General features: G+C 38.2%; 1 protein-coding gene across 1 annotated transcript; it reads left to right on the top strand.

Moving 5' to 3' along the window:
• Positions 1 to 12,004: 12,004 nt before the first annotated feature.
• Positions 12,005 to 38,452, top strand: LOC139036781 (uncharacterized; the record flags this gene model as incomplete). Its single annotated transcript, XM_070472679.1, has 3 exons — positions 12,005 to 12,478; positions 28,686 to 28,920; positions 38,277 to 38,452. Coding segments are annotated over 3 exons (885 nt in total), but the record flags the coding sequence as incomplete, so codon positions are not given.
• Between the last annotated feature and the right edge of the window lie 33,637 nt (positions 38,453 to 72,089).

The following is a 72,089-nucleotide window of genomic DNA, read 5'->3' as shown; positions in this document are numbered from 1 at the left end:
ATTCTTTTTACTTTATTCTGCTCTTCAGAAGTTATTCAGAGAAGGCAATGGCACCTCACTCCAGTACTCTTGCCTGGAAAATCCCATGGACAGAGGAACCTGGTAGGCTGCAGTCCAAGGGGTCACTAAGAGTTGGACATGACTGAGCAAATTCACTTTCAATTTTCACTTTCATGCATTGGAGAAGGAAATGGCAACCCACTCCAATGTTCTCGCCTGGAGAATCCCAAGGAGGGGGGAGCCTGGTGGGCTGCCGTCTATGGGGTCGCACAGAGTCGGACACGACTGAAGTGACTTAGCAGCAGCAGCAGGAGCAGAAGTTATTTCCACCATTTTATCTTCCGGCCCACTCATTCGTCCTTCTGCTTCAGATATTCTGCTATTGATTCCTTCTAGAGTATTTTTAATTTCAGTAATTGTGTTGTTTGTCTCTGTATGTTAATTCTTTAATTGTTCTAAGTCTTTGTCAATTGATTCTTGCATTTTCTCCATTTTATTTTCAAGGTTTTTAATCTCATCATTCTGGATTCTTTTCCAGGTAGCTTGCCTATTTCCTTTTCGATTATTTAGATTTCTGTGTTTCTACTTTTTTCCTTCATTTGTGAAGTATTTCTCAGCCTTTTCATTGTTATTTTTTTTAACTTATTATGCTTGAGGTCTCCTTTTCCCAGGCTTCAAGGGAACTTGAAACCTTTCCTTGAAGAAGGTTGAATTATTTCTTCCTTTTGGTTTCTGCCCTGCTGAGGTTGGTCCAGTGGTTTATGTAAGCCTTGTATAGGGTGAGATTTGTGCTGAGTTTTTTGTTTGCTTGCTGTTTTTCCTCTGATGGGCAAGGCTGAGTGAGGTGGTAATCCTGCCTGCTGATGACTGGGTTTTTATTTTTGTTTTATTTGTTGTTTAGATGAGGAGTCCTGCACAGGATGCTACTGGTGGTTGGGTGATGCTGGATCTTGTATTCAAGTGGTTTCATTTGTGTGATTTCTCACTGTTTGATACCCCCTAGGATTAGTTCTCTGGTTCTCTAGGGTCTTGGAGTCAGTGCTCTCACTCTAAAGGCTCAGGGCTTGATTTCTGGTCAGGAATGAAGATTCCACAAGTGGTTTATTATGGCATTAATTGAGATTAAAACAAATATCCCCAAACAAGAAACCAAAGATAAACCCCAGACAAATGGCAGTTACAAAATCAGGCAGATAATAATTAAAATAATGGAGTATATACATACACATCCATGAGCAAAGTAGAAACAGTCCAACAAAAATAAAGTACAGTAGCTTGACCCAGTGAACAAAGGAAATAAAAAATCTATTAACCAGTTAACAATGAAACTGACTAAAGCACAAACTGGAAAACAAAACTAAAGCAAGTTACTGAATAGGGAATAAAGCAATGAAAATAAAACTAACAAGTTGAAAGGATAGAAGGAAAATAAAGAAATAATAGATATGTAAAGTTAAATAGAGGTAGATGAAGAAAATTTATATACACTAAAGATTAACTGCAAGGGGAAAAGAACAGTGGGAAAGGTAAACAAAGGAATAAGTGTAGGAAAAATATAATTGGTTTAAAAAAAATTAAAGTTATAATAAGAGAAAAGAAAAAAGCAAAAGAAGAAAGAAAAAAGAAAAAAAGGAAAACTCCACAGACTTGCAAAAGCCCAATGTAGAGGCAGAGGTTTATAACAACAATAAAAGTGTGACTGAATATACACATATACACCCTTAAGCAAAATCAAAACCATCCAACAAAAATAAAGTATAATAGATTGACCCAGTAAACAAAGGAAACCAAAAATTATGTCTACCAGAACAAAGCTAACTAAAGAATAAACTGGAAAACAAAACTAAAGCAAGGTGCCAATTGGGGAATAAAGCAATGAAAATAAAACTAACAAATATGTTGAGAGGAAAGGAGAGAAAGAAAAGAAAGAAAAAAATAGTTATGTAAAGTTAATTAGAGGTAGATAAATAATATTTATATACATTAAAGATTAACTGCAAGAGGAAAAGAACAGTAGGAGAAGCAAACAAAGGACTAAATATAGAAAAAATAATAACTGGGTTAAAAAATTAAAAGTTAAAAAAAAGAAAAAAAAAACCCCACAGGACTGCAAAAGCCCAACATAGAGGCAGAGGTTTATAATAACAATAAAATATGAGGTTTATAATAATAAAAAATGTAACTGAGGAGAGAATAAAAAAGCACAAAAGCTTAATTAGATTTCATGGTGCCAATAAAATTGACAACTACAATGGGAGGTGGTAGGGGAGAGAAAATAAAAAAAGAACAAAACATCCAAAAGAATCTACAGAACAAGTCAAAATATAAGAATAATACATGTTTTCCTTGAGTCACTGCTGTCAGGGTCGTTCCCCTCGCTGGGAGTCACAGTCCACCTCACTTCCCTAGGATGCCCTCCAGCACTGTGCTGATCTCTGGACCTGCTGTGGGGGCAGCTCAGATTCTAATCTGGTCATACTCCTGTGTGTTCTGGCCTCCAATGTCCACAGCTATCAGAACTAGTGCCTTTTCTTTTGTGGGAGCTCTCAATGATCCATTATATATTCCATAAACACAGAGTCTGCCTGATTGATCAAGTGGATTTAACCTGCAGCTTGTACAGCTGGTGGGAAGGTTTTGGGTCTTCTTCCTTAGCCACACTGCACCTGGGTTTCAACTGTGGTTTTATTTCCACCTCTGCATGTGGGTCATCCAGTGGGGTTTGCTCCTGAGGCTGCCCTGGAGGACCTGGGTTTGCCCCTGTGAGGGCCAGGTGTGGAGGTGATGCAGCTGCTTGGGTTGCAGGGGTTCTGGCAGCACCAGGTGCTCAGGGGAGTTGGTGGCTAGGGAAGCAGGAAGTGCTCTAGAAGGGGATGGCAATGAGTATTGGCCAATATGCTCTGGTATTCTTGCCTGGAGACCCCCCTCTCCCTGACAGAGAAGCCTGGTAGGCCAGTCTACAGGGTCACGACCAAAGCGACCCTGCAAGCACAGATGCAAGACTTTTTTGCCTTTGGCAGCTCTGCCCAGTGAGAGCTGAGCGTGGAGGTGGTGCAGTTGCTTGGCTTGCGGGGACCCTGGGGGCACCTAGTGTGCTGGGATATGGACTGCCTCCACCGCAGGCGTCATGGCCCTATCAGAGTCTTTTTTTCAAGCCTCTTGTAGCTGGCGATCAGAAGACCTCTTTGGCCAGTCTTTCTCCATAGTTCCACCCGTTGAGGCACATGGGGGCTCCACTGCCTGGGGTCAGCCACATAGAGGGGCCCCACTGACTGGGGTCCTACACTGTAGATTGGTGTATTAGGAACTTAAAGGAGCACCCTGGGTGGGGTCCTGCTCTGTCGTTCAGCGCGTCAGGCGTTTGAAGGGCCAGCCTCTCTATTGTTCAGCTGCAGATGCTGGCATGTGGGAAGAGAGAGGCTATGGTGATGGCTCCACCCCTTACATGTGACTCAGCAGTATCGCCTTGCTTCCATGGCTGCCTGGCTTTCCTCCACCGGCATTTCCCACCAGGATGTCCTCCCTCACATCCCCTTGGTCCATCTCTCCACAGTCAACAGCAGCCCTCGCCCTGGGATCACTCCACAACCCCCAAACTTCAGCTCCCAGCTGCTGCCCCTTCCAGGGGGCCAGCGTTCCTGTCCTGGGTATATATGGCTGTGGCAAGGACTGTCTGATTCTCATTCCATTTAGGCCACCACAGATCAGTTGTTTCACTCTCAGCCTAAAATATTTCTCCTCTGACTCAGACAATTGCCCTGATGTGGGGATCAGACCCCTGCTTCAGTTCCCCCACCCACCAAGGGCAGGTCCAGTCCTACTAACACTCCTGTTTTTCCCCTAGTCCTTCATCCTACCAAATTTTGCGTGGTTCTGGGTGTTCTTTTCCACTGGTCGCTTACTCCTGTCCGCTCTCAGCTGGTGTTCTGCATGCACTTCTGTGTCTGAAGGTGTATTCCTGATGTATCCGTGGAGAGAGATGTACTTCACATCCACTTACTCCTCCACCATCCAGTTTTTTTTTTTAAATTTAATTTTTGCGTGAGTGGGTATTTTGCATCACGCTAAAATGGTTCTCAGTGTTAATCAAATAGGTGGCATCACCTCAAATATTCAGGAAAATTCCATCTTTCTTTCTTCCTTGTCTTTCAGATTTCAGTGCAACATGACAGAGGTTTGACCTTTTATTCTTTTGCCTAAGGAGTTGTGATTTTGTGTTCAACTATCTTCCTGGCAAGGACTATTTTTGCTTAGGGCTTGAAGATATTTTTAGATGCATCCAAGAGAAAATCTGGAATATTTCATGAGTGTTAGACAGGTGGATCATTCTTTTTATTTCTTGACTACATAAAAATGTGATAAAACCAAATATGATTTAGTTCTATCCTAAATTTGAACTATTGATAAGATGCTAACTAGGACATTGATATGGAGAAGGCAATGGCACCCCACTCCAGTACTCTTGCCTGGAAAGTCCCATGGATGGAGGAGCCTGGTGGGCTACAGTCCATGGGGTCGCTAAGAGTTGGGCATGACTGAATGACTTCACTTTCACTTTTCACTTTCATGCATTGGAGAAGGAAATGGCAGCCCACTCCAGTGTTCTTGCCTGGAGAATCCCAGGGACGGGGGAGCCTGGTGGGCTGCCGTCTGTGGGGTTGCACAGAGTCGGACACGACTGAAGTGACTTAGCAGTAGCAGCAGCAGGACATTGACAATGAATCTCACAATTCTACTCACAGACTCCCTTAAAGGGTCTATATCTGGATTATTATTTAAGATATATGTTAAGTTTAAATTCTCCCTCTGGCCATTTCTGACAGCTTTCCTGATATATCAGGCTATACATTTCTGTAGCTAACACTCATAGTCTCATGGAAAGGAACTTGGAGAAATGAATGGGAAATACAATTAGTGTGTGAATGAAATATCGGTGTAAATAAACACAGGATATGTCTATTGTTCTGAGATTTAAAGCAGAAGCTTTGGAGTGATATACTCCAAAGTATATCACTAAAAATGCTAAATTCAGAGTTAACCATGTAGGTTTTGGGCTTCTCTGGTGGCTCGGAAGGTAAAGAATTCTCCTGTAATGCCAGAGACCTGGTTTCAATCTCTGGGTCAGAAAGATCCCCCGGAGAAGAGAATAGCTACCCACTCCATATTTTTGCATGGAGAATTCCATGGACAGAGGTGCCTGGTGCACTATAGCCCACGGGGTCACAAAGGGTCAGACGTGTTACTGTTTGAGAAAATGGAAACTGCCAATCTAATTATGTGCTTATCAGTACAAGTTGTTTAAACCCACAAGTTTAAACCATAGATTTTAAAAGAAATTTCTACACTTAAAACCTCTATTTTGGGGAGCATAATTTCGACATCTAACACCTACATTTCTTGTGCCGATAAGGCCTTTCAAGGAACCCAGGTAAATCTTTAAATCTTTCAATTATTTTAAAATATTTTAACCATGTCACATGAAGCCTTTATGAAATGTCCTGTCCATCCCTCCAGGGTCATCTTTCCTCATTTCTCCAAGTGTATGCAATATTCCAGCCAGGTTGAACTCTTTGAAATGTCCTAAACACACCATTCTTTCTCTTTGTATAAAAATCTGCTTTATACATATTGCTCTTTCGGTCCACTATGCCCCGTATATTTTTCTTCCTAGATGATGTGTAATCAATTTTCAAAATAATAGTAATAGCACCTTATATTTTTTGTGCTTATATTTTCTGGCAGGGGGATTCCTTCCAGGGACTGCTGGTGGGCTCTTGTTAAACTTAGAAAGGAATTGTCTGAGGAGAGGCACATACAAGAAAGCAAAAGACTTCTTTGAGATGGGGAACCAGGGCAGACAGCAGCAGGGTAAGGAAGCCCAGCACTGCTCGACCATGTGGCTTGAAGTCTCAGGGTTTACCATGGTGGGTTTAGCCTTCTGGCTTTTCTCTGGCCAGTCATCTTGCCTACGCCCATATGTGGTTGGATTCTATTCCCATCCTGGAGGTGTGCCCTCTCTCGGTCAGGATGGTTTCTAGTATGAGGGTTTCTGAGAGGTTGGCAGGACATGTTATGGGTTGGTGTCTCCTCCCTCCTTTTGACCCCTCCAGAATTCTGGTTAGTTTTCTGCAGCACTGTGTTCCTTATTGAGACCTCTTGTGAGACAAATCACAAAGCGGTTATTACTGTGCCTGGCCAGGGTGGACAGTTTTGGTCAATGGTTTCCTAACATGCTTATTATGAACAAGGTACTTTTCTAAGTGCTTAAACACATTTTGATTCATTTGATCATCACACCATTCTATGAGGTAAGTACTGTTATTGCCCCCATTTTAAAGAAGAGGAAACTGAGGCACAGAGAGTTTAAATGACAGTTCAAGGACACTGAGCTCATAAGTGGTGAAATAATAATGTGAACCCAGGCTGTATGACTCCAGAGTCCACACTTTTAATCATTATACAATGCTGCTACCATTTCTAGAAAGACTTCCTGATGTATCTGGGAAGAAAAAAGCTTTTACCTTTGTTCCTCATTCATACCTTGGTTATAGCACTTACATTGCTGCCATGATTTGTTCAATTCTCTTCCTTTACATTAGTGAAACTATGAAGAGCAGGAGGTGCATCTTATTCAACTTTGTATCCTTAATAGATTACCTGGAGGAGTGCTTGTTGACCAAATGAAGTGGCCACTTAGAAGAAATATGAAAACATTATAAATGGCTTTCCTACTTTGAAATTTGCCCCTAGAATTATAAATACATTTACAGATTAACTGTAGATTTGTTTTTGTAAACATCACTTTTTAAAAAAAATAGTAAAGCTTCACTTGCCTGTTCTGTACAGATTTATTAGTAGAACTGAAGATAACTGGACATCCATCACAATTTGTGAGTGTTAGAATGAGAAAGTAAGAAGCAAACTTATAGAGCAGAATGACTGTCACTCTTCACCTTCCCCCTCCTTTCCTGAGCCCAGTGAAGAGATGTTCTCTTAGAATCTGGTCTTCCTGACCCCCAGAGTGACTTTTCCAGCAGAAAATGTGAAACTTCTTTCTTAAGTTCTACACTTGTAAGTTAGATTAGTATTCTCAGTTTCTGTGCTCAGGGCATGTTTGAGTTCTACAGTGAATGCCGTATGTGCATTTTTAGACAGTAGTTCTGAAGGATTGGATATTTCTTTACAGGTCAAACCTGCTTTGTTAAAATTTTCCCTTCTGTCAAACAAGTTCCACATTTACAAATGAATTTCTTTTTGATTACACAGAAGTGCTTCCATGCTATCTCATTAAAGATGAATTTTTCTTCCTTTAAACTTAAATGTAACTGGAAGAAGAGCTGCCAAAAATCTGAAATACTGTTACAGAAGCAGTTTTCTTTAAATTCAGGGTAAAATAGAAAAGGGATCCTCTTTTTAAAAAAACTTTTATTAAAGTTTCCATTTATAATTAATTTTTATTAAAGTCTTCGCTAATGGGAATGCTTTTGGCAGCTAAAATATTTTCTTAAGAATGTGTAAAGAGTAGCAGGAAACTGGGGGTGTTAAGCGAGGAAAACCTGTGAGCGCTTTCTGTCAGTACTAAAAGGAAAAGTATAGGAACAAATTGTAAATTTAGTCAGAGCATGGATTAAAAGGTATTATTTGAAAAGCTACACTTGTTGTCTTTAAAGGCCACAGTCAATGCAGTGGCTACAGTGGTTGAAGGTAACTTGATTAAAATCGGAAAAGTATAATTTCAAAGACAACATATTCAAGTGCTGTGAAAATATGATGAGAATGGGTTCACAGTGGGCTTCCCAGGTGTCGCACTGGTAAAGAATCTGCTTGCCAGTGCAGGAGACTTAAGAGACATGGGTTTCATCCTTGGGTCAGGAAGATCCCTTGGAGTAGGAAATGGAAACCCACTCCAGTATTTTTGCCTGGGAAATTACATGGACAGAGGAGCCTCGGGGGCCATGAGGTGGCAAAGAGCTGGACTCAACTGAGTGACTGAGTACACACACGCGTGGGCTCACAGTGGGCTCATGGTACAACTCCTCTTCTTATCATTTACAGCGATCCCAAAGACTTCACCTTAAAAGTCTGTTAGGTTTTGATGCAATGGGAGAACCACTTCTCAAAGCCTAAAATATCTGAAGGGTATTCAGGTTCCTTAAAAAAAAAAATCTGTTAGTATTAAATCAAAGAAAAGAATAAGGTAAATTGTAAATCCAAATTTTCATGCCATATGCATATATTCCAGATTCAGTGAAGTGTGAGTGCCCCCCGCCCCCCCCCCCCCCACTTCCCTTCCAAGCTCTTCTCAACTAATAGCTCTTCGGTATAAGGAGGTAAAAACACTTTCCTTTTGTATTCATTAAAATAGCACCTTTGTTTGAAGACACAACCATTCCAAGTGGAAATCTACTTTAATTAGAACTTGCAGTTAGGTAAGATCTCTTTTTCAATTGAATTACTTAATGCTGTGGATTTTTAAGAGCTTTCCCTCTCTGTCTCTTTAATTTCTATTTTCAGAGGTAGATAGAACTGGAGCCATTTTGGGACAAATCTGGTCTATGTTTTAACGGTGAGCCTGCTATGAAAATTCTTACTCCAAACTGTTTGGAGAAGTCAAGAGTGTATTTTCAGTGCTGTCTCATTGCCTAGGGATAAGAGATGATGTTTTAAAAAATGTTTTTGAAAGATGCTGTTTGAAGGAAGGATTGAGGTTTTCTTCAAGCACTGTACTCTGCAAAAAGGCATGGCTTCTTGCTGTTTTAGATGAGTATCCCTAGAATAGGCAGAAATAAAGAAAAATTAAAGATATTTCTATAGAGACACACAGACAATAGGCAAAAGAGAATGAATATTGCTGATTATATGAATAATTCAAATTCATTTGTATTTATTGAGTTCAGTTCTATCACTCAGTTGTGTCTGACTCTTTGAAACCTCATGGACTGCAGCACACCAGGCTTCCCTGTTCATCACCAACTCCCGGAGCTTGCTCAAACACATGTCCATCGAGTTGGTGATGTCATCCAGCCATCTCATCCTCCTTCATCCCCTTCTCTTCCTGCCTTCAATCTTTCCCAGCATCAGGATCTTTTCCAGTGAATCAGCTGATCGCATCAGGTGGCCAAAGTATTGGAGCTTCAGCTTCAACATCAGTCTTTCCAATGAATATTCAGGACTGATTTCTTTTAGGATTAGCTGGTTTGATCTCCTTGCAGTCCAAGGGACTCTCAAGAGTCTTCTCCAACACCACAGTTCAAAAACATCAATTCGTTGGTACTCAGCCTTCTTTCTGGTCCAATTCTCATATCCATACAGGTCTACTGGAAAAACCATAGCTTTGACTAGACAGACCTTTGTTGGCAAAGTAATGTCTCTGCTTTATAGTATGCTGTCTATGTTGGTCATAACTTTTCTCCCAAGGGCCAAGTATCTTTTAATTTCATGACTGTGGTCATCATCTGCAGTGATTTTGGAGCCCAAGAAAATAAAATCTGTCACTGTTTCCATTGTTTCCCCATCTATTTGCCATGAAATGATGGGATTGGATGCCATGATCATAGTTTTTTGAATGTTGAGTTTTAAGCCAGCTTTTTCACTCTCCTCTTTCACTTTCATCAAGAGGCTCTTGACTTATTGGATGGTTTCTATCAAAACATTGAATTGGGCATTTAACTCCAAATGGTCTTCATTGAGTCAGAGAGATAATGGGAATCAAAATGAAGGATAGCAATGTGGGAACAAAGGAAGAAAAAAGAAGCAGACTAGGAATAGATACATAGTGTTACAAAACAAAATTCAACCAAGTAAATTTTTAAAGTTAAGTTGACTTAATTGAGCAGTTCATAAATCAGACAGCATCTCATCAAGTAATTTGAAGTCTACAGAAAGGGATAGGTTTTTAAAGGGCCGACACTGATCCAGACTTGCCTTTGAATGTTTGAGTGTCTCCTGTGGAGGCATGGGTCAGCAGTGGCCAACTGTGGGGACGGGGCTCTGGCTGCAGCCGACCTGAAAGGCATGACATGTGGCCTAAGTCTTCTTGGAGGAGTTTGCTATTAGTGCCACTATAGAACTGCCGAGCGTGCAACCCACAGACTGGAGAACAATTCTACCAAAGAAGTTCTTGCACTGTTGCAAAAGTTCTAGGGCCCACAACAGATTTCCCAATCTGGGAATTTCTGGGAATCTGGCAAAAGGACTGAGAAGCCACAGGGAAACAGACTCTTGGAGGGCACAGTAAAACATTGCATGCTCCCTAGAACCCAGGAGAAAGGAGCAGTGACTCCACAAGAGACTGAGTCAGACTTGCTTGTGAATGTTCAGGAGTCTCTGGTGTAGGTGTGGGTTGACAGTGGCTTGCTATGGGGTCGGGGGCACTGACTACAACAGTCCTGGGAGTTGAAGTTTGCTGGTAAAAGTCCTTTTGAAAGAGGTCACCATTATCCCTACCATATTGGCCTCAGGCCAAACCACAGGGAGGGAACACAGTCCCTCCCATCAGCCAAAAAATAGGATTAAAGATTTACTGAGCATGGCCCTGCCCACCTAAGCAAGACTCAGTTTTACCCACAGCCAGTCCCTCCCACCAGGAAGGTTCCACAAGCCTCTTACCTTCATCCCTCAGAGGGCAGACAGAATGAAAACCATAATCACAGAGAGGGAAGACAGAGAAGCCATAACCAAGCAAGAGATTTTTTTCAATTTAGGTCATCTCCTTTTGGGGGCAAAATGTTCTTATTAGATGGGTTACCTCTTCCTTTGGATGGGGGATAGAAAAGTTCCCATGTGACAGATTACCTCATTAATGTTGATCAGAAAATTCTGAATCACCACTTAAGACTACATCCCTTGGGGAGATTGAAGTATCAATTAGGTTAGATATTAAGCCGCAGTTGGTGGCATAGCCTAGCATAAGTGACTCCATTTCGGGCTTATTTATTTTTTGATGGTGGGGGGAATGGCAACCAAAAAAAAAAAAGAAAAGAAAAGAAAAAGAAAAGTAATGAAAAGGAACAAGGATATTGGAGTTTTAATTCCTCTTTTTTCTATCATTACCTGTATCACTTTAGATCTGTGCCTGAGAAGTATAGATGGTCATATTAAAGCTACTCATGTAATGGGATTATAGTAAGGGTAACAGTTCAGTTCAGTTCACTCAGTCTGTCTGACTCTTTGCAACACCATGGACTGCAGCATGCCAGGCCTTTCTGTCCATCACCAATTCCTGGAGTTTACCCAAACTCATGTCCATTGAGTTGGTGATACCATCCAACCATAGTATCCTCTGTCGACCCCTTCTCCTACTGCCCTCAATCTTTCCCAGCATCAGGATCTTTTCCAATGAGTCAGCTCTTCGCATCAGGTGGCCAAAGTATTGGAGTTTCAGCTTCAACATCAGTCCATCCAGTGGATACTTTGGACTGATCTCCTTTAGGATGGACTGATAGAATCTCCTTGCAGTCCAAGGGACTCTCGAGAGTTTTCTTCAACACTACAGTTCAAAAGCACCAATTCTTTGGTGCTCAGCCACAGGACTGGAATAGATCAGTTTTCATTCCAATCCCAAAGAAAGGCAATGCCAAACAATGCTCAAACTACTGCACAATTGCACTCATCTCACATGCTAGTAAAGTAATGCTCAAAATTATCCAAGGCAGGCTTCAGCAATACATGAACTAATGTTCAAGATGGTTTTCAAAAAGGCAGAGGAACCAGAGATCAAATTGCTAACATCCACTGGATCGTCGAAAAAGCAAGAGAGTTTCAGAAAAACATCTATTTCTGCTTTATTGACTATGCCAAAGCCTTTGACTGTGTGGATCACAATAAACTGTGGAAAATTCTGAAGGAGATGGGAATACCAGACCACCTCACCTGCCTCTTGAGAAACCTGTATGCAGGTCAGGAAGCAACAGTTAAAACTGGACATGGAACAACAGACTGGTTCCAAATAAGAAAAGGAGTACATCCAGGCTGTATATTGTTACCCTGCTTATTTAACTCATATGCAGAGTATATCACAAGAAACGCTGGACTGGAGGAAGCACAAGCTGGAATCAAGATTGCTGGGAGAAATATCAATAACCTCAGATATGCAGATGACACCACCCTTATGGCTGAAAGAGAAGAAGAACAAAAAAGCCTCTTGATGAAAGTGAAAGAGGAGAGTGAAAAGGTTGGCTTAAAGCTCAACATTCAGAAAACTAAGATCATGGCATCTGGTCCCATGACTTCATGGCAAATAGATGGAGAAACAGTAGAAACAGTGGCTGACTTTATTTTTCTGGGCTCCAAAATCACAGCAGATGGTGATTGCAGCCATGAAATTAAAAGATGCTTACTCCTTGGAAGGAAAGTTATGACCAACCTAGACAGCATATTAAAAAGCAGAGACATTACTTTGTCAACAAAGGTCCATCTAGTCAAGGCTATGGTTTTTCCAATGGTCATGTATGGATGTGAGACCCGGACTATAAAGAAAGCTGAGTGCTGAAGGATTGATGCTTTTGAACTGTGGTGTTGGAGAAGACTCTTGAGAGTCCCTTGGACTTCAAGAAGATCCAACCAGTCCATCCTAAAGGAGATCAGTCCTGGGTGTTCACTGGAAGGACTGATGCTGAAGCTGAAACTCCAATACTTTGGCCACATGATGCAAAGAGCTGACTCATTTGAGAAGACCCTTATTATGCTGGGAAAGATTGAGGGCAGGAGGAGAAGGGGACGACAGAGGATGAGATGGTTAGATAGCATCACCAACTCAATGACATGAGTTTGGGTAGACTCTGGCAGTTGGTGATGGATAGGGAGGCCTGGCATGCTGTGGTTCATGGGGTCGCAAAGAGTCTGACATGACTGAGCAACTGAACTGAACTGAACAGCTTTCTTTATAGTCCAACTCTCACATCTATACATGACTACTGGAAAAACCACAGCCTTGACTAGATGCAGACCTTTGTTGGCAATGTAATGTCTCTGATTTTTAATGTGCTGTCTAGATTGGTTGTAACTTTCCTTCCAAGGAGTAAGCATCTTTTAATCTCATGGCTGCAGTCACCATCTGCAGTGATTTTGGAGCCCCCCAAAATAAAGTCAGCCACTGTTTCCTCTGCTTCCCCATCTATTTCCAAAGAAGTGATGGGACTGGATGCCATGATCTTAGTTTTCTGAATGTTGAGCTTTAAGCCAACTTTTCCCACTCTCCTCTTTCACTTTCATCAAGAGGCTCTTTAGTTCTTCTTCACTTTCTCCCATAAGGGTGGTGTCATCTGCGTATCTGAGGTTATTGATATTTCTCCTAGCAATCTTAATTCTAGCTGGAGCTTCATCCAGCCCAGTGTTTCTCATGTTATACTCTGCATATAGGTTAAATAAGTAGGGTGACAATATACAGCCTTGACATACTCCTTTCCTGATTTGGAATCAGTCTTTGTTCCATGTACAGTTCTAACTGTTGCTTCCTGACCTGCCTACAGATTTCTCAAGAGGCAGGTCAGATGGTCTGGTATTCTCATCTCTTTCAGAATTTTCTTAACATTAAAAAAAAAACAGAAACCAAAAACTAAGGTCATGGAATCTGTTCCCATCACTTCATGGCATATAGAAGGGGAAGAAGTGGAAGCAGTGACAGATTTTATTTTCTTGGGTGGTGATTGCAGCCAGAAAATTAAAAGATGCTTGCTCCTTGGAAAGAAAGCTATAACAAACTTAGACAGCATATTAAAAAGCAGAGACATCACTATGTAGACAAAGGTCTGCATAGTCAAAACCATGGTTTTTCCAGCAGTCATGTATAGATGTGAGAGCTGGACCATAAAGAAGGCTGAGTGCTGAAGAATTGATGTTTTCCAATTGTGGTGTTAGAGAAGGCTCTTGAGAGTCCCTTGGAGATTCTCAAGGAGTCTGCATGGAGATCAAATCAGTCAATCCTAAAGGAAATCAGCCCTGAATATTCATTGGAAGGACTAGTGCTGAAGCGGAAGCAGCAATAATTTGGCCACCTTGTGTGAGGAGCCAACTCATTGCAAAAGACCCTGATACTGGGAGAGATTGAAGGCAAGAGGAGAAGTGGGTGGCAGAGGATGAAATGGTTAAATAGCATCACTGACTCAATGGTCATGAATATGAGCAAACCCAGAAAGAGCGGATGACAGAGAGTCTAGCGTGCTACAGTCCATGGGATCACAAAGAGTCAGACATAAGCTAGCGACCAAACAACAACAAAAAGTGTAACAAAAATAGAGACACCTTGAAAAATGAATGATGGAGGGTAAATATACTCTTACTTATTATTTATTAGCTAGAATTTTTTCTTTCCTTTACCTTTCAATGATTCAAAGAATATAAAAGTCAGGTCCCATTTCATAAGCCCTTTGAACATTTGAAGATTTCCAATGCCTCAGTAATGGTCTATGGCATAATTCCATAGAAACCTTATTTTGACAGGATTTGAACTGTAAAAGCAAAGGTATACTGCACTCAAGAACAGGCAAATTTCACTAAGTTCAGTTTTGTGTTTGAGATGGACATGTCTCCTGCACTTCATCTATTTTGTGCCCATCTATTTCAGGACATGATAAACATGCTAAAGATTTCAGAAACTTTAGCCTTTCATGTCTTATGTCATTGTTTTGAACTGCTCTTGTTGTTTAATCACAGCCACACATTAAAGTTGCTTCCGTATTAGGAAGCAGTAAAAGTTAGGATCATCATTCTTTAGGGATTCTGAACTACTTTTTTTTTTTTAAAGTGTAGAGCAAGTAATCCATTGTGCTTTTTTATAGCCCAGAGCTAGACCATTTCTTGTTGACCTGATATGAAGTAGAATCTCTTTTCTGCATTTGAATCTGTTTAGATTTTAAGAATTTATACCATATGGAATTACTCAGAAAAAATATTTTTAAAAACATAAATGCTTGAAAAAAGAGAAATTGAAACAATGAAACATTCTTGAGAGAGTTCTATACACACCTTGTTATCATTAAACTCATCCTTTCTGATAGAGCAATTTAAAGTCAAATTATCTAGACAAGCATATAATTTCCAAGACCCAATGATGGAAATTTATGAAGAAGAGGAGGAAATATGTTACACTCTTAGATGGAGGAAGCTTAATGTTTCTTTATAATAAATAATCTCTTCTTAATCATTTTGTAGATTTCTCTTAAAAGAAGTACACATAAAAGGTAAAGGCTCAGGATCAATGGCATGAACCCTAGATCTAGGAGTTTTGGATGACTAGAAAGGAGGGCTGGAAAGAGAAAATTCTGACTGCTAAAATCAATTCAGATAGATTGTACTGCATGACTTTCCCTATGTGTTACCTTGTTAACTAACTCTATTAATACTTTTGGGGTTCCCTTGTAGCTCAGTGGTAAAGAACCTGTCTGCCAAGGCAGGAGATGTGGTTTCGATCCCTGGGTTAGAAAAATCCCCTGGAGAAGGAAATGGCAAGCTATCCCAGTATTCTTGCCTGAGAAATCCCATGGACAGAGGAGCCTGGTGGGCTATAGTCCATGGGGTTGCAAGAGAGTTGGACACAACTTAGCAACTAAACAACAACAGCATTAATGCTTTTGTGAACTCAAGTAGTACAGCCAGAGCACATTAATACCAAGGATGAATTTGGAATGAGAGTACTAACACGACAGAATGGAAGAATTAGTGCTCCTTCAGGTTTTTCCATCACTTTTTCTATGTAGCTTCATTTGTAAGCTCAAGTTGCTTCATTTGTAAAATGGGAATGAAAGCACTTCACTTTTCTTAATTTAGCAGGAAGCTGCTTCATATGATGTCTTCAAGATAATGACTTTCATCTCTGTGATCTATTCCATGTCTAGATCTGAGTAAAAGGTGATTTTTGTTATGATAAAATTCTATAAAAAATAATGAAAACTTCCCCCCTACCTAGTCTGAGTAGAACTTGAGTAATTGGTCCTAACTAGAATGAAGCTGGAGAAAATTTTCTGAGTTCATTTTAACCTAGCCAAAACACATCAAGCCCCTCCAGCTGATACAGGACTTGTCTTTAATTATGCACTTATAGAATGTGGCTCTTTAAGCTATTGATTCCCAGATGTTTTGTGGTTAAGACATATCCTAGTCTGATGTTGTTTTTAAAACTTCCAACTACAGATTTGTTAATATGCTAATAATTCTTTGATATATCTTGAGCTATTTGAAACTTCAAAAAACCACAAAGATGATTACTACTCTGATTAGATATGTGCTCCTCTTTACTCTTAACAGAACATAGTCAGCCTATTCATTCTTAAATGAATTATGCACAAAATGTAGAAGTCTTGTTCAAGCTGAGTAGTTAACCAAGAAAATCGTGTATCTTTTTAACCTTCACCATTTGATAAAATCTACTATTTTGATTCCTTTTTATTGTAGCATTTTCTTATGGCAACGTAATCTTTCAGCATCATCTCTTTAGTGGTATTAAATGAAATTTTTGAATTAAGGCAGCATTCTTATCTTCACTTCCTTAGTAATTAATACATTCTGCTGCATTTCAGTCTTCCCTTAGTCAAATAATTTTTTAAAAGAATGAAAAATTCAAAAGACTAATTTTTTTGATGAATTTAGGTAGGGGAAATTAATTTCTGAAAGGTTTGACCCTTTACATTTTGGACTTTCAGTGTAGAATGTAAGAAGCAGAAAACTGACAGCCCTTAGCCCAGCTGGATAGTGCTAGTGTGGAGATGGAGAGAGGTGGTACTCTGTAGTTAAGGTTTATTTCCTGTTTTACAAATCTGCTTAGTTTGTTAAATTTATTTTTTATAATGGTTTTGTTGTCAGTCTGTATTACATAGAATTGGTTCATTTTGTTTATTGTGTAAAAAAGTAATGAGTACATTCCTGTACTCATTCCTGTTAAAAATTATGATCCTCTCGCATGCTTTCCTTACCAACCTAGAATAACACTAATTTGGCCTATATCATTCCAACTGTACTTACCCATAAGGCATGAGACTGCTTGATTCTCCAAATTCTCACAATTACTGGATAGTGTTGTTAATCGTATTAATTTTTGTCAACTTGATAGAAATGATATCTTATTGTTTTAATTTTCCTTCACATAATTGCCAGAATTTGATAGTCTTACTCTTTCATTATTTCTTCTATGTATTACTTGTTCATAATATTCCCTTATCTTTTCTATTTAATTATCAAATTTCCTTTTGATTTGGAGAAGTTTTTAATATAATACATATCAGTTTGTCACTTGTTTTTAGTTTTACAGATAGTGTCTTGTTTATTATTTTAAAATTGGGATGTAGTTGCTTCCTAATACTGTGTTGGGATTCTCTGGTGGCTCAGATGGTAAGAATCTGCCTGCAGTTTGCAAGACCTGGGTTTGATTCCTGGGTGGGGAAGATCCCCTGGAGGAGCACATGCCAACCCACTGCAGTATTCTTTCCTGGAGAATCCACATGGACAGAGGACCTGGTGGGCTACAGTCCACAGGGTCTCAAGAGTCAGGCACGACTGAGCAAATAAGCACACTGTGCTAGCTTCTGTTGTACAACAAAGTGAACCAGCCACATGCATATATATGTCCCCTCCTTGGGTTTTCCTCCTGTCCCCATTCCACCCATCTAGATCACCACAGAGGAGTGAGCTGAGCTCCCCGTGCTATCTAGCAGGTTCTCGTTAGCTATTTTACACATGGTAGTGTGTACACATCAATTCCAACCTCCCAATTCATTCTCCCTTCTCTTCCTCCATCCCCTGTGTCCACATATCTCTATTCTCTGTGTCTGTGTCTATAATTCCTACCCTCCAAATACAGGTTCATCTGTACCATTTTTCTAGATTCCATGTATATGTATCAATATACAATATTTTATTTTTATGACATACTTCACTCTGTATGACAGTCTCTAGGTCCATTGATATCTGTACAATTGACCCAATTTTGTTCCTTTGAATGACTAATATTCCACTGTATATGTTCCACTTCTTTTTATCCATTCATCTGTCATTGAACAGTTTGGTTGATTCCATGTCCCGGCTACTGTAAATAGTGCTGCAGTGAGCACTGCGGTGCATGCGTCTTTTTGAAATTATGGTTTTCTCAGTGCATGCCCAGAAGTGGAATTATTTGGTCATATGGTAGTTCTATTTCTAGATTTTTTAAAAAAGGAACATTTATATTGTCCTCCATAGTGGCTCTATCAATTTAAATGTCCCACCAGTAGCACGTGAGGGATCTCTTTTCTGCACACCCTCGCCAGCATTTATCGTTTGTAGATTTTTTTGATGATGACCATTCCGAAAGGTATGAGGTGATACCTCACTGTAGTTTTGATTTGCATTTCTCTAATTATTAGTGATATTAAGCATCTTTTCATGGCCTCTTGGCCCTCTTTTAAATATCAAACAGTCATCCTTTTTTTCCCCTGCAGTTTGTTTTTGTGTATAGCATGAGAGGTCTAGGTGAAGATATTATTTTTAAATGTGAGTGTTAGTAAATATGCTATACTTTGTCCTCAGGTTGATTCTAAAAATTAAAATCCAATAAGTAGGTTTTACAATAGTATAAGTATGTGAATGTTGTTCCCTGTAAAACCAAGTAGTACATTGGGGCCCTTAGAAAAGAAACAGAATCTATTGACATTAATTTCATGCCTCTCAAAGGAACATGATGTCAAGGATTAATTTTTTCTCTCTTTTAAACACTCGAACACTTGCTCAAAAATGGTACCACATTTTAGTTTGCTTCATATTTAGACTGTTAATTTTTTGTACAATTTTTATCTTTTAGGTGTTTTTACTCATCTCTCATATGAAGGCTTTATTCTGGTTACCAGTGGGGTAGAAGGGAATGCCAGTAGTAAAAAGTAATGTAAAATTAACTTTGAGATACCTGATTTTAATTTTTATATGCCTATAAATAAGACTGAATTTGCAGGTGTGTATGACGTATTTCATTTACTAAGATGCTAAAGATTTTGGATTTGGAGTCACACATGGGACTAGCATGGTTAAAAGCAGGCCAGGATCCTCGGTTCTTCTTGGCCTCATTTCAAAGCATTCTCTTCACGTCTGGATCTTTCTACGTGAGCATATCATTAGTAAGTCCTGAAATCTGGGGTTCAGGTAGAAACTAAGTCTGGTATTCTCATCAAGAGTTCTAAAATGGGGTGGGATCCCAGAGAAGCTGTTTGTTTCTTAGCAGGGGAATGAGGAAAAGGAGTTGGGAGATGTACACTCTCCCTAGGTGGCTTAGAGAAATGATGAAGAGGTTTTGGAGAAAGCCATTAAATTTCTGGAAATGCTTGTTATCAATACAGCAATGTGACTGTTATTTGACACAGAATAATGTACAGTAAGGCCTTTTAAAACCAGGCAGTTGCCACAGTTAGGGTTATTTTAAGACACTGAAGACTTTCTGAGGTTTTCTCAATGCATCATTATTTTTAAAATGATAGATTACATGTTTAGAATAGGGGCAGGTGGGGAGAGAAATGGGGATGCCAGCTCTAGAGTATATATTTAGTAGAAAAGTATTTCTAAAAGTTTTGCCTTGAATGATGAAATGAACTAACATGCTGGTTGGGCTCATTTACTGCAATTTTCTCCTCTAGTTTTCTGTTACTGAATGGTGCAGTAACCCTCTTTATCTCTGAATTGGAGATTCTTGCCAATATTTCAACAAAAGAATTGATGCTTATCTTAATTACATATCTTCCTTGTTTAAAAAAAAAAAAGCAAAACCAAAAAAAAAAAAAAAAAAAAAGAAAAGAAAAGAAAAAGAAAACACCAAAAACCCCCTGAATTGAAATTCATTTTGTTTTGGTTGGGCTGGGAATCCCATGTCATGTGGCCATGACAGAAATTCATCCATCTAGCTCTAGCATCAATGTCTATTCAGAAAAAAGTATGAATTCCAACCTTAATATTGGTATGTTGTAACTCAGCACAATTGTTATCATCCTCTATTAAATAAATCTGCAAGCCATGCTGAGGCCTGGATGTACATAAATAGCAGTCATAAAAATGATATTTTATGATGCTGGAGTGATTGTCATGGTTTTTTAAGTTTATGTGCTTATCAAGTCCTAGACAAGTCACCAATAACTGTGTAGCACTGTATTTTGAAGTAACACCGAATGACTAATCTAGGGGAAGAGTGGATAGGGTTGATAACATACTTCAGTTATTAAGTAGTTTATTTTAGCATGTCCTTTGAGTTTAGATACTTGGGGTTGACTGTGACTGAGGTTACAAAGCAGCAGGAGTGAAAATATTTTCTGTAAAAAATGAGTGGCTGAGACCATTAAAATTGTTTTTATGAGGGAAAAATGTGTTCTCTCACAGAGCCCACTATTGATCAGTTTAAGGACAGCCTGAATAATGGAGTGACTTGTCAAATTTTTATGAGTTGACATTTAGGAGTATTTTTGATTTAAGAGTGACAATTGAAAGGTGGTTTAATGCCATGTTAGAAAAAACGGAGCTGCTAATCTTATTATATACAGGATTATGATTATGGAAAAGAAGATGACTTGAAATTATAGAAGAAATTATGTTTGCTTTCAGACACTCTCTGGGGGCAGGGAGCAAGTGCTGTAATTGCTAGGTTTGAAAAATTAAGAACCCGTGTGTGAAAATTAAAATGACAAATTGCTATATATTTCTACATATAACTTCCTGATGTGATTTTTGTCCCTTTAAAATGTTTAAAGATATCTACTGGGCTTCCCTGGTGGCTTAGACAGTGAAGAATCTGCCTGCAATGCAGGAGACCTGGGTTCGATCCTTGGGTCGGGGAGATCCCCTAGAGAAGGGACCAGCTACCCACTCCAGTATTCTAGACTGAAGAATTCCATGGACCATATAGCCACCCATGGGGGTCGCAAAGAGTCAGACACGAATGAATGACTTTCAATTGCACAGGCTTAACATAAATCAGAATTTATTTGGCCTAAAATAATTAAATGTCATTGTAGCTGTTTATAGTATAGAGTATTTGTGTGGCTATTAAAAAGGTGGTCACCTCAATTGTATGCATACTCATTATGTCTTCGGTGACCTCCTCTCTGGGGTTCTTAGGTTCAACCTGTACAGTTGCATATATGGTCTTCCCTCCCTGATAGATACTTGTGTGAAGTAACTCACCTTCTGAACTTTGGATATGATTGTTTGCTGGGTTGATGCCTGGAGTGATGGCAGCCATGCTGTTATCTTGATCTGACAAACTTGAAAGCAAAACTTTGAATATAACAAAATGGAGAGAGAGCACTCAGTTCTTTGATTATTCCATTGTGTCACTAAATTAACCAACTGGATCAGTCTCTTTCCAGATTCTGTTTAAGTGACATTTATTAAATGCCTTTATCCTTTAAGACTTATGTTTTTATGTATTTTGTTGCTTAACACTGAAGACATTCTAACTGGCATATCTTTGTCTTTGGACTTTTCTTCTTAGCTAGGTAAATATTTGTCTTGTATGTAATTAGAGCACATCATTGTTTGGGCCAGTCACTGGCATGCCTTGAAGCGTCTTTTCATTTGAAATTGGTTTCATGCATTTATTTCAAGTCTTATATATATATATACATATATATATTTGGAATACTTGTGCCTAATGCATGTCTTTGTTTTTTTTTTTAAATTTATTTATTTATTTTAATTGGAGGCTAATTACTCTACAATATTGTGTTGGTTTTTGTCATACATTCACATGAATCAGCCATGGGTTTACATGTGTTCCCCATCCTGAACCCACTCCCACCTCCCTCCCCATCCCATCCCTCAGGGTAATCCAAGTGCACCAGCCCTGAGCACCCTGTCTCATGCATCAAACCTGAACTGGTGATCTATTTCACATATGATAATATACATGTTTCAAAGCTATTCTCTCAAATCATCCCACCCTCACCTTCTCCCACAAAGTTCAAAAGTCTGTTCTTTACATCTGTTTCTCTTTTGCTGTCTCGCATATAGGGTTATCGTCACCATCTTTCTAAATTCCATATATATGCATTAGTATACTGTATTGCTGTTTTTCTGACTTACTTCACTTTGTATAATAGGCTCCAGTTTCATCCACCTCATTAGAACTGATTCAAATACATTCTTTTTAATAGCTGAATAATATTCTATTGTGTATATGTACCACATCTTTCTTATCCATTTGTCTGCTGATGAACATCTAGGTTGCTTCCATGTCCTGGCTATTGTAAACAGTGCTGTGATGAACATTGGGGTATACATGTCTCTTTCAATTCTGGTTTCCTCGGTGTGTATGCCCAGCAGTGGGATTGCTGGGTCATACAGCAGTTCTATTTCCAGTTTTTAAAGGAATCTTCACACTGTTCTCCATAGTGGCTGTACTAGTTTGCATTCCCACCAACAGTGTAAGAGTGTTTCTTTTTCTCCACACCCTCTCCAGCATTTATTGTTTGTAGACTTTTTGATAGCAGCCATTCTGACTGGTGTGAGATAGTACCTCATTGTGGTTTTGATTTGCATTTCTCTGATAATGAGTGATGTTGAGCATCTTTTCATGTGTTTGTTAGCCATCTGTATGTCTTCTTTGGAGAAATGTCTGTTGAGTTCTTTGGCCCATTTTTTGATTGGGTCATTTATTTTTCTGGAATTGAGCTGCTTGTATATTTTTGAGATTAATTCTTTGTCATTTGCTTCATTTGCTATCATTTTCTCCATTCTGAAGGCTGTCTTTTCACCTTGCTTATAGTTTTCTTCATTGTGCAAAAGCTTTTAAATTTAATTAGGCCCCATTTGTTTATTTTTGCTTTTATTTCCATTACTCTGGGTGATGGGTCATAGAAGATCCTGCTGTGATTTATGTAGGAGAGTGTTTTGCCTATGTTTTCCTCTAGGAGTTTTATAGTTTCTGGTCTTACATTTAGATCTTTAATCCATTTTGAGTTTATTTTTATGTATGGTGTTAGAAAGTGTTCTAGTTTCATTCTTTTACAGGTGGTTGACCAGTTTTCCCATCACCACTTGTTAAAGAGATTGTCTTTTCTCCATTGTATATTCTTGCCTCCTTTGTCAAAGATAAGGTGTCCATAGGTGCATGGATTTATCTCTGGGCTTTCTATTTTGTTTAATTGATCTATATTTCTGTCTTTGTGCCAGTACCATACTGTCTTGATGACTGTAGCTTTGTAGTATGACCTGAATTCAGGCAGGTTGATTCCTCCAGTTCCATTCTTTTTTCTCAAGATTGCTTTGGCACTTCGAGGTTTTTTTGTATTTCTATACAAATTGTGAAATTATTTGTCCTAGTTCTGTGAAAAATACCGTTGGTAGTTTGATAGGGATTGCATTGAATCTATGGATTGCTTTGGGTAGTATACTCATTTTCACTATATTGACTCTTCTGATCCATGAACATGATACATTTCTCCATCTACTTGTGTCCTCTTTGATTTCTTTCATCAGTGTTTTATAGTTTTCTGTATATAGATCTTTTCTTTCTTTAGGTAGATTTATTCCTAAGTATTTTATTCTTTTCATTGCAATGGTGAATGGAATTGTTTCCTTAATTTCTGTTTCTGTTTTCTCATTGTTAGTGTATAGGAATGGAGGGGATTTCTGTGTGTTAACTTTATATCCTGCAACTTTACTATATTCATTGATTAGCTCTAGTAATTTACTGGTGGAGTCTCTAGGGTTTTCTATGTAGAGGATCATGACATCTGCAAACAGTGAGAGTTTTATTTCTTCTTTTCCAACCTGGATTCCTTTTATTTCTTTTTCTTCTTTGATTGTTGTGGCTAAAACTTCCAAAACTATGTTGAATAGTAGTGGTGACAGTGGGCACCCTTGTCTTGTTCCTGACTTTAGGGGAAATGCTTTCAATTTTTCACCATTGAGGATGTTTGCTGTGGGCTTATCATATATGGCTTTTATTATGTTGAGGTATGTTCCTCCTATGCTTGCTTTCTGGAGGGTTTTTTTTTTTTAATCATAAACGGATATTGAATTTTGTTAAAGGCTTTCTCTGCATCTATTGAGAAAATCATATGGTTTTTATCTTTTAATTTGTTAATGTGGTGTATCACACTGATTGATTTGTAACTATTTAAGAATCCTTGCATCCCTATGATAAAGCCCACTTGGTCATGATGTATGATCTTTTTAATATGTTGTTGGATTCTGTTTTCTAGAATTTTGTTAAGGATTTTTGCATTTATGTTCATCAGTGATTTTGGTTGTAGTTTTCTTTTTTTGTGGCATCTTTGTCTGGTTTTGGTATTAGGGTGATGGTGGCCTCATAGAATGAGTTTGGAGTTTACCTTCCTCTGCAATTTTCTGGAAGAGTTTGAGTAGGATAGATGTTAGCTCTTCTCTAAATTTTTGGTAGGATTCATCTGTGAATCCATCTGGTCCTGTGCTTTTGTTTGTTGGAAGATTTCTGATTACAGTTTTGATTTCTGTGCTTGTGATGGGTCTGTTAAGATTTTCTATTTCTTCCTGGTTCAGTTTTGGAAAGTTATACTTTTCTAAGAATTTGTCCGTTTCTTCCAAGTTGTCCATTTTATAGGCATATAGATGCTGGTAATAGTCTCTTATGATCCTTTGTATTTCAGTGTTGTCTGTTGTGATCTCTCCATTTTCATTTCTAATTTTGTTGATTTGATTCTTCTCCCTTTTTTTCTTGATAAGTCTGGATAATGGTTTGTCTGTTTTATTTATCTTCTCGAAGAACCAGCTTGTAGCTTTGTTGATTTTTGCTATGGTCTCCTTTGTTTCTTTTGCATTTATTTCTGCCCTAATTTTTATGTTTTCTTTCCTTCTACTAACCCTGGGGTTCTTAATTTCTTCTTTTTCTAGTTGTGTTAGGTGTAGAGTTAGGTTATTTATTTGATTCTTCTCCTGTCTCTTGAGGTAGGCTTGTATTGGTATGAACCTTCCCCTTAGCACTGCTTTTACTGAATCCCATAGGTTTTGGGTTCTTGTGTTTTCATTTTCGTTCATTTCTATGCATATTTTGATTTCTTTTTTGATTTCTTCTGTGATCTGTTGGTTATTCAGAAGTGTGTTGTTTAGCCACCTTATGTTTGTATTTTTAATAATTTTTTTTTCTGTAGTTGACATATAATTTTACCACATTATGGTCAGAAAAGATGACTGAAATTATTTCAATTTTTTTGAATTTACTGAGGCTAGATTTATGGCCCAGGATGTGATCTATTCTGAAGAAGGTTCTGTGTGCCCTTGAGAAAAGGTGAAATTCATTGTTTTGGGGTGAAATGCCCTATAGATATCAGTTAGGTCTATCCGGTCCATTGTATCATTTAAAGTTTATGTTTCCTTGCTAATTTTTTGTTTAGTTGATCTATCAATAGGTGTGAGTGGTATATTAAAGTCTCCCACTATTATTGTGTTACTGTTAATTTCCCCTTTCATACTTGTTAGCATTTGCCTTACATATTGCAGTGCTCCTATGTTAGGTGCATATATAATTGCTATATCTTCTTCTTGGATTGATCCTTTGATCACTATGTAGTGTCCTTCTTTGTCTCTTTTCACAGTCTTTATTTCAAAGCCTGTTTTTTTTTTTCCCATTTATTTTTATTAGTTGGAGGCTAATTGCTTTACAATATTGTAGTGGTTTTTGCCATACATTGACATGAATCAGCCATGGATTTACATGTGTTCCCCATCCCAATCCCCCCTCCCACCTCCCTCTCCATCCCATCAAAGTCTGTTTTATCTGACATGAGTATTGCTACTCCTGCTTTTTTTTGGTCTCCATTTGCAAGAAATATCTTTTTTCCAACCCTTCACTTTCAGTCTGTATGTGTCCCTTATTTTGAGGTGGATCTCTTGTAGACAGCATATATAGGGGTCTTGTTTTTGTATCCATTCAGCCAGTCTTTGTCTTTTGGTTGGGGCATTCAACCTATTTACATTTAAGGTAGTTATTGATAAGTATGATCCCATTGCCATTTACTTTGTTGTTTTGGGTTTGAGTTTATAAACCTTTCCTGTATTTCCTGTCTAGAGAAGATCCTTTAACATTTGTTGAAGAGCTGGTTTAGTGGTGCTGAATTCTCTCAGCTTTTGCTTGTCTGTAAAGCTTTTTATTTCTCCTTCATATTTGAATGAGATCCTTGCTGGGTATAGTAATCTGGGTTGTGAGTTTTTCTCTTTTATCCCTACCATTCCCTTCTGGCTTGAAGAGTTTCTATTGAAAGATCAGCTGTTATCATTATGGGAATCCCCTTGTGTGTTATTTGTTGTTTTTCCCTTGCTGCTTTTAATATTTTTTCTTTACATTTGATCTTTGTTAATTTGATCAATATGTGTCTTGGGGTGTTTTGCCTTGGGTTTACCCTGTTTGGGACTCTCTGGGTTTCTTGGACTTGGGTGGCTATTTCCTTCCCCATTTTAGGGAAGTTTTCAACTATTATCTCAAATATTTTCTCATGGCCTTTTTGTTTTTGGTCGTCTTTTGGGACTCCTATGATTCGAATGTTGGGGCATTTAACATTGTTCCAGAGGTCTCTGAGGTTGTCCTCATTTCTTTTAATTCTTTTTCTTTTTTCCTCTCTGATTCAATTTTTTCCACCATTCAATCTTCCACCTCACTTATCCTATCTTCTGCCTCAGTTATTCTACTGTTGGTTCCCTCCAGAGTGTTTTTTTATCTCAGTTATTGCATTGTTCATTACTGATTGACTCTTTTTTACTTCTTCTGTCCTTGTTAAACATTTCTTACATCTTCTCAATCCTTGTCTCCAGACTATTTATCTGTAACTCCATTTTGTTTTCAAGATTTTGGGTCATTTTTACTATCATTATTCTGAATTCTTTTTCATGTAGACTCCTTATCTCCTCCTCTTTTCTTTGGTTTGGTGGGCTTTTATCATGTTCCTTTACCTGATGAATATTTCTCTGCCTTTTCATCTTGTTTAGGTTGCTGTGTTTGGGGTGGTATTTCTGTATGCTGGAAGTTTGTGATACCTCTTTATTGTGGAGGTTCCTCCTTGTGGGTGGGATTGGATGAGTGGCTTGTCAAGGTTTCCTGGTTAGGGAAGCTTGCATTAGTGTTCTGGTAGGTGGAGCTATATCTCTTCTCACTGGAGTACAATGACGTGTCCAGTAGTGAGTTTTGAGGTGTCAATGGGTTTGGTGTGACTTTTGGCCACCTGTATTTTAATGCTAAGGGTTATGTTCCTGCGTTGTTGGAGAATTAGTTTGGTATGTCTTGCTCTGGAACTTGTTGGCTCTTGGGTGGAGCTTGGTTTCAGTGTAGGTATGGAGGCTTTGGGATGAGCTCTTGTCGATTAATGTTCCCTGGAGTTAGAAGTTTTCTGGTGTTCTCAAGTTTTGGATTTAAGGCTCCTGCCTCTGGTTTTTAGTCTTATTCTTATAGTAGCCTTAAGACTTCTTCATCTCTATAGCACTGATGATAAAACATCTAGGTTAACGGTGAAAATATTCTCCACAGTGAGTGACACCCAGAGAGGTTCACAGAGTTACATGGAGAAGAGAAGAGGGAGGAGGGAGATAGAGGTGACCAGGACGATAAGAGGGGAAATCAAAAGGGGAGAGAGCAATCTAGCCAGTAATCAATCTCCTATTTGCTCTCCACAGCCTGGAACACTCAGAGAGGTTCACGAAGTTAAATAGAGAAGAGAAGAGAAGAGAAGAGGGAGGTAGGAGCTAGAGGTGACCAGGAGGAGAGGAGGGGGAGTCAAAAGGATAGAGACCAGTCTAGTCAGTAATCAGTTTCCTAAGTGTTCTCCACAGCCTGGAACACCCAAAGAGATTCACAGAGTTAATTAGAGAAGAGAAGGAGGGGGAGGGAGAGATAGAGGTTACCTGGGGGAGAAAAAGGAGAGTCAAAAGGGGAGAGAGCAATCAAGCTAGTAATAACAATCCTAAGTAAAAATGGGTACTGAAGATTGGATTCTTAAAGGTACAAAATTGATAACAAATACCAAGAAGCAGATTACAAATCTAGAGTAAAAGTTAGACTCTCAAAAATACAATATTAAAAAAAATGCAAAAATTATTTAAAAAATATATGAAATTTGCTTTAAAAATAGGGTCTTTTTTTTTGGTGAGGTAATAGTAGGTTTTAAAAATGAAAATTAAAGGAATAATAACTTAAAAATTAAAAAAATTATAAATGATAATAGTGAAATATATCCAGGAATTTCTCTGGAGCTGTTGAGGGCAGTGTGGGGTCAGTTCAGTTTCAGATAGTTCCTTGTTCCAGCTTATACTTCTTCTCAAGGTCTATAGACCCCTTACAATGTAGTTGGTGCTAACTATAGGGTAATCTGTTGCACCTGTCACTTCCAAAGCAGTTCCCTTTTCTTTGTTTATTTTGGCTTCCTCTGTTTGCAAGTCTCTTCAGTGTCTAATTTTCACCCTGAAACAAGTGGGCGAAGGTGGTCATTTATTTAGGCTCACTTGTTCAGTTGTGCTGTGGGGAGGGAGGAACACTGCAAATATCACTGGTGTGTGGGGGGAGTGCTCGCAGTGCCTGGGCCACACAGGGCGTGCCCCGCTCGTGGCAAGTGTGCTTTCCCAGTCTACACTGCTCAGGCTCCAGGTTGCTCTGCAGGGGAGCTGTCTAAAGTGGGCCCTGGGTTGCGTGCACTTCCCAGGTCTAAGCCACTCAGGTTCAGGTTCTCAGGTACTCCACAAAGCACAGACTCGGTTGCGCCTGCGTTTTGTGCCCTTCCCAGGTCCGAGCAGCTCAGGCGACCAGGTTCTTGGTGAGAACACTCTCCCCAGCTGGGCGGTGCATCTTATCACCTCCCCGTCCTGGCCACTCAGTTTCCTGGGTGCGCAGCGGGAGCGCCGTCTCAGGTGTGCCGTGTGTCTCCTCTGGGGAGCTGCTCTCTGGCGCGACCCTCCTGGTGGATGTCAGCCGTCCAGGATCCCAGGAAGACTTGCGTAGCAACTGGGAGCCTGCTTGCAGTTTGGCAGAGGATGCCGTCTCTGGGGCCGAGTTTGCCCCTTGCCTTCTGGCTCTGGCTGTTGTCTGCCTGCCTCTCTGCCTCTGGCGGGATGAAGGGCCAGTCCACAGCTGGCTAGCTCTCCTCTGGTATTCACTCAGTCCTTTGTTCTGTGAGCGGGCCCAGCAGTGCCTTAGGTTAGAGCTTGTCCCCGGAAAGTTCTCTCTCTCTCTCACTCTTTTTTCTCTCTCTCTGGCTATTCCACACTTTGGGTTGCTATCTCGTTAGCTCCCTCAGATTATCCTCAGGGCATTCAAACCTGGTCCTTACCCAAAGCAGTGCAGCCTGCGTCTCCCTGTTCAGCCCCTGCTTGCTGGTGGCACACGGGAGGGTCTGGGTTACTTCTCCACTGGGAGTTGCAGTTAGGTGTGTAATCTGTGGGTTTTATTTCTTTATTTATTTATTTTTCCTCCTGGTTATGCTGCCCTCTGAGATTCCAAAACTCCCCACAGACCTGCCGGTGAGAGGGTTTCCTCATGTTTGGAAACCTCCTCTTTTACGACTCCCTCCATGGGACGGGTATCTGTCCTTAACTCTATTGTCTCTCTTTTTATCTTTTATATTTTGTCCTACCTCCTTTTGAAGACAATGGGCTGCCTTTTTGGGTGCCTGGTGTCCTCTGCCAGCGTTCAGAAGTTGTTTTGTGGTATTTGCTCAGCATTCAAATGAACTTTCGATGAATGTGTAGGGGAGAAAGTGGTCTCCCCATCCTATTCCTCTGCCATCTTTGGACCACCCCCATGTTTAATATTTTTTTAACTTTTTATTTTGTATTGCAGTATAAGCGATTGGCAGTATTGTGATAATTTCAGGTGAATAGCAAAGGTATTTTTTCTTTGTAAATTTGCTAATTTTTAATACTAACAGAAACATACTTGGTTTATACTTAGTTCCTTAAAATATGTCTGAACAGGTAAGGCTTTCCCCACTTTACAGCATAATTAATGAGTCCAGAAAACAGAAAATCAGGGACCAAAATTACAGGCCTAATAAATGATTTCTTCTCAGATGCTGAAGAGTCTCCTACCTTACAAACTTGAGCATCTGTCCTTCCCTTTAAAGTGGACAGGACTTGTAGGCCTGCAAGGTCAGTAAGTTTGTTCCTGTTCTCTATATTTGGAAATAATTGAAAACATACATCGTCTCTTAAGGTCTTAGTATAACTTTTTCCAAAAAACACCCTAAAGCTGCTAAGGAGGCAACCTGTTTAAGCAGCACCTGAAAGGAAAGGGAAGAAACAAGAGGACAGATGATTGGTTTAAAATGATCACAGTCTTTTGATAAGATGAGAGGTTGTCCTGGTCATGGGAAAGTGATTCAAGAGAGACTTTAGAGTTGTTGAAGGAGCAGGTCTACTCAGCCATACATACGCATGTATCCATTTTCCACCAAACTACCCTCCCATCCAGGCTCCCACATAACATTGAGCAACATTCCCTGTGCTGTATAGAATGTCCTTGTTGGTTATTCATTTTAAATATAGCAGTGTGTACATATCCATCCCAACCTCCCTAACTATCCTTTCCCCATTCTTCTTCCCTGCCTTGTTTCATGCATTTGAGGTGAGAAGGTAGTAGCACTGGTGGCACTTATATTACCACATGGAATTTGTAGTCATGGGAAATGTGTGTTCTAATTTATGTTGAATAAAGGCAGCTTTGGCCCAAATGCCAGTTTTTAGGATCCAATTTTCTTCCCTGAGCTGCACACATGCCATGAGAACTGATGGCAAGTATACATCTGGCATTTTGAAATTTTCCTTGAAACACCCACATGAAGTCACTGAGCTCTATGAGCTCAAGGGCTTCTTTCACCTATTTTTCCAACTGGATAATGTCTTCATTAACCAGAGCAGTTCAGACTGTGTATGATGGAAAGTCAAAACCAAACTGATTTCATTTTTCTTCCTCCCACATTGCTTTTCAAACAGAGTTGTATATAATCTTTTTGTTTGATTTTAATATGTTTTAATTTAGTTTTTGACTTCTCAGGAATAAATAGGTCAGCTGAGTTCAGTTGCTCAGTTGTGTCTGACTCTTTGCAACCCCATGGACTGCAGCACACCAGGTTTCCCTGTCCATCACCAACTCCTGGAGCTTGCTCAAACTCATGTCCATCAAGTCAGTGATGCTATCCAGCCATCTCATCCTCTGTCCTCCCCTTCACCTCCCACCTTCAGTCTTTCCCAACATGAGGGTCTTTTCCAGTGAGTCAGCTCTTCGCATCAGGTGGCCCAAATATTGGAGTTTCAGCTTCAGCATCAGTCCTTCCAATGAATATTTAGGACTGATTTCCTTAAGGATTAACTGGTTTGATCTCCTTGCACTCCAAAGGACTCTCATGAGTCTTCTCCAACACCACAGTTCAAAAGCATCAGTTCTTCTGCACTCAGCTTTCTTTATAGTCCAACTCTCACATACACACATGACTACTAGAAAAACCATAGCTTTGATTAGATGGACCTTTGTTGGCAAAGTAATGTCTCTGCTTTTTAATATGCTTTCTCTGTTGGCCATAGCTTTTCTTCCAAGGAGAAAGCATCTTTTAATTTCATGGCTGCAGTCACCATCTGCAGTGATTTTGGAGCTCAAGAAAATAAAATCTGTCCCTGTTTCCACTGTTTCCCCATCTGTATGCCATGAGATGATGGGATCAGATGCCATGATCTTAGTTTTCTGAATGTTAAGCCAACTCTCTCATTCTCCCTTTTCACTTTCATCAAGAGGCTCTTTAGGTCTTCTTTGCTTTCTGCCATAAGGGTGGTGTCATCTGCATATCTGAGGTTATTGATATTTCTCCTGGCAATCTTGATTCCAGCTTGTGCTTCATCCAGCCAGCCTGGCATTTTGCATGATGTACTCTGTATATAGGTTAAAAAAGCAGGGTGACAGTATACAACCTTGACATACTTCTTCCCCAATTTGGAACCAGTCCATTGTTCTGGTTCTATCTGTTGCTTCTTGACCCACATACAGATTTGTCAGGAGGCAGGTAAGGTGGTCTGATACTCCCATCTTTTGAAGAATTTCCCACAGTTTGTTGTGATCCACACAGTCAAATGCTTTAGCATAGTCAATAAAGCAGAAGTAGATTTTTTTGGGGGGGGAGGGATTTTAATATGTTTTAATTTAGTTTTTGACTTCTCAGGAATAAATAGATACTCATAGACTTACATACTTCAAAGTTGACTGTGACAGTAGCACATAGCTTATATAGCTAGTTGTCATCTAATTGCAGTGAAATTCTTAGGTGTGAGTTATAATGGCAAACTTATATTTGTTTCCTTTTGTTACCTAAAATTTTTGTTACTAAATTCTTGGTCAAGTGAAGATATAATTACTCAGTTAAAAAATATTTATTCTTCACTCTGTTGAGTTAAAGTAAATAGGCAGGAATCATCAGCTCTTTTAAATATTCCACCTCCAATATCAGGAATAATCCTTTATTAAATGTGATCCTTCATTCTCTGAAGTCCATGTTCTATCTACCAAGGGATGTTCTCCTATGCTAGGTTCAACTGGAAATGTCATATTCATCCTTCACGTCTCAGTTTAAGATACTGTCCTTTAGATAAGATTCTTCAATTTTTTCTTTCTCTGTTTTCTAAAAGTGATTTCACTAATAGGAGCGGCAAATAGTTTATGTTCCATAATAGTTCCTTTGCTCCAGATAGACTTACTCATGTTGATGATGGGAGTATAGTCTTATTCATTGTTATTAGTATGTACATTATTTAAAATTAAATAATATATAAATATATGTTGAATGAGTTATGAAAAAATGGTCCTTTCCAACTCTGAATTCTTGGAAAATATTATGCAAAGTCATTGCAGTGAATCAAACTATCATGTGTCCAGTTGTACACAAACCATCCTCTTAACCCAGGCAATAGTACATCTTCTGAACTGGTGGAGAATGAACCATTTGGGACCTTAGTGAACTCAGTCTTTCATAAAAATACAGAGGAAATATGGCAAAACAACAAAAACAAACATTTCAGAACTATAGAAATTAACCAAAGACAAAGAACAAACTATACGGCATCTGTGCAAGAGAAAGATGAAAGGATCTTTAACGTTTTAACTGGGGGCTAGTCTCATCCTCTTTGTTTTCCCAGCTCAGTGTCATGGTGGTTGCTGGCAGCCTTGTGAACAATGAGGACTGACATCTTTTGGAGCTCCATTAATGTTCTATCCCCAGACAGTACATTTCATGCCCACGCACCCCCACCCCCAAATTTGCAGCTTCCTGGAAAATCTCTATTTCCAGGGTGATATGGCTATCTGATTACACTTAGAACTGAGTTCAGTGGAAATGCCCTGCCCCCCCAGGATGTTACTGAAAATAGTAGTAATATCACAGTTGCCTAAGGCTTTGATTTCAGTTTGGATGAACAAATCCTGAGTGGAAACTTAAAAGGATTACACTCCATGGCCAAGTGGTATTTATCCCATTAATGCAAGGTTGGTTTAAGAAAACCAAACAGGAAAAAGGACAGAAACTACATTAAAGTCATCTCAGTAGATGGAGAAAAAGCATTTGCTAAAATTTTTTTTTCAGGATTTAAAAACCTCAAACTAGATATACAAGGGAATTTACTTCATCTGATAAAGGATATATGCAATAAACCCACAATTAACACCATGCTTCATGTTGAAAGTCTGAATGCTTTCCCTGCTAGAATCAGGAATAAGACAAAGATGTTCACTCCCATCACTTCTGTTCAATATTATATCACAGATCCTAGCCATGGAAATTTGCAACAAAAGAAATAAAAGATATCCAAATTGGGAAACAGAAAGAATTAAAACTAGGAGATCAAACCAGTCAGTCCTAAAGAAAATTAACCCTGATTATTCATTGGAAGGACTGAGCTGAAGCTCCAATACTTTGGCCACCTGATGCGAAGAAATGACTCATTGGAAAAGGCCCTGATGCTGAGAAAGATTGAAGGAAAAGGAGAAAGGAGTGACAGAGGATGAGATAGTTGGATGGTATCATCAACTCAATGGACATGAGTTTGAACAAACTTGAGGAGATGGTGAAGGACAGGGAAGCCTGGTATGATGCAGTCCATGAGGTTAGAAGAGTCAGACATGTTTGAGCAACTGAAAAACAACTTTTTAAGATTATTTTTCCATAGAAATCATTAGATTATTGAGTAGAGTTCCTGTGCTATACAGTAGGTTCTTTCTTATTAATTATCTATTTTATATATAGTAGTATGTATATGTCAATCCCAGTCTCCCAACTTACCCCCCTTATCTCCTTGGTAACCATAAGTTTGTTTTCTGCATCTGTGACTCTATTCCTGTTTTGTAAATAAGTTCATTTGTACCAATTTTTTTTAGATTCAAATATAGGTGATATCATATGATATTTGTTTTTATCTGACTTACTTCACTCAGTATGACACTCTGTAGGTCCATGTATGTTGCTGTAAATGGCATTATTTCATTCTTTTTATGTCTGAGTAATTCCATTGTATATATGTGCCACATCTTCTTTATCCATTCATCTATCAATGGTCATTTAGGTTGCTTCCATGTCCCACCTATTGTCAACAGTGCTACAATGAACATTGGGATGCATGTATCTTTTCAAATTATCATTTTCTTCAGATATATGCCTAGGAATATGATTGCCTGATCATATGTAGTTCTATTTTTTGTTTTTATTTTTTTAAAGAAACCCACATACTCTTCTTCATAATGGTTGTATCAATTTACATTCCCACCAACAGTGTAGAAAGGTTCCCTTTTTCTTCCACCCCTTCTCCAGCATTTATTATTTGTAGATTTTTTGATAATGGCCATTCTAACCAGTGTGAGGTAATACCTCATTGTAGTTTTGATTTGTAGTTCTCTAATAATTAGTGATGTTGAACATCTTTTCATGTGCTTTTTGGTCATTCGTATGTCTCCTTTGGAAAAATGTCTATTTAGAATTTATGCCCATTTTTTCACTGGGTTGTTTGTTTAATATTAAACTGCATGAGCTGTTTGTATGTTTTGGAGGTTAATCCCTTGTCAGTCACTTTGTTTGCCTCAGTTAACCTTAAAATCTTATTTTACAGAAAGGTAATTTTAAGCTCCAAATAATGTTTGTAAGCCTCAAAACACCAACTGAAATAGGCCTACCATTCAGTTATGGAAATTTTTGAGCTATTGTTTCCAAATTGATTTTAAGAGAATTAAGTTTGGGAATTCAAAAATTCCCCATAATGGTCATTAATATTCTAAATTATCTTTGGTCAGGTAGGCCTATTTAGTTAGAAATGCAGATGAGAAAGGACTATGGTTTTTATACACAAAATCAGCCAGAGTCCCTGTGGGTGGGCTCTCTCAAAATATTTAGATAGCTGGGATCCCAATTCTCAGAGGTTTTTCCCTAGAGCAAAAGAACAATTTTCAATCAGCTTGTACAGCTTCCAATTCAAATAGCTTGCAACTCAGCTTAAAAGGTAATGCCAGCCAGTTTCAAGGAAATAGGTAAATCAACTATTCTAGGGCTGAATTTTCATTTATATCATGGTTATAATATGGGAGTAATAAGCGATCTCACAATGTTGTAGTGAGAATTATGTAACATGCCTGATAGAGTACTTTATACACCCTCAGTAATTGTAGCTATTATTACTATAAGCATGATTTTTTTTTTTAAACAAGATATGGCTTGGGGACTCAATATTCACCATTATACTTTCAAACCTTACAAGTAACACAGGGTGAAAGACTGACTCAGGAATTTGAATGACATAATTTAGAAAGAAGGTGTAGCTGTTTAACACGAGGCTTATCATCAGTACCATTAGTTAAAGGACATGTATAGGCGTAAGCAGGGGTCTCCATGCTAGCTCAGCAGTAAAGAATCTGCCTGTCAATGCAGGAGACGTGTGTTTGATCCTGGGTCAAAAAGATCCCCTGGAGAAGGAAATGGCAACCCAGTCTAATATTCTTGCCTGCGAAGTCCCACAGATAGAGGAGCCTGGTGGACTACGGTTCTGGGATTGCAAAAGAGTCAGACACAATTTAGTGACTAAATAACAACAACAGAAGTAATTATAAAACTTCTTGATTCCTGTAATAAAATTGCCCATTTATAAGAAGTCATTCATTTCTGTTGATCATTGCTTTATAAGGTACTGCCAGCTCCTAGAGGAATATTAGTATTGGGGCAGCAGAAATGTGCACTTTAAAAAATGATGCCCTCATCAAGCTGTTAATCTAATTCATAAAATTTACATATGTTCCCTGAATCCTGAATATTCACTGCTTTCCCCAGATTTTAGATGAAGTGAGTGCTTTGAGAAACTTATTGTAGCACATATTCAGGCCTCTTAGATTTTCAAGAGTTCTTTATGAATTTGCTTTAGGATAGAAAAAAAGCATATGTAATTCAGGAAGGGGCCAACACTAAGCCTTTGAATATGTCTCAAAGCAGCAATTTGATACATTAAGTCAGAATCTGCAATAAAGTGTTTAAGTATTTAAGAGGGTTCATACAGCTGGAGGGCTACAGTCCAAAGGGTCATGGAGAGTCGGACTTGATCGGGCCACTCACACATATACTGCTGTTATTGTCCTGCTACTTAAATTTTTTTTGAAGAAAATATGCATTGCACTAACACTATCAAAAACAGTAATAAATTTAAAATGAATTTATTCAACAGATCAACATTTATATTTTTAATAATATTTGCATGTTTTGCATATTACCCTATGTAATATATAGATAATGTAATTATAGGGTAGATACTGTTTTGTATTTTCTTGTGATACAGTATTATTTTTAATTATCGTGTGGCCCTTTCTCTATTGTGAAAGAAGCCTTATCAAAAAAAGTTATCCTCACCACCAGAAAATGTCATATGTCATTTCAATGACCAACTAGATTTTCAACACAGTGGTTCAGAATCTGCCCGCCAATGCAGGAGATGCAAGAAATGTGGGTTCAATCCCTGGGTTAGGAAGATCCCTTTGAGTAGGAAATAGCAACTCACTCCAGTATTATTCTTGGAAAATCCCATGGACATAGAAACCTGGCGGGCTACAGTCCATGGGGTCACAAAGAGTTGGACATAACCTGGTGACTAGGCAAAGATTTTCAGCAACTGCCCTGCATTGAAACAAATGACTGGATTCTATATATCTCTAAAATAAAACTAGGTCTCTTTTACTCACATAAATGACAAAACAAAGCAATGCTAAATGGCTCTTGCAAGGAACACAGCTATCAACTTTATAGCACAGTGCATTTTGCATGCAAATATGCTTCCAGGCATTGCTGTTGAGGAAATCAGGAAAAAGTGCCTTTTTTTTTTTTCTTTTTAAAAAAATCAGCTGTTTCCTAGAATCTTGATTGAGTATGGTAAGATTTAAAGTGCAACAGGGGAGAAGGGATGATTTCTGTTTCCCATCTATTTTCCTATCCCAACTGGCAGTGTTTAGTGCTAGGTGCCTCTAGGAAAGACTTAAAACCCCGTCAGAACAACCAGTTGTCCAGTCCTACACAGCAGTAATGGCTGGGGTATATAGTAGTAATAATAAAGATAAAAGAATAAGCTAGTAATCTCTGTGTGAACCCTGAGACTGAGCAACAGTGCTTTTCCAGTAATGACCCCTTTGAGTCATAGCAACTGAGGGCAAACTCAGTGTGTGCTGTTGGCATATCTCTTCTCCATCACTTCCTATTTCCATATCCAAGGACTTATGATTTTAGCTTCTTTTGACCTCAAATACATTGTTCAAAGTTGTACTGAACATCTGTTTTGTTATTTCTGGGATCCCTGTAAGATGTTTGACTCAGTAATTCCCACTGAGTAGAGCAAAGCCCTCACATTAATTATTATGCCTTGGATATAGAGAAAGTTTCCCTTTTATTGGCTTCAAATTTAATATCATTTCTTATTCTTCTTATATAAACAACTAGGAAAGATCTTAATACATTTCTTGTCCATCATTTTAAGATGAATTTTTTCATGTTACCAACTCTTTAGCTTTTGTGATTAAACAATCATTAATTGTTTTTAGTAAATCATTCATTATCATATTTTCTTGAAAACAATATATTTCTCTATCAGGTATCCATTGCTACAAAGCAAGCTACCCCAAAACTGTAACTTAACACAATGATGTTTCTGTAGGTTGGCAGTTCAGGCTGGACTCAGCTGGTTGTTCTTGTCTGGGCCTTGTTTGGCTGTGTTCAGCTGGTCTGGCTTGTGAGTCTGAGTTCAGCTGCTGGGGAGGTGGGACTAGCTGGGTTAGGAACCTCAGCTGGTTTGGCAGGGCCTCTATATGTACTGTCATTCTCCACTAGGCTTATTTCATGGGGACCATTATAAGCATGAGAGAACAGAAATGGGAGAGCAGCAGCTGCACATTGTCTTGAGGCTGAAGGGACCCATCCCACCAAAATGGTATAAAGGTGATTCTAAAATGAAGATGTTGGAGATAAAGGAAGAAACCTTTGCTGAGTCTCTCTTATCTGATTAAAGCCAGAGCTTTCTGAGAATGAATTTGCTATAAATCCCCTTTCTGCAGGAGCTTCCACTGAGAAAGGAGACTGCCCATTAGCACTGGGATGAGAAATTTCTTTAGAAATTTATACTTTATCAGAAACTTTCATATCTTCCAGCTTTTCCTCCTGGAAGCCTATATGTTTTCCAAAGAAGCTCTCTTTCCCTCTTTCTCCTATTAAGCTGGTATACAAAGCCTTTATTCCTACCTGTTTGGTGATCCATTCCTTATGGGATGATCCCACATGCCTATGAATTAAATTCTTTTCTTGTTAACCTGTCTGTTGTCAGTTAATTTGCAGATCCCTAAGTGCCTAAGTTGGTAGAGGAAACATTTTCTTCCTAGTAAGGCCTAGATTCAGCACTGAGACAATGTACCTTTGCCACCTTCTGTTGGTGAAAGCAGGTCACAAGGCCAGCTAGAGTCAAGGGATGAGAAAATAGACAAGCTTTTGATAAGAGGAGCTGCAAAATGTTGTTACCATTTTCCCAAACCACTATCATGTTTTTAGTGTAGGTGAAAAAGAGAAACAAAGTTGCTTGAAAAAAGAAATTTCTGTACTTCTTTCACCCAGAATTCATGATGGTTAATGTCATTTTTCATTCCTTAAGTTTCTATCAGACATTTCCATGTTATTTTCTTATTTATAAAAGATAGGCTCATGTGATTACCATTTTAATAATACATTGTGAAAATGTTCAACATCAAAATTTACCTGCAACTTCATATTTAGTATTGGTATTCACTATATGTCAGGACATACATTGAACTAATCGATTTCTGAGCATTTTGATTACTTTCTGTTTCCTATTATAATAAGCAATGCTGTAATGAACATAGCTGTAGGTATACTCTTGTGTTTGACTTTGATTTATTTTCCCCTGAGATAATTTTCAGGAAGTGGACATGAGCCTTAAAGATCCTGTGCATTAATACAGACCTTTTAAAAAAATTCTAAATTTATAGCTTGCAGCTCAAATAAGTATAGAATTCTACTTCTCTTAAGCCTCATTCCACACAATTAATTACTTATACAATTTTAGGTGTTTCATCTTTATGGCTTTCCTGATTATGCCTATGTTAATATGTTTCTATTTCTTGAGTTTTTAATTATTTGATTTCTATGAGGATGTCAATATTTTCAACATAAATTCCTGGAAGGAACTCTAAAACATCTTTATTACGGTCAGAAACATCAGAAAATCTGTTATAACTTTTTCTTGTACACATTCTTCCTGGAGATTTCCCTAGGCTTTGTATATATCATTACTATTTGTTATCCTAGGAATCCTCTTTGCTTTGAGCTTGAATCCCTGTTTCCTAGACCCTATGTTTTTCTCTTTATTGATTTAGTAAATTTTTTGAGTGGAACATATTTTTCAGTAGTTTCCCAAGAAATAACTCAGAGAAGACAAAGTTTTGAAAATCTTTCATAATTGAAAATGTTTTATCTTCTATCACATTTGATGGCTGGCTTGGTTTGGTATGAAAATGTGTTGGAAATACTCTTTTCTTCGCAAATTTGAAGTTGTTTTTCCATTGTCTTCTAACTTCCAATGTTCTTGCTAAAATTTCTTTGGCTGTTTTAATTCCTAATGCTTTGTATGTCCTCTTTAACTTCTTCCTAGAAGTTTTTAAGTTTCCCAGGTGGCACTAATGGTAAAGAACCCGTCTGACTATGAAGAAGACTTAAGAGACCCAGGTTTGATTCCCTGGATGGAGAAGATCCCCGGGTGAAGGAAATGGCAACCCAATAGAAACCCGTGGACAGAGGAGCCTGGGGGGCTACAGTCCATGGGGTCCCACAGAGTTGGACAAGACTGAAGGAAATTAGCACCAGAAGCTTTTAGAATATTCTCTTTCTTCTTGGTATCTTGATATTTTGTGATTACATGCCTTGATAGAGGTCTTTTGAATTTAAATTTTGGATCTTTCTGTGGGTTCTTTCAGTTTATAAATTCATAATTTTGTTACCTGGGAAACACTTGAATTTTTTCCTTGGTAAATTCTTCCCCTATTTTTTATTCTGTTCTCTCTATAACTCCTGTTATTCAAAAGTCAGAATCCCTTGCAAAATCCTTTTATATTCACATCTTTTCACCATTCCAATACACTGTCTTTATATTCTTCTTTATTGAAGATTTTTCTGATATATTTAAATCTTTATTAATGTTGTCTTATAATTGTCTGCCATCATATTTTTAAATTTATCAAGTTTGTGTGTGTGTGTATCTTTGAATCTCCTCTCCTCCCTATCTCACTCTGTCTTTGTCTCATTTAGTAACATTTTGATCTCTTCCTGGCTATAAGGATGATTTTGTCTATAGGAGCAATTTTGTCTTTCAGGTCGCTTCTTCCTTCATTGCCTCTATGTTATATGCATCCCTTTGTTGCTTGCTTTAGTCTCTGCCTTCTGGAGAGGTGTGCTTCAAGAGTGTGGCAACTCTTGCCTCCATCTGTATTCAGCGTGGAAAGCTCACTGGGCAAGGCTGTGTCTCTCATAGACTGAGTCAGGTGGGGCAGGGTAATAAGCCTGTTTTGTTAGGGGCTCTCCAAATTTTAATTTCAATATCTTTTTTTGTAGGCTAGTCATTTTCCCAAAGAAGAACCTCCAGTCTCCACTCTGGGATAATATAAACTTTGCAAACAAGTTCCTGGGGTTCAAAGGGATCAGGGAACTGGATGGTTCATTTTTATGAATGCAGACTCTGGATTGTTACCTTCTTTTCAGTAAGGAACCTCATTCCTGACCCCAGTTGCACTCTTTATCCCCCAGTTCAGAAAAACTGAGGTTAAATCCCTCCGGAACAGTTCACTTTTTATTGTTTAAACTAGAGATACCCTTTTGGTTTAAAGATTCATAGAGTTATTGCATGCATAAATGTTTTCAAGCAAAATATTGAGGTCAGCCACGTAAAGAAGTATTTTCAGAGGATGTGCTAAGTTGCTTCAGTCGTGTCCAACTCTGTGTGACCCTATGGAGTGTAGTCCGCCAGGTTCCTCGGTCCATGGAGTTCTCCAGGCAAGAATACTGGAGTGGGTATCCTTCCCCATCTCCAGGAATCTTCCTGACCCAGGGATCAAACTTGTGTCTTCTGTGTTTCCTTCATTGCAGGCAGATAGTTTACCACTGAGAAACTGGGGAAGCCCATTTTTAGGGGATACATTCTCCATTACAGAGTCCAATTTTATAGTTTTGATGCTTAGACAGTGACAGATTTTCTAAATTTAGATCATTCAGGTTCTATCACCTTTGAATCTGGCAGTATAGAAATGCAATATTGCATAAAAATTGTTGCATTTAATGTAATGATTCATTTACATGAAAAGGAGAAATCAAAGTGGATGGGAAATTTCCACTTCAGTTTCCCTCCTTTTGTTCTATTTAAAACAAGAACAATTATTCTCTTAGCAAGTTTATAACTGTCTTGCTGTTATCAGATTGTCAGTTGGTGGAGCTCATTATAAGCATGAGTCCTAGTTTGAACATATGAATGAGAGACATATTTTGAAACTATATAGTGCATATGAGTTGGAACTAAAATGGGTAATCTGGCTGGAACACTCAGGAGTTGCATGCTTTGATCTCCACTGGCTCTACCATGGCCAAGGCTTATCCATTTTCTAAGCAGGTAGTAGTGGTCTGAGTCAGGTTGAGGAAGAAGTTGCTACTTCTTTTTGTTCTGTTCCCTTTTATTTGTGAGCAGAGTTAGGAAGAAAATACATGGAAAGTTCACTACTTATTTCAGATTATTTAACCTAAGTTTGTTAGGATCTAATATGTTTTGATCAAAATGATCAATAATTTGGAGCTAATCCAAATTTAGATCTGTGGCTTATTATTTATTTTTGAAATGAGAAAATGAGAGTGGTGTCTCAGGTTTGTGAGAAGCTTGCTTTACTGGAAGTCTGCTCTGTACCATTCTGGGGAACATAGTCAAGTTGATAATAGATGATTAATAAGGTTGAATAATGCTTTTAATAATAAGATGAACAGAATAACATTTTCAGAAGTAATCAGATCTGGAAATAAAATATTTTTTTCTGGATTAGCTCAGCCCAGCTTGAGAATCTGGGCTATTTGTAGTCATGATTAAACCTTTTGGCTGGGATATTAGGAGAAATATTACAGGTGGCCTAGTGGTAAAGAACCCATTGCTAAGGCAGAAGCCTCAGGAGACTCAGGTTCGATCTCTGGGTTGAGATTTCCTGGAGCAGGAAGTGGCAACCCGCTCCAGTATTCTTGCCTGGAAAATTCCATGAGCAGAGGAACCTGATGGGTTACAGTCCATGGGGTTGCAAAGAGTCAGACATGACTGAGCTACTGAGCACTCACTCATGCACTATTAAAAAAGTAACAGGGTAAGATTGTAATCTAAGCTATAGTTGAATAATACATGTAAATGTGATCAAGTATGTTAAACATTTAACCAGCAAAATTAACTCAGCATTGTTTGGTGCATCCTATACATGGTATGTTTGGCTTGCACCACTGTGCTGTTTTCCGTTTCTGTGGCCTTATTTTCATTCAGTTGGAAACACCATCTTAATCTTCAAGGACCAGTGTAGTATAAAAAGGTAAAAATCATTTACCAAAGGTGAAGTTCACAATATGCCTCTTTTAAGAAAGTGCTGGCTTTCTAAGAGAAGATAAAGTTCCCATCTAAGCAAGTTGTAGAGGAGCTTTGTTAATGTTTTGTTGGCAGTGTTATTATGCTGACTTCATGAAGAAAAGAAAGTATCTGTCATCTGGGTTATAAGTTTGTAAGGGAATCTTTGCAGTGGACTGCAAATGTCCATGTTTCTCTAATGTGGCAATTTATGGCAATGTGGGTTGTTGGGAACACTTGGTATGATCTGATTCAAGAACAGTCAAATCACACCTCATACATGTTCCTTGATTTGGATTCAATATCTAGGTTAGGTTTGGGGACTTTGCTAAGTGTGACTTTGCAAAGGCCGATATGGCTGGTGAATGATAATGCAGTATTTTTGAGAGCTTGACAATATAAAGTGCTATTATTATCAGATAACTGTAATGGAATGTTTTTCAGTAGATGCAAGTAACCTCTTAGGCCTGCTATAATTATTTGATGAGACAATTTAGTTTTCCAATTTGATGTGGCCCTTGAGGTCACTAAATCTGGGTAAATCAAATATTCAGACCAAGTTAAACTTGTCAGAAAATTTAGACAATTTTCTCATTAAAATACTGATTTTTTTTTCCTCTCAACTGCTCCTGCAATATGAGGATGATGTGGATCATGCAGGAATTTTTATATAAGAAAGAATTGATTTGTTTGTTTTTTGATCTGAACTGTGAGATTGTTCACAATAAAAAAAATAAAAGCAGGCAATCCTGTTGTTATTATAATAAAATCAACTCTTCTGTTAGGGTGGGTTTCTATAAATACCATTATCAGATAATAGTCATATCAGTTTACCTTGGAATATTGAATTAAAACTATTTATAAATTTAGAAAAGGTCTCAGCTACTTATATTTGTCATAATTCTTCTTACCTTTTTTCCTATATCATGAACTTGACAGATCAGGCATATGAAAGGACAGTCTTTAGCAGTTTTTAAAAATTGGAGGCAAATCAATATATCATACCTGACTTATTATCTCAGGTGGCGCTAGTGGTAAAGAACCTGCCTGCCAATACAGGAGACATAAGAGATGTGGGTTTGAACCCTGGGTCAGGAAGATCCCTTGGAGGAGGAAATGGCAACCCACTCCAATATTCTTACCTGGAGAACCCCATGAACAGAGGAGCCTGGTGGGCTACAGTCCATGAGGTCGCAGAGTCGGACACTACTGAGTGACTGACACTTGTCTGTCTGAGACATAGAGTATACGAACAAGATGTGGAAGAAAAGTCTGAAAAGAAATGAGGCTATTATCTTGGCGTTTCCACAGATTTTTCAACTTTGAAAAATGCTCTGGAGGACTCTAGACCAGTCTTCCCCAAGAAACTCTCAAAAGAGCACCTAAGATTACTAAGGGAAATGTTACATCTTTCATTATCAGAAAGCTGATGATTCAACTTCTTCTTCCAGGATCATACTGATTTAGTTTCAATCCAGAAATTAGAAAGTGACAGGCAAACCCATGGCTACAGGAAAATCTTGCCTTAGCTACAATCTAGACATCACCCTCTAAACAACAGCAACAAAGAAATCAGCCTCTACTATTTTCATCAAGAAAACTCTCATACTCTCTCTCTTCCAAAATATCCTAATTCCCAAGACATTTCATAAAAGTTTATCCAATTCCATCACCTCCACTAGCTTTATTGACAGTAGTGCTTCCTAAGGCCCACTTGACTTCACGCTCTAGAGTGTCTGGCTCTGCATGAGTGACCACACCATTATGGTTATCTGAATCATCAAGATATTTTGTGTACAATTCTTCTGTGTTCCTTCCATCTCTTCGTGATCTCTTCTGGTTCCAATAGGTCTTTACCATTTCTGTCCTTTATTGTGCCCATCTTTGGATGAAATGTTCCTTTGATATTTCCAATTTTCTTGGAAAGATCTCTAATCTTTCCCCTTCTATTGTTTATCTCCATTTCTTTGCATTGTTCATTGAAGGCCTTCTTGTATCTCCTTGCTATTATTTGGAACTCTGCATTTAGTTGGATGTACTTTTCCCATTCTCCCTTGATTTTCACTTCTCTTCTTTCTTTAGCTACTTGTAAAGCCTCCTCAGACAGGAACTTTGCCCTCTTGCTTTTCTTTTTCTTTGGGACAGTTTTGTTCGCTGCCTCCTGTATCATATTACAGACCTCTGTCCACAATTTTTCAGACACTCTGTTTACTAGCTCTAATCCCTTGAATCTATTCATCACATCCACTATATATTCATAGGGAATTTTATTTAAATTGCACCTGGCTGGTCTAGTGATTTTCCCTGCTTTCTTTAGTTTAAGCCTGAATTATGCCATGAGAAACTGACAATCTGAGTCACAGTCAGCTCCAGGTAGTGTTTTTGCTGGCTGTATATGGCTTATCCATTTTGGGCTGCAAAAAATGTAATCAATCTGATTTTGGTCTTGAGCATTTGCTGATGTCCTTGTGTAAAGTTGTCTCTTGTTTTGTTGAAAAAGGGTGTTTCCTATGACCAGTGCCTTCTTTTGGCAGAATTCTATTAGTCTTTACCCTGCTTCATTTTGTACTCTAAGGCCAAACTTGCCTGTTACTCCAGGTATCCCTTGACTTCCTACTTTGGCATTCCAATCCCCTACAGTGAAAAGGACATCATTTTTTTGGTGTTAGTTCTAAGGGGTCTTCTAGATCTTCATAGAAGTGATCAACTTCAGCTTCTTCAGCATTGGTGGTTTGCATATAGACTTGAATTACAGTGATGTTGAATGGTTTGCCTTGGAAACAAACCGAGATGATTCTGTCATTTTTGAGCTTGTACCCAAGTTCTGTATTTCAGACTCTTCTGTTGTTTCTTCTATGGGATTCTTGCCCACAATAGTAGATATAACGGTCATCTGAATTAAATTTGCCCATTCCCGTCCATTTTAGTTCACTGATTCCTAAGATGCCCATTTTCACTCCTGCATCTCCTGCTTGAGCATGTCCAATTTACTTTGATTCATGGACCTAATATTCCATGTTCCTATGCAAGACTGTTCTTTATAGCATTGGATTTTACTTTCATCACCAGACACATCCACAGCTGAGCATCATTTCTGCTTTGGCCCAGCTGCTTCATTCTTTCTCAAACTATTAGTAGTTGTCCTCTGCTCTTCCCCAGTAGCATATTGGACACCTTCCAACCTGGGGGACTCATCTTTCAATGTCATATCTTCTTGCTTTTTTATACAGTTCATGGGGTTTTCACAGCAAGTATACTGAGGTCATTTGCCATTGCCTCCTCCAGTGAATCACATTTTGCCAGAACTCTCCACTATGACCCATCTGTCTTGGATGGCCCTGCATGCCACGGCTCATAGCTTCCTTGAGTTATGCAAGTCCCTTCACCATGACAAGGCAGTGATCCATGAAGGGGATATAATCCCTTAGGCTGAGACTAATTTTTGCCTGGAGTCATTTTCCAGATTTGGAATAGGGAAGTAATGACCAAACAGAGGTTAGTTATCTCAATAAGCTGAAGAGACAAAAATCAGAGTCAGAGAAAATGAGGCATTGGAATTTATGGGGCATAATGCCAGACAAGAGGGAACTGCTTAGTGAAGGAACTGGAAATCTGTGCTGAATTGCATTGGATCTTTAGGAAAAATATCATATTAATATTATGCAAACTCATTCAGAAAATAGAAGAGGGGGGATACTTCCTAACAGACATTAAAAAGCCCAACTCAAATGCAAATTAGTACAGCCACTATGGAAAACAGTGTGGAGATTTCTTAAAAAGCTGGAAATAGAACTGCCATATGACCCAGCAATCCCACTTCTGGGCATACACACCAAGGAAACCAGATCTGAAAGAGCCACATGCACCCCAATGTTCATCGCAGCACTGTTTATAATAGCCAGGACATGGAAGCAACCCAGATGCCCATCAGCAGATGAATGGATGAAGAAGCTGTGGTACATATACACCATGGAATACTACTCAGCCATTAAAAAGAATACATTTGAATCAGTTCTAATGAGATGGATGAAACTGGAGCCCATTATACAGAGCGAAGTAAGCCAGAAAGATAAAGACCATTACAATATACTAACACATATATATGGACTTTAGAAAGATGGTAATGATAACCCTATATGCAAAACAGAAAAAGAGACTCAGATGTATGGAACAGACTTGTGGACTCTGGGAGAAGGAGAGGGTGGGATGTTTCAGGAGAACAGCATTGAAACATGTATATTATCTAGGGTGAAACGGATAACCAGCTCAGGTTGGGTACATGAGACAAGTGCTCGGGCCTGGTGCACTGGGAAGACCCAGAGGGATCGGGTGGAGAGGGAGGTGGGAGGGGGGACTGGGATGGGGAATACATGTAAATCCATGGCTAATTCATATCAATGTATAACAAAAACTACTGTAATGATGTAAAGTAATTAGCCTTCAACTAATAAAAATTAAAAAAAAAAAAAAAGTTCTAAGAACAATAAAAAAAAAAAAAAATTAAAAAGCCCAACTCAATCCAGATGCCAGTAATAGAAAAGATCATTACAAGAAAAGAAGAGAAAAGAAAAGAAAAGAAAATTACAGACCCATACCCTCATGGACATAGATGCAAAAATCCTTAAAGTAGTCATATTGAAGAGATAATACTAAGAGGATAATACTATTAAACCCTCAAGATTAAGAGGATTCAATAAGATGAATTCATGGTTGGTGTACTATTTAAAAATTAATAAAATTCACCATGTTGAAAGAATATAGGAGTAAAATCATATGATCAACTCAGTATATTGATAGTTAAGAAAGTGCTTGACAAAAGTCAACACTATATGGAAAAAATTTACAACTCTAATCTCATCCTACTTATAAGAGTTATTAGATTTGAATTATAAACCTAAACATGAGTTAAAATATAAAATTACAAAATAAAACTTAAGCAGACATTTAACTGATCTTAGAAATTTCCTTGATAGGACTCAGAAAGCATTCAGTTTAGTTCAGTCGCTCAGTCGTGTCCGACTCTTTGTGACCCCTTGAACTGCAGCACGCCAGGCCTCCCCGTCCATCACCAACTCCCAGAGTTTACTCAAACTCATGTCCATCAAGTCGGTGATGCCATCCAGCCATATTTATAACCAGATTAAAAATGGGAAAAAGACTTGAACATACACTTCACAAAGAATATTATACAAATGGCCAGTGAGCCTGTTAAAAAGTTTCAACCTTGTTGATCATCAGGGAAATTTGGATAAAAACTGTGACAAGACATCATTGGAATGACTAACAGTAACAAAAAAGACAATAGCAGATTCTAGTGAGTATATGAAGTAGCTAGATGTCTCATATTTTGAAACTTTTAAATATTTATTTAGAAGAAATGAACACATATGCCCAGATGTAAACTTGTACAGATGCACACCTAATATCTAAATTGCAAAGAAAAAAGTAAAATTATCTCTATTTGAAGATGATATGAAAGTATATATAGAATATTCTAACTAGAATCTCAAGAGAAATAAAAAGATAGGTAGGTTCACACAAAAACTTGTATACAAATGTTCATCACAGCATTGTTCATAATGGCTAAAAATTAGAATAAAAAGTTCATCAACTGATGAATGGATAAATAAATTTTCTGTGGTTATTTTATTAATATTTTGTACATCTGTATCATATATAGTTATTCTTCCCTTTTAATTCCTGATACTATTTCTCTTTTGACTTGGTCAATCTTTTCAGATATTTGTCAATTTTATTAGCCTCTTTACAGAGCTAACTTTCAGCTTTGTCTTCTTGATGATATTTTTGTTTTCTATTTCATTAATTTCTTATAGCCCCATTATTTTCTTCTGGTTTCTTTGGTGTATAATTTTTCATCTACTTTTTAATAGAGATGCTTAGCTCATTGCATTTTTAAAACCATATATGTATATTAACTATATTTTTTCTCTGAATTTTGCTTTAGATATATCCACAACTTTTAATATGTAGCGTTTTGTTCCATTCCATTTAGAATATGTTCTCTTTTCTGCTCTTTTTTGACTCATTTTAAACTTCAAAACATCAGACTTTCTACCTATTTGTTGTTTTATCTTCAAATTAATGCACATGTGGTAAGAAAATTCTTTTAGATTTTAATTCTTTAACAATTTTTGAAATTGCTTTACTGGTCATTATGTAGTAAGTTTCTGTAAATATTTTAGATGTGCACAAAATGAATGTGTGCTTGAAATCTTTGGGGTGGAGTGTTCAATATTTGCCAATTAGCTCAGTTTCAATGATATTTAAACACTGTTGTATCACTAATATTTTGTCAGCTTGTTCTAGTAATTCTAAAGGAAATCTGGTAACATTTTTTGTTACAATTTGTATATTTACTGTTTTAGTTCTATAAATATTCTTTTCTGATATATTTTGAGAATATTATTTTTTAAACTTTTTATCTCCACTAGATCTAAAGAGATAAATTATAATCTTTTAGGTATAATCTAGGTTTTCAAATTAATTTACATTAGTTCTTCAAAGTAGATTTTGTGATTAAAAATAATTTTTTTGTGTTTGGTTATTTTCTTCTTTACAATACTTTTTAAATCTCCTTTATGTGTTGTTTCTGTTTTTAAAAATTGTTTTCTGTTCACTTATTTTATTGATTCTTTTGAATAGTTTTCTACATCATTGACATCTGTTTTTGGTTTCTCTTTTTATCTCTTTAATCTACTTTTAATTTGTTGTTTCTTGTCTTTTTTGAGTTGAGAACTTCATTCATATGTTTTTATTATTTTATTTTTATTGAGGTAAATATCTAAGATTGTGAACTTTCATCTGATCACTCCTTTGTTTCCTGTAAATTAAAGAAATTCTGCAGTTGCAATGTGAATTTTTTCTTTAACTGAAGCATATTATAGAGAGTTTTGACTTTCTGATGGAAGGGCCTCTTTTAAAAAATTTTTGATGATTTTTATTTTATTTTATTGCTCTGTTGTCAGATAAAATTATTTGCTTTATTTATGTGATATGCAACTTGTTGAGGTTAATGTTTATGTATGTTTGAAAAGAGGATGAATTCTTTGTTATTGGGTGCAAAGTTTCATATACATCCATGAAATCTATGTTATTAATACAATTTTTTTTCTGCTTGACCTTGTAATGTGAGTGGTGTATTAGAGTCTCTGATTTTTGGTCTATTTATGTGTCTCTGTACTGATTTATTTTTGCTTTATGAAGGTGGTTTCTTATTTAGTATATATATTCTGATGTATTCACTAATCTTATCTTCGTTGTAAACATGACCTTTATAATATTTAACACTATACAGTGCCCTTCTGTGTCTCATTTATTGCTTTTAGACCAGAATTCTACTTTGTTTAATATAAAATCACATCCTTTGTTTTCATACTCCTTCTATTTGCCTAGTATGTCTTTGCCTATCTCTTTATTTAATTTTGCAAAATCATATCACTTAGAATATTTTAATGTACAGCACAGAGTTGAATTTTGCTTCGTGAAACAATTCTAAAATCTTTCCCCTAAATAAGAAAATGAAGACAATTCACATTTATTTATATGACTGCTCTTTTGAGTCTTAACTCTGTCATAATATTCTATATGATATTTAATGTGCTTTTCAAAACTTTTTTTATATTCAGAAGGTATGTACTTTTTATATAAGACTTTTCTTTACATTAATATTTTTATATTGCTCATAGTCCCTTTCTTCTTAGGACTCTAATTGTTTTGCCTCCTTAAATCATTTTGTTGTGTTTTATGCTTTCACTTGCTTTGCAGTCAGTAGGTCATTCTTCTTTTCACTTTTGGATTTTCTATTCCTCCTTGCCTGCACTTGTGTCATTTATATGGTATTCTGCTGTGTGTGTGTGCATTAGTCGCTTAGTCATGGCCAACTCTTAGTGACCCCACAGCCTGTAGCCCACCAGACTCCTCTGTCCATGGGATTCTACAGGCAAGAATACTGGAGTGGGTTGCCATACTCTTCTCCATGGTATTCTGCTACCTATATCCATAGCTTTATTTTGGCCTATAGTTACAATTTAATGTTGTAAATGTTCTCCGTTTACTGTTTTGCAGAAGTGTCCCCACTAAAATTGTGGTTGGGTGAATCTTATTCCAAGAAGTTTCTTTGGAAAGGGGTTGTGAATACAATTTTCTTTGCATTATTGTATGTTTACTGAGTTGTCTGTGATTTTAACAGTTGAACAACAACTTGATTTGATATAAAATCCTTGGCTCATGATTCCTTGAGTTTTTTGAAAGTGTTGTTACATTATTGTCTTTTTTTAATATGTTGCTAGCAGCAGGCAAGTGACATGATCATTTTATTTAGCCCAGAAGATATTTTTAAAATTGATCTTTAAAATTTAATAGTTTCTGTGCAATACGTTTTGGGGTTGACCTTCTTTGTTCATTTTCCCAGGAACAAGATGAACTCTTTTACTATGTTGATTCAGGTCACGTTTCCTTTCTGGCAGTTTCTTAGATTATAGGTTTTGATAGTAATTCTATTCTTTTGCTTCTTTCTTTTTCATAAATATATATATTTCTATACATGTTGGGTCATCTTGTTCCTTTTTATTTGCACCTCTATTTTTATGTCATTTTTAAATTCTGGGGTCTCTTTCATTTTTATCCTCTGTCTCTTACCATACCCTCAATGTTTATCTATTATCCCTAAGGAATTTTTTCATTTAGTTTTTTATTTTTGAACTGATTTTGTATTTTCTTCAATCTATTTCTGGTGTTTGATCAGCTCTCTAAAAACCCTATTTTCTATTTTCCTGTGTGTTTCTATTCTGTGTCTAAATTTGGGATTAGACACAGAATCTTTTAAAAATATATACCATGGTTTACTGACAATTACATTACATTAGAAAAGTTTTCCTGTGGGATGTGTGTATGCGTGTGTTAGTTAATGGGTTAACTGTGGTCTGTATCAGTTCTTCCCACCCCCAGGAATGCCTGAGGCACCCCACGTATGCCTCACAAGACCTAAGGTTAGCTTCTTGCCACACTGTTTCTGGAACTGTACCAGGTTAACATATATTTAAAATGTTAATAGTATCAGGACCTGGTTATTGCTTTTGCTTAATGTACAATGTAAAGAATCTGCCTGCACTGCAGAAGACTCAGGTTTGATCTCTGGGTTGGGAAGATTCCCTGGAGGAGGAAATGGCAACCCACTCCAGTATTCTTGCCTGAGGATTCCCGTGGACAGAGGAATCTGGTGGACCACAGTCCATGGTGTTGCAAGAAGTCGGACATGGCTGAGTGGCTAAAACACAATGTACAACTCCTGATTTATGGACTGTCATGGACTTGCAAGGCTGTGAATTGACCTAGCCCCTGCTATGCTGCATAACTAGGGTTGTTTGAAAAACAGGAATATAGTTGGCAGATTTTTCACATAGAGCTGGTCCACCTCTGTTGACCCTCCTACTTGCAACCAACTCTTCCCTTCCAGGGCTGCAGTCAAAGACTTCTTTTGTGTGTGTGTGTGTGTGTGTGTGGGTTTTGATTTGATTTGATATTTTATTTTTATTTATTTATTTTTATTTATTTTAATTGAAGGCTAATTACTTTACAATATTGTAGTGGTTTTTGTCGTACATTGATGTGAGTTAGCCATGGGTTTACCTGTGTTCCCCATCCTGAACCCCCCTCCCACCTCCCTCCCCACCTGATCCCTCTGGGTCTTCCCAGTGCACCAGCCCTGAGCACTTGTGTCATGCATCCAACCTGGGCTGGTGATCTATTTCACATACGATAATATATATGTTTCAATGCTATTCTCTCAAATCATCCCACCCTCGCCTTCTCCCACAGAGTCCAAAAGACTGTTCTGTACATCTGTGTCTCTTTTGCTGTCTCGCATATAGGGTTATCGTTACCATCTTTCTAAATTCCATATATATGTGTTAGTATACTGTATTGGTGTTTTCCTTTCTGGCTTACTTCACTCTGTATAATAGGCTCCAGTTTAATCCACCTCATTAGAACTGATTCAAATGTATTTTTTTAATGGCTGAGTAATATTCCATTGTGTATATGTACCACAGCTTTCTTATTCATTCGTCTGCTGATGGGCATCTAGGTTGCTTCCATGTCCTGGCTATTATAAACAGTGCTGCGATGAACATTGGGGTGCACGTGTCTCTTTCAATTCTGGTTTCCTTGGTGTGTATGCCCAGGAGTGGGATTGCTGGGTCATATGGCAGTTCTATTTCCAGTTTTTTAGGGAATCTCCACACTGTTCTCTATAGTGGCTGTACTAGTTTGCATTCCCACCAACAGTGTAAGAGGGTTCCCTTTTCTCCACACCCTCTCCAGCATTTATTATTTGTAGACTTCTTGGTAAAAAATACCAGTGATTTGCATGATAAACTCAGTGTTTAGCTAAACCTATTTATCCTGTGAATCTTATTTTCATATCAACTCTTAGATCAGTGTTGATTGCCATTTATGGAGGAGTTCATTATCTCAAAAGTTTTGATTCTTATTTTTTTCTTGTATTGAACATGCATGGATGTTAGATATATTTTTCCATTTATTGTATAGGGTGTTGTATTTTCTGGGACCAGCAATAACCTATGGGAGGTTTTAAGGGTTTGGGTTTACTCTATTTCTTAGTTCAAGTTACCTCTTGGTTGTATTCCAGATACTATGGTTTCAGAACTAATTGCTGAAATTCATGCTAGATTTGGTAGAGATAGCTCATCTCTGTTTCATTTTATGTTAGTTGGGGCAGTTAAAAGTTATGGGCTGAAATCATCTAAAGCCTTGCTCAATCACAAGCCTAGTGTTTGATGACAACTACTGCTCGGAGTCTCAGATCCTCCCCATGTGGGTTTCTGTGAGGTCTTTCTACATGAGCTTCTTTGGACTTGATCGAATAATGGTACATGGGTTCTAAAAGTAGGTATCTTCAAAGTAAAAGTTCTAAAGGTAAGTATCCTTCAAATGTAAGCCAAATAGCCTTTTGTGACCTAGCCCTGGAAGTCATGTAGTGTTATTCACAACACATTTTATTTAATGAAGCAGTTAAAAAAATCCTAATCAGGTTTAAGAAGTGGAGAAATAGGCTATGCCTCTTGATGGGGAGTAGCATGGTTCTAGAAAACATGTGAGACTAGAAATTTGAGCAATCACTTTACCATTTTGAAAATTGTCATTCTAGTAATTTCTTTCAAAAGGAATTAACCAGTTTGGGCAGAGTTACAAAACTGGCTTAGAATGTAGAACAATATTTCTGAAATAAAGAACAATATTCTGAAACAATATTTCTGAAATGCTTCTGCCATCCACAGACTATCTAATACACAGCCAAACTACCAATTTTAGATAAGTCAAAAAATGTTTATAGCAATAAAAATCAAGCATAATATTTATAGAATTGATTTTTATTTATGCAGTTACTAGGTTGGTATTATTTTAGCTTTTGAATAATGTGTATATTATCAAATTACAACTATCTGGAGCCATAGATCATATCTCAAAACCAGGTGGTTTCTTTCTTACTTCTTATGCATTTATATCAGAAAAACACCAACTATTAGAGATCATTGAAAAAGGCAAATGTCTTACTTGTGTTTGGATGGAATGTAAGTATGGAAATTATGGGAAGGTCTTTCAGCAAAGATTTCAGCTTTTGGTTAAATGCTTAAAGGAGGGTATTGCCTTTGAAAGCAGGTAGAGTGAATGTTTCTTAAATAAATGGTGATTGATATTCAGCTTTGGTTTCATTCATCTTTGAAAAGCATTACATTCTTTTGAAATATTTGGTTTTATTTTAAAAAATGTATCCAATAATCATTATCATCTTCCTTCCTCAGTGAGTGAAGAAATATCAAGTATTAGGGAAGAATAAAATTATCTTAGATTGAGTCATTCATATCACAGTTTGGTCTTTTTAAGACAGCCTGATATCTTATTCTCAACATGTAAAAAATCATATTTTTGAACTTTTAGATTCAAGCTAGTAAATATTCTAAATATATTACTGAAGTATTCTATTTTAGTTATATAAAATGATAGAATTACTCTTTAGCTATTCATGTCATGAAGAAATATTATCTTTAATTTAAAAACACATATAAGCATCTTTCTACTAAGCAGTCAGCGTAATCCAGTGTTAATCAGCAGAGTTGTGTATTCAGGCTCATATTTTTCCCAGAGTCCATTGAAATGTCATATGCTTGCTGGCTTCAATTAGATTGTTTCTGTCTCTATGCTATTTCCTCTAACACTGATTTAAGAACCACTGACACAACCTGTTCTTTGAAAAGGCCATATGTGAAATGACACTCAGGAAAAACTACTTATTCCCTTAGTAATGTTCTTCATTGCTGTATACATAACTAATGCTGATCAGTACTGGTCCCAATGTATCTTTCTAAAGTCTGCATTCCATCTTATAGATTTTTAATATTAAAGCAAAATGTTATTGGCATATCTCCCTTGTGTATGAATTATACTATGTCAATAACAGATTCATACTCTGAACATAATTGGTTTTGTTCAACTCTAAATTGAGATGTCCAATGGAATATCCATGTGATAGTAACTTAAGTCTTATATTGTATATATATTGTATTAATTTCCTATGGCTACTGTAACATATTACCACAAACTTGGTGGATTAAAGTGACACACATTTATTTTCTCACAGCAGACAGAATTCCAAAGTCAACTTCAGGCTGAAATCAACCTGTTGCCAAGGGGTGTGCTCCCTTCAGGGGCTCTTTGGGAGAATCCCTTTCCTTAACTTTTCCAGCTTTCTTGGTTTGTGACCCTTTCTTTCATTTCAAAGCCAGCCGTGTATATGAGGGACACTGCTCTGTATTTTACTGATGGATGGATCATGCTTTGTATTAGAAAAAAAAGTGAAAACTATAGGTCTGATGCAGATAGGTTGACGTATTTGGTCAGGAGAACTTGTAATATTTTTTTAAAAATTCTGTTTATGTTGTTGAAGAGGCAGAGTTGTCAGTAGGGGGAAAGAAATATTAAAGTTTGACGGGGGAGGAAAGATGAAAAAGAGAAATGACTAGGAAAGCATAGCAGCATGGAGACTTGTTGACTTGTGGTCATGAATTCAGGGTAAGTCAACACAGTTGTGTGTTTTTCTTATTTATTTATTCCATTTTATTTAGTTATTTAAGATTTTTTTAAATTGAAGCATAGCTGATTTACAATGTTGTGCCAGTCTCTGCTATACAACAAAGTAATTCAGATAAACACACATGTATATATTCTTATTTTGTATTCTTTTGCATTATAGTTTATCACAGAATATTGAATATAGTCCCCTGAGTTATACATTAGGACCTTGTTGTTTATCCACTCTAAATAGAATAGTTTGCATCTAACAGCTCCAAACTCCCAGTCCAATCTCTCTTCTCCCCCCTTTCCCCCTTGGCAATCACAAGGGGGGTTGTTCTCTGTGCCTTTGAGCTTGTTTCTATTTTGTAGAGAGGTTTATCTGTGCCATATTTTAGATCCACATATAAGTGACATCATATAGTATTTGTCTTTCTCTTTATGACTTCACTCAGTATGATAATCTCTAGTTGTATCCCTTTTGCTGAAAATGGCATTATTTCATTCTTTTTGTGGCTGAGTAGTATTCCATTGTGTGTACATACCACTTCTTCTTTTATCCATTCATTTGTTGATGGACATTTAGGTTGCTTCCATGTTTTGTCTATTGTGAATTATAGTTTTGTCTGGGTATGTTCCCAGATCATATGATAATTCTATTTTTAGTTTTCTGAGGGACCACAATACTGTTTTCCATAGTGACTGCACAGTTTACATCCCCACCAACAGTGTGAAAAGTTTTCCTTTTCTAGTGGTATGTTTCTTAGTAACACGTAACTCCTTGGAACACAGGGAGGGTATGGTCATTGAGGGTGTACACAAAGAATAATTATAAACAATAGGCCATGGGGCCTAAGCCAATTTAGAAAGAAAATGGGGACTTCTGGCATGATAGTGAAAAGTTCGTAGGATCAGTGGATTGTCATTCTCACCGAATAATTTGGGAAGTCCCTCCTTGAAGTAGGTAGTGATTGATAGGAGAAGCTGGTTGCAATGTGGGGTTTTGAAATTGGGATTGCAGAGGGTGTTTGGTTATGAGTATAACAAGGTTCAAGTTACAATCATAGAGAGCAGGTGATTGAGGTGGAGTTTAGGACAGGATTACTGAAATAAGGAGGCCAGTGAACTTAGAGGGCAGCATGTTAATAGGACAAGTTATGGATTCAGAAATAATCAAGACACAAGTAATGGTAGAGAGAGTGAGAGTCAAGAGCTAAATCTTCTTGGAAGGAAGGAGGGTGACTCTAAGGTCTTTAGTTAATGGCAGTAATGGAGGCTTTATGGTGTTACGATCTGATGGCATGAGCTTTATGAAGATTTTAGGAAACTTTGAGGCCCCATGTCTTTGAGTTTGGGAAAAATAGCAACCATTTCATATAATAACGACTGAGTAATGTTTTTAAGAGACAGCAAGATTTTGTTTGGAACCAGAAAGAGAAGCAAATATTTGGAGTGAAAGGTTATGGTAGAAGGCATTTTACTGATGGCAGATGATTACTCTGAAGGTCAAGAGGTTTTTTTTTTTTTTTTTTTTAATGTGGGGTTGTGGCTGGCCCAAATCAGGCAGAGTACAGAGCTGTGTGGTGGTGAGGAGAGATGGCCTGGGACTCAGGTGTCCTTGGTGGCCAAGCGTGTAGGTACATAAGGCATGATGTGTTAGGTGCATGGGAAAGCTCATGGCTGTGGCAGCATCAGCAAGAGCCCAGACTCTTGTGTAGTGTGACCTTGGTAACAGGAACTACTGTCTCACATTTCATGGTTCCTTGTGGAGAAATCTTGCTGGGCTTTCCCATTATACTGCTCTTACTCCCAGTCCTGTTGGAAGGAGAAGACCATGTGATTTGTGAACTCAGAAGGCAGCAGAGGGTATGCTCAGCTCAGCCGTGTCTTCTGTTCTTCATGTCTATCTATGAGAGAGCTGCGCTCTGCCATGCTCCTGCCTCACGGGAATGGTCTTACCTCTGTCAGGGGAGATGTGTGACTGTCCTGCTGTGGAGTAAGAGTGGTGATAAATCTAATTCAGGGAGATTGCTCTGTCCAGAGCCGCCACCCACAACACAGCTTTTCCAAAAATAGCTGGTAATGTGTTCCCCAGGTCTCTGACTCAGGTAGGGAAGCAGAGTGTTGTTGCCAGCCTTTGTACTAATGGAGAACTCTCAGAGATGCTTTGTTTCCTGTCCATTTCCAAATCTGGTTCCTCAGCCTTGCACTGATTCTGTACTATGCCCTTAATTGTTCTTCAAATAAATCCTTATTTGCTTATTATAGCTAGAGTCAGTTTCAGTTGCTTTGAACCCAGCACTGTAACCAGTACAATCATTTAGTCCTTGTTCTGGACAAACTTCATTGGTTTGCCAGAAAGGTGGTTATGCTTTGCTTGGAAATGGCTAGAATGGCTGCATGTTACTCTTTGACATTTCATTATAGACAGCCACTGGAGAATGAATCACCAGTCTGGGAAAATCCAATTTTCAGATAATTGTCATTGTACTTTTATTCGCACTCTGCTGTTTTGACTGCTTATGCTAAATTCTCATACTCACAGATTCACTTGACTGAACATGTAAAGATTCACTTTCTGTGGTCTTTTTGGAGTCAAGTTCAAATGTGTTTATGACATTCTCATGAGTTGTACTTTTTACATTATAATTTTCAAAATTATATTTATTCATCCGTGCACAAGATTAGAGCCATTGTTCCATTTTTAGGGAATTGGTGGCATAATGATAGATTGTAATACACACAAAAATATAAATTTAACAACTGTAAACAATTACACAGAAATGTTAATGCACTAGCTTGGATGGACTACATGCTGTCAACATCAGCCAAAGTAAACAGATCTATGCTGTCTTTGAAGTACTTTTGTGACCTTTACAGACTTAATCATTAGTAAGAATCTCACAGGGATTCTGTGAAAATCATTACTAATCTTATTGTTCTGTTTATCTCTTGCTGTGTAACAAACTACCCCAAAACTCATTGTCAGAAAACAAGACCATGCTATATCTCAGTTCTGTGTGCTGGTTGGGCATGGCTTGGGTGGTTGATCTTTCTGCTCTGCTTGGCATGAGTGGGATGACTCACCAGTGTTAAGTGACGATGGCTAGGCTGGCTGGGGGCTCTAAGATGCCTCACTTGCATGCCTGGTGTTTCTGTGAATGACTGGAGGTCTGTGGTCAGCTGGGCACACCCCTCTCTCCAGGTAGTCAAGGGGTCTTTCTCTGTGGTGTGTTAAAAAGGGATGATGAGTTCCTAACACAGTGGTTTGGGGATCCAGTAAAAACTGTCCCAAAAGATGCAGGCAGACTTTAAGGCTTAAGGTTTTTTAGTAACACAGACTTGATGGTTCAAGAAAGTCACCTTTACATTTATATGATGTCAATTGCTAAGACCAAGTTGGCTTCAGCGGAGGGAAATTATCCTTGCTGCTGTTGTTCAGTTGCTAAGTCACGTCCGTCTCTGTGTATCCGACTTATTTGTGACCTCATGGACTGCAGTACGAGCCCTATCCTATCTCTTCCTAATGATAGAAATGTCAAACATATTACAGCCATCTTTTATCCACACTGTAAGTTTTAAGTGAACATGAACAACATTGTTCCATTGCTTTTGTTTCTGAAATAAAGTGCCTGAGGTCTGCTTGACCCTTGGAACAGTGCTCCATGTATCATTTTGAGAAAAGATTTGTTTAGAAGATAATAGTGGTCCTAAAAAACCCTTAAATTCCTGATTGCAAGTGCTAATTAAAAACATGCAATATGATCTCCAGCCCTATTGGGCAAGTAACATCATATAATAGTTACTATGGTCTCTGGAGGTAGACTGCCTGGAGTTCAAAGCCAGATGCTAAGACTTATTAACTATACCATATGAACAAACATCTTAATTTGTCTATTTTATATTTCTCATTTTCTTCCTCTCTATCTGGAGATATCTCCCATGTCACTAGGTTTTTTTGAAATCAAATGAAAACATGGAGGTAAACAATTTAGTACAATGCCCAGCACTGACATCACTCAATACATGTATATTAGTGATTAATATTGATAAATGTATTTAGGCCCCTGAGTCTCACTGGGTGCTTCCTTAAGAACAGCAGATGTTTAGAGAATGTGATGTTGAAAAATCTGTAATCTGCGCTTTCCAATGATTTTTTTTTAAAGCTAGTAAGACATTCTCTTGATTTCTATAACAGAAAATTGAGGATCAAGAGACAGTTAAAGTTGCAAGGACTCTTGGACTGATAGAATACAGTGGGGAGGTGGAAATAATACATGAATTTATTGAGAAACAAAAAACTGAACCCAAACCAAACATTATTCTAATGTTTCTGGCAGATTCTATATATGCCCTTTTCTGGCCTGAGCTGAATCACTCCTTTTTAGGCAACCTCAGGAGGCAATCCCCACTCTCAAGAGGTCAGTATATTGGTGCCAAGCAGTGGACATAGTGCATTACAGCCCAGAATTCCTGGACCCAAGCAATGCTCTGGCCTCAGTCTCCTGAGTAACTGGCATGACAAGGGCATGCCTGGCTAAGACCTTCTTTTCTTATTTCAACATGAATTCAGTCACAGATTTTTTTTTTTTATTTGAATACTTTGAACACAGCATAGGTTGTTTTTCAGTTGCTAATTCCTGTCCGACTCTGAGACCCCATGAATTGCAGCACACCAGGCTCCTCTGACCTTCACCATCTCCCGGAGTTTGCTCAAACCTCATGTTATGTCCACTGAGTTGGTGATGCCATCCAATCATCTTATCCTCTAACACCCCCTTCTCCTCCTGCCCTCAGTATTTCCTGGTATCAGGATCTTTTGCAATGAGTTCGATTTTTGCATCGGGTGGCCAAAGTACTAGAACTTCAGCATCAGTTCTTCCAATGAATATTCAGGATTGATTTCCTTTAGGATTTAGTGGTTTGATTACCTTGCAGTCAAAGGGACTCTCAAGAGTCTTCCCAAGCACCACAATTTGAAAGCATTAATTCTTTGGCGCTCAGCCTTCTTTATGGTCCAACTCTCACGTTTGTATGTACTACTGCAGAAAGCATTGCTTTGACTATGTGGACCTTTATTGATAAAGTGATGTCTTTGCTTTTTAGTATGCTGTCTAAATTTCTCATAGCTTTTCTTTCAAGGGGCAAGCATCCTTTAATTTTGTGTCTGCAGTCACCATCTGTAGTGATTTTGGAGAGCAAGAAAATAAAATCTATTTTCACTTTTTCCCTATCTATTTACCATGAAGTGATGGGACCAGATCCTATGATCTTAGTTTTTTGAATGTTGAGTTTTAAGCCAACCTTTTCACTCTCCTCTTTTACCTTCATCAAGAGGCTCTTTAGTTCTTCTTTGCTTTCTGCCATTAGTGTGGTATCATCTGCATATATGAGGTTGTTGATATTTTCCCCAGCAATCTTGATTCCAGCTTGTGATTCATCCAGCCCAACATTTCACATGATGTACTCTACATAGAAGTTAAATAAGCAAGGTGACAATATAACACCTTGACATACTCATTTTCCTATTTGGAACCAGTCAGTTGTTCCATGTCCAGTTCTAACTGTTGCTTCCTGACCTACATACAGCCTTGATGTACTCCTTTCCCAATTTGAAGCAGTCCATTGTTCCATGTTTGGTTCTAAACTTGGTTGGTGTTGCTTCTTGTCCTACTTACAGGTTTCTCAGGAGACAGGCAAGGTGGTCTGGTGTTCCCATCTCTTTAAGCATTTTCCACTTTGCTGTGATCCATACAGTTAAAGTCTTTAGTGTAGTCAAGGAAGTAGAAGAAATGAGCAGTTAAAAAAAAAAAAAACAAACCCATATTGAGATCTCAAAGTTTTCATTCTAGAGTTTCCTGTATCATTTGGGTTTAGATTTGGCTCTGCATGTGACATAAATCTAGGCAAATACTGACTTAAGCAAGATAGAAAGTTCTTTCTCTGTCATGTGGGAATCAGGCAGTTCAGAACTGGTATGGCAGTCTGTAGTTTGTGGACCTGGGCTTCTTTCATTTTGTGACTCTGTCATGTGTAACTTTCATTTCTAAGGATAGGGTCCAGGATGACTTCTGGAGCTCCAGCCATTATATATGATTTCCTGCCATTAGCAGAGAGGAAAGAGCAGAGAAAAGTATTCCTCCCCATTTTCAGGATACTTTCTGGAGAATCCAAATGACACTTTTTCTTTTACACCCTCTAAGATTCTTTCTGACACCAAATATGTGATGTCTTTCCACACCAATTCCCCAATTACTGGACATCGAGTATCTTACAAGTTAATTTAGTTCTGACAATATCCACCTGGAGTTAGTCTCCGACCCCATAAAACTGTCAGATCCTACTTCGTATACCAGCTGTAAATGGTCTAGGCTACCCACACTTTTGTTTGACTGACCACAAATTCAGGGATTCCAATGATCCCCTCTCAGATTTGATAATTAGTTAGAATGACTCATAGAACCCAGAAAAACATTTTGCTTACATTTAGTGGTTTATTATAAATGATCCAAATGACTAGCCAGATGAAGAACTCTAAAGGTCTTGAATGCAGGAGCCTCTGTTTCATGGAGCTGGGGCACACCTTCTTCCTAGCTTGCAAATGGTTTAGCCAAACCCAAAGCTCCCTAGTCTTAATGTTGAAGAGTTTTGTAAGAGCTCAATCTTTACCCCCTCCCCAGAGATCTCAATGACACTGGAAGTTTTAACACTGTAATGACAGATTTGGTTTTTTTGGAGACTAACCCCAACCTGAGGTTCTCCAGGGGCTCCACCCTAAGTCACGGTATTAGCATAAATAAGCTCACAAGTGATCTAATGGGGCTTGTTATGAATAAAAGACACTTCCATCATTCAGGAAATTTCAAGAGTTTTAGGAGTTCTGGGCCAGGAATTTGGGAAAAAGAGCAAATGTTTATTTTTAATTTTAACAACAAGTTTACTGATCAAAATTTAGTTGTGGAAATTGGAAAGTGTTGGTCATTCAGTCGTGTCCGATTCTTTTCAATCCCATGGACAGAGCCTGCCAGTCTTCTCTTGCTGCAGAAACCCATAATCTAGAAACCAAGCACCACATTCGGGAAGTAGGAGAACTCAGGTTTATTATGCTGGAGGGCCCAGAGGAGTTAACTCTTCAAGCTCTGAGCCCTGAACAAAGGATTTGCAGTTTTTTACAGATGGACAGGCATGATTAAGTGGATTTGCAAGTTTTCAGGGGCTAGGATGATTGCAAAGAGCAGGACAAGGATGAGTGAGATAAGCTCCGGTTCCCAATATTGTGAGTCCCCACTTTCTGAGACCTATGTGATCTAGACTTTGCAAGGAGCAAGCTGGGTTACAGAGGCATAAGGAGCAGGAGGTTATGTAAAATTTTAACTTCTCCTCTTCATTCCCCCTCTTGATGCTTCTATCTCTCATTGTGGAAAGCATCATCTCATGTTTTGGTAGGGCATTCAGAGCTTCCCATTGTTGAGGGGGATATATTGAGCTGTTACCTTTTGTAACTTTATGGATTTAATCCGAGAAGTTATGACTGGTAATTACATTGAGAATACAAGGGCCAAACAAGAGCACCGCAAACAGCATGAAGAGAACTGTTAAAGGGAGAAGTCACGATGTCCAGCTCCAGATATTGTTCTAATTACCCCAGGAATTAGCTACTTTCTCTCTCCTTTTTATGATTTGTTCCCTTAGCTGTTGGGCCATGTCCCTGACTATTTCTGATCAGTTCAGTTCAGTTCAATCGCTTAGTCGTGTCCAACTGTTTGCGACCCCAGGAACCCCAGCACGTCAGGCCTCCCTGTCCATCACCAACTCCCAGAGTCCACCCAAACCCATGTCCATCGAGTCGAAGATGCCATCCAACCATCTCATCCTCTGTTGTCCCCTTCTCCTCTTGCCCTCAATAGGTTTACATAAAAGCAGCATTCTTCATTTAAGAAGAGACAGAGTCCTCTCTTTTCAGTTGTCAGTAGGTCTCTCCTATTCTGTAAAACCACCTCAGCCAGGGAGTTTAGTTGGTCCTGTGAGGCCACTAAAGAGCTGACCACTCTCTCAATGTCGTTTGTGAAGTCTTTGATAGCGTATGGTAAAAGGCGGTTGATTAAGCAATTCCTCCTATTCCCATACCTACCCAGCCACGATTCCCAGACCAACTAGTAGGGATATAAACTGGATGGCTCTTTTCGACCATGTATGTGCTGCCAGAGGTATGGTGCGAGTCTCATTGTTAGGGACAATATTCATCTGGGGAGTGAGGAAAGCTGAGGTGCAGATACCCATCCAATTGACAGGCAGACATAAGCAAGCATCTGTCCCACAAAGAAAAGACCCTGATGGGGGTGGCACCATCTGTTACAGCAAGGGACACCAAAAGGCTGCAAAGCAGCCTGCACATTACAGATAACTGAACACTAGCAAAAGATTTTCTCCCCATCTTTGGGATATCACGGCTTTAGTAACTGAGCCTATCATGGGGGGCGGGGGGTCAGCTATACTGTGGAGCAATTTAGTTAGTAGGGAGAAGAGGTCATAAGAGACATCTAATAATGAGGTTTCCCACTACAGTGAGATAACAGACAGCTAACCGCAGCTTCTGACCCAAGTCCCAGTCCTGGGGTTCGACTGAAGTTAGTCCTGTAGTGAAGGGCACAGCAATAATACCAATCAGGGATAGAGGCCAGGGTTGCCAATGAAAATCCTTTGATTTTCGGACCCTCGCGCTTCCGCCGTGTGTTGACCAGTGAGTGGCTGGAGTGTGGCTGGAGCAAGGCTGAAGAGTCCTCAAGCTTCTGCCATTCACTGACCAGTCAGCACCTGGGGTGACCAGAGCAGGGCTCAGCATCCTTCATGGGTGGCGGTCCTTGTTTTTGGAATCAGACCTTGAGGGAGTTTTTGGGGTCCCAAACTGTTTTCTAGGTGTCCTCATCACAGGAAGCTGCTGCCTTCTTGACTCTAGTGTGGTGGATCCAAGGGATGATGCCTGTAACTCATCTCCTGGCTGATAGGGATGAACCCAATTGCCCAAAGTAATGGGTGTCCTTTCTAAGGTTTCTTGGGCCATATGGCCGAAGACTTCCAGGGCCTGGAGGTGTTGGAACATCTCCAGGTCAGCTAGTTGTTGGTGGTCTCTGTTGAGGTTTTCTATTACTGGGGTGGTCTCCCATATAAGATCTCAAAGGGATAATAGCCTGAGGACCTCAGCGTACATTTATGGAGGGAGATGAGAGTCCACAGAATGATAAGGCAGCTTGTTCTAGCATTGTCTGGGTGTTGGTCAGGGGATAGTCTTGTTGTACTACTGCTTGGAGAAACAAACTTAACAAGAAAGTTAAAGATATTTGGCCCAAAGATTAATAGAAGTAGGAAAGCTGCTGAGGGGCTAGCCAGGAGAACCACGTCCAGATATTGATTTGTGACATTAGTGTTTCTCTAGGTATGAGAAGATGTAAGAATTTGGACTCATAAAAATCTTTACCTGAAAACATCTGACTATCTGAAGGCCTGTTTTTCTGGGTTTTTCCCAGAACACAGAGTGCCTTATTATTTGTCTGTACCCTGAAGCCCTTTCAAGGGGATGTTGCAGGTCAGCATCTTGTAGTAGTCATGATTTAATCTTTGTAGAGGCAGCTGGCAAGGGCCAACTTTCAGTCAGCAGGGCCCCTTCATAGCCACATATTTGACTATGTTTTGGGGGAATTTCATGGTCATTGTGTCTCGCAGTGCTGGGAAGGCTTATTCCCAGGTCTAACAATGATTCCATTGACAGGCCACTCAATGCGTTGTCACTAGGTCAAGCCTTTTAAGTAGCAAAAGTCTCTGGACCATACCTGTCTAACTAGCCTCGTAGTCCAGGAAAATATTTCCTCTAGTTGCTTCTTCTCATATCTAGAGTTACATTATTGCAATTATTGATCTCAAGTGGAACTGCAAATCAACATTTTATCACAAATTCAGTCACACATTTGGTAATGTAAGAAATAATCTTCTGAAACAAGCTACTTGGAAAATAATATAGCTAGCAGTTATAGTAAGGTCACAAGCAAGAATTTAAGTCAAGAACTTTCATTGGGTATAGTCGGGTATACCCCAGGTCATCTGACTCAGTTAAATGATTATAGCCAAGTGTACATCATGGAGCATCTGACCTTTATCCAAAGATTGGTTACTGAGATAAGCTTTAGAAAAAATCTTAGAGTGTCCTTTTTAATAACTTAATTAAATCTTTTAGCCATATAACATAGCAAGGAACTATTTCAGAAGTGAGTCTTAGTAAGCACAGACCTTAATTAACAAAACTAGAACTTAATATTCAGTGAAACATAATTTCTTTTTTGGAGGGAGAACTGATTGTGAGGGCATTAACACTGTAGCCAGGGAAGGCTTTAACCCATCAAATAAAAATGAAGCCTGTCAGGAAGTGGAAAAAGCCAAGTGGCCGTCTTGGATTTCCCATAGCCCTGGCTGTTTGATTTTTAGCTGTTGCTTATCCATTTTTAATTTCCTGATTTAGGAACAGACTATTGCCATGTTTTAAGCAAAATGATATCAGGATCGCAAAAGTCTAACCGTGAGGGGTTATTTTTTGGTTGAAGCAGAATGAGCTTTGTCTACATGTACCATAATCTTAAATAATGTTTATTTATATTACCAAAGTAACAAAATATTTTAAAAACAAATATAAATCACTTAAAGGCAAAGGAATTCATAATCTGTTATCAAAAGTTGTATTCTAAGAAAACTTTGTTCTCTAAACAGAGAGAAGACCAAATTCTAGTCTGGCACCAGCTTACTGTTAATAACAAAATTTGTTTATCTGCTTAATCTTGGAAAGTATTTTTCATAAAACTTGAAGAACTAGTAGTATTCTTCTAAAGGCATGAGAGTAAAACCATAGAAGGTGTGTTTAAAATCTGATTCTATTGCAATTGACAAAGAAACCTGGTCATAATGCTTTAATATGATAACAAGAATTATAATTGACCCTATTTTATCAGGGCATATCAGATCTATATGAATTTCACATAGTTTTAGGATATCTATATTAGTAACATCAACCATACAGTATAACCTGAAAAGATTTTTTTTTCACCCCTTTAATAGTACTTCCCTTGTAATTTAACATGTCCAGTGAACCCAGGTAGCTTAATAGCTCTTTGGTATGGCTCAGGGGCCCTCTGAAGCATCCCAAAGTTAGCTAGAGATCAAATTATTTAGGAAGTTTTGTTGATAAATATCAAAAGGGTTTATAACACTCAGGTAGGATCATATAAGTTACTGTGAAATAATAGCTATTCACTTAGCCAAAGCTAACAAAAGTATTCAAAGGTAAATATAGAACAGATCAGTTAAGAGATAAAGAATCTTAAATCTATTATTAAAAGCAGTTCAACATCTGAAGAAAGTATGTCCTCTTAACAGAGAGAAAGGCCAAATTCAAGTTTTGTGCCAGTTGACTTTAAACTCATTTAGGTAAACTTAATTAAATTTATTTTAAACTTTGTCAGTCCTTTAACCGTGCACAAAACTTTTTTTTCAGGGTCCACTTTCCACAAAATTTCTAATCACTTTTTGTAACAGTCATCTCTTGAGTCAGACCTACTTTCTTTCCCCTTAATAAAATGTAAATTTATTTTTTTATATCTTCTTTATTAAAAACATATATCCTGCTTTCTTATTAGATTAGCAAACAAACATTAATACTAGATAGTTAATAATTGAATATTTCCCAGTTCACGTGAATCTGAAATTTATTTAGGTTAATTTTTCTTGTATTTAGAATTGCTTGATTTGTAAGCACTTACTTTTCTTTAGGTCAATTAAATTAGAACTCATTTACAACTTGAACAATATTATCAGAAAAAAAAGACATACACTGAGACATACATAAATCCAGACAGACAGACAGACTGACAGAGATCTTACAGTTTTCTGTTTGAGATTTAAAATATCTCTTGGACCCCTTTTTGTTTTTCACTTGAAGTTTTAATTTGCCAAGACTGAGGTCTCAGGCAAAGCTGGCTGTGTATTTCAAGGACATGGAAAGGGATAACTTCAAGCTTTTCCCTGGGCAGGACTTTTAGCAGGCTAGTTGTTTTTAATTGCATATCTTTTTTGCATATGCATAATTTTTTTTTTTGCGTTGCATAATGTTTTTAATTGCAAACAGAATTGGTTTTGCAGTTTCCAAAAAGAAAAATTTCTCTCACTCTGTTCAATCAGCAATCACGCACTCATGATCATTCAGAGGCTATCACAATGCCTCCCTTCTCCCAAGTCCCCAGATTTCCTTAACTATTGCTCCCTTCCTGGGAGCTTCAGGAGGTGATCAGTCTTCTTCCCTACCTGTTGGGGTAGGTTCTGCCTGGGGACCAGCCCCAGGTCCTTACCTTATCTTGTGGCCCTTCCTGGTGAGTTGGTCAGTCCCTCTAATGAGTCCAGTTGGGGCTCAGCTGTCTGGAGAGTCAGAACACTGGTCCAAAAGAGGACCCGGAATACCGTCAGATGGCATGCCTCCTCATTCATCTCGGGGTTCCTTCGCTCCAGCACGGCCGAGCCACCAGTCTGGTGGCTCAAGGGGCTGGCGTGGTTGGAATCTTGCTGAGGACCTCCAGAAATGTTGCAGAAACCAGTAATCGAGAAATCAAGCACTACACTCAGAGAGTTCGAGAACCCAGGTTTATAACGCCATCAGGCCCAGAGGAGTTAACACTCAAAGCTCTGAGCCCCGAACAAAGGGATTACAGAGTTTTTTATACATGGACAGGCATGATTAAGCAGGTTTGCGGATTTGTAGGGGCTAGGATGATTGCAAAGAGCAGGACAAGTGTGAGTGAGATAAGTGCCGATTCCTAGTATTGTGAGTCCCCACTTTCTGAGACCTATGGGTCTAGACTTTGAAATGGGCAAGCTGGGTTACAGAGGCAGAAGGAGCAGGAGGTTATGTAAAATTTTAACTTTTCATCTTCACTCTGTGCATGGGATTTGCAGGCAAGAATACTGGAGTGGGTTGCCATTCCCTTCTCCAGGGGATCTTCCCAACTCAGGGATCAAACTTCAGTCTCCTGCATTGCAGGCAGATTCTTTACCATCTGAGCCACCAGGGAAGCCCATGATTTGGTTATGTGACCTCATCTAGCTGTAATAGAGTCTTAGAGATGTGATCAATGATGATATTATTATAAAGAGGGAAAGAAAGGAAGAGTGGATAATGGGGACAATTCCCTGCTTCTTCATGAATGAGTTTTCTGTCCATTGATGGAAGCTTCTGGGCTGTAGGCCTTTATGCTTTGGTGTAGGCTTGGGTTCCACTGGAATGATTTCCCCACTGCTGGCATTAGCCTCACTGATGCTATAGTCCTGAACACTGTTCGTTGGTCTGGACTTTAATCTGGGACTTTAATCATAGTTAGATTATGACCCTACTTGTCCATATGTCAGTTCTGACTTCATTCAGTCTGTTTTTTTAGATTGTAAGTCTTATGGATAGGAACCATGTGTAGTTCTAAAGGTTGTGCCTACTTCCTTGAAATTTTTATTGAATATGCATTTATCTGAACACTTATCAAAATATTCAGCCTTACTAATAATAAAATAATTCATCTTGATCCCCTACTTTAAGTAACTGAAATGAATTTATTACTTTTGGAGAACTCTCCTTCAACTTGTAACACCTTTTGCCTTGTCTTTGAATTTTACTTTTTATCTCTGTTACTTCTTTACTTCTGATATGCTTTTTTATCTCTTAAACCAATGATAAATTTGTTGCAGAAATTCAGAAATATCTGGAAGTTCAGAATAACACACCAATTTATTTGTTTCCTCTGAAACAAATATCAAAAGCCCACATTGATTTTGATATTGATATTGACAAAGTGGGCTTTATCAAAAGCCCACTAAGAGTGTAACTTCATTTAAACCAGGCATTCTTGTCAGTTTCTCTGCAATCTCCTTATCTCTTAGATTTTCCTGGAAAGTCTTAAGAGGTGATCTATCTCAAGATTCTCCCCAGAGGCTCACAGTTCAGACTTTGTATTTTTGGCTTTTGTTCCTCAAATGAATTTCATGTTCGTTGCTCTCAGTTTTACCAGTGAGAGAACATATCGTTTTGTGTGAGCCTGGGATGACCTTTCAACAGTCTTTCAATTATTATTGAGCATTGTCAACATGAAATAGAGGAAAACAATAGAAAAGGAAGAAATAGAGGAAAACAATAGAATGGGAAAGACTAGAGATCTCTTCTAGAGAATTAGAGATATCAAGAGAACATTTCATGTAAAGATGGGCACAATAAAAGAAATAGTAGTACCTAATAGAAGCAGAAGAGATTAAGAAGAGGTGGCAAGAATACATAGAAGAACAGTACAGAAAAGGACTTAATGACCTGGGTAACTACCATGGTGTGGTTGCTCACCTAGAACCATATATCCTGGAATGTGGAGTCAAGAGGGCCTTAGGAAATATTACTACAAACAAAGCTAGAGGAGGTGATGGAATTCCACCTGAGCTGTTTCAAATCCTAAAAGATGATGCTGTTAAAGTCCTCCACTCAGTATGCCAGCAAATTTGGAAACCTCAGCAGTGACCACAGGACTGGAAAAGGTCAGTTTTCATTCCAATCCCAAAGAAAGACAATGCCAAGAATGTTCAAACTACCATGTAATTGGACTCATTTCACATGCTAGCAAGGCAATGCTAGCAAAATCCTTCAAGCTAGGCTTCAGCAGTACGTGAACTGAGTACATCCAGATATACAAGCAAGATTTAGAAAAAGCAGAAAGGAACCAGAGATCAAATTGCAAATATCCATGGGGTCATAGAAAAAGCATGAGAATTCCAGAAAAGCATCTCCTTCATTGATTATGCTAAAGGCTTTGACTGTGTGGATCACAAGAAACTGTGGAAAATTCCTAAAGAGATGAAAATACCAGACCACCTTACCTGCCTCCTAAGAAATCTGCAAGTCAAGAAGCAACAGTTAGAACTGGACATGGAACAACAGACTGGTTTAAATTGGGAAAGGAGTATGTCAAGGCTGTATATTGTCACCCTGCTTATTTAACTTCTATGCAGAGCACATCATGAGAAATGCTGGGCTGGATGAAGCACAGGCTGAAATCAAGATTGCCAAGAGAAATACCAATAACCTGAGATATGCAGATGACACCTCCCTAATGGCAGAAAATGAAGAGGATCTAAATAACCTCTTGATGAAGGTAAAAGAAGAGAGTGAAAAAGCTGGCTTAAAATTCAATATTCAAAATACTAAGATCATAGGATCTGGTCCCATCACTTCATGGGAAATAGATGGGGAATAATGGAAACAGTGACATTTTATTTTCTTGGGCTCCAAAATCACATAGAAGTATCATTTGTGATATATTTCAGAAAGATTGACCTATTGTATGATGCTGAGATGTATTATGGTGGAAGTTCTCACATGCTGTTACATTCAGATTCACAAAGCCCATTAGAAGGACAGCAGAAGTCCAGTGGGATCAGCACAAAATGTGTGTCTGAATGCCTGAATTACTGGGAGAATTTAATTGGCAGTTGTGTGTAAAGTTATTTTGGGGAGCTTCATAATGTTGTAAAGTACAACAAATGTTTTCTGGAAACCCATGGTGACTTTGGTGTTTTGCGCTTGCTTGCATGAAGCACTCAGTCTAATGTGGGAAATCAGTTCGCAGGCATCATTAGCTATTGGACAGTCAACTTCTGTGTATTGCTGGGTCTGGAGACACAAAGTTATTCAATAACACGTGTCCTAGCTCTCAGAAATACTAGTCCCGATTTTTCCTTTGCGATTGTTCATATATTTCACTTTTACTATTTAAAACTGAATTTCAGTGCTTCCATTCCTTTGTGTCAGTTAAATGCACTGCTGTGATTCCCAG

This window comes from Odocoileus virginianus, chromosome 2 (assembly GCF_023699985.2).
Source record: "Odocoileus virginianus isolate 20LAN1187 ecotype Illinois chromosome 2, Ovbor_1.2, whole genome shotgun sequence".
In the NCBI taxonomy this organism is placed as follows: domain Eukaryota; kingdom Metazoa; phylum Chordata; class Mammalia; order Artiodactyla; family Cervidae; genus Odocoileus; species Odocoileus virginianus.
Note: the sequence above shows the minus strand (reverse complement) of the source record. Positions and strands in the feature narration are given on the sequence as shown.